The following is a 72,089-nucleotide window of genomic DNA, read 5'->3' on the forward strand; positions in this document are numbered from 1 at the left end:
TTGGAGATCTGCTGTGGTGTGCATTCCAGTCAGGGCCCTTCTGGACTCCAGACCGAGATGGGGACTTAACTTTTTCCCCCACATGAGAAACAGTTGCAGCAGGATGGTTGTGTCTATCCTTAGATGTCCCAGAAGTCTCTGCTGTAGAGCTATTCTGTGTCATGGTAGACAACTGAGTGGCACTACTCCCTCCCGAGGAGGGGGCTGCTTTCCCTGTAGTAGAAATTGAGGAAACAAAGGAGTGTCTTCCAAGTTTCTGTCTGTAGGCTAGCTCTCGCCTAGCACTTCCAAAGCTAATATGCTGGGTATTTGCCAAAGTCACTATGTCCTGCTCTAATTTGTAGATGTCACACTGACGGGACGATGGGGAATGGAGGCCCTGACACTGAAAACAATAAGGCCCAGAATCACATTCTGAGGGGTCATGTGTCTCCAATGAGGAGCATTGACTGCAGTAAGCCCCGTTGCTACAAAACTTCTTCAGATGTCCATACTCAAAACAATTATAACATTGCATGGGCCTGTCATGAAAAGACTTCACTCTAAGCCGTAAGGGGCCTATGTTAACACGGTCTGGTAAGTGGGATCCATAGAAAGTAAGTATCACCAATTTCTGCTTTAATTTGCAGACAGAAGACACACTGTCAGGGCACATACCCATAATCTCCAAGTCAGAAAACTCATGCAGGTCCTCACAAAAGACTACTCCCTTAGAGTAATTAAAGCCCTTGTGGGCCTGTACTGTTGTAAATGGACAGTCAGAGGGGCAAGGCATGTGTTGCAACATCCTCCCCTGAATAACATTCTTAGCACAGAGTAGAACCCCCTTGCCATAGCACTTGAAATTCCCCTTTGGGATGGAACCCACCTCTTTCTGGAGGTACTGATATGCACGGATAAGGTTGGATTTGTTCTCTTTATAATAAGCCACAAACCTCTCAGGGGTTGGGGAAACCCTCTGTTTATCCTTCTGGAACACATAATCCGTAAACATGTTAGGCACGTAATCTTCAGCATCATCAATGACATTCTCCCACCACATCAAGGAGGTGAATACATCAGGTCCCCCCAAAGGTAAATCAGGTGCCGCAGCACGCGCAGCTGTTGCCGCGGAAGCGTCCAGGAATGTCACGTAGCAGTTATTTAGGGTGCCAGTTGTGTCCGCACTGTGAAGTCTTATACGGGAAACAACCCCGAACTCTTTGAAAACACAATGAATTGAGTTGAATGTCAATGTACTGGGTATAATTCTCAGTACTACTGTGTCTGCAGTTGAGTTGTGCAGGGGTGCATTTTCTTTTTCCATATTCATATTATTCAGGAACTTCACTCCCCCACCCCTCCACCCACCACGGAGCCCAACAAGGGGAGGCCGTGAGCCAGGGACAACACCACTGGCGACCTCAGAGGTAGTTAGAGAGTATACGTGGGTAACCACTGGAGGGCCTGGGCAAGGGTGACTCCAGGACGATAGGAGCCACAAGGACCCCCAAAACCCACTTGACCCTAGCCAACGCATGACCACCCGATTGACCTGGTTGGGCCCAACCAGGCCGCCCGTCTAGCCAGAATAAGGGACCAAAGAGGAGTATTGCTAGCTGCAGGGCACACCGTGCAGCATCACTCAACCTCCAGGACTCCCGTCTCCCAGCGTTACGGCACGCCACTCACGGCAAACACGTGGGGAGGCTACAGTCCCGCCCTAGATGGCAAGTGGGCAGGGACTAGCATCACCAGCAGGCCTCCTCCACCAGTGATGTAGGGGGTGCTTGGTCCACGACACTGACAAATGCCGAACCCTACTAAGGTAGGCATGCCTCCGAAGTAGGTGGCACTGCCAGCCACGCTTCAAGCCCCGCCACCACGTCAAGGTGACCCCCCTCAGCGGGGAACAATTACTTGGTCAAAATGAATAGTTCTGCTTCAAGTGGAACTGACTCCATAATGCTCGTCATAAAATGGATAAAGCCATAATTGTTTTGATTAGACTCCACATGATTTGAACAATTTTATTTCCTTGTCTGGGAAGCGCCTCTGCATTGAGATATGAGACATGATTCTACTGTTTTGTTATAAAAGCAGCCTTGATTTTTCTCGACTGGATCCAAATAGGGCCCTCACCGGTACAGGGGATTTATCACTACTGGCTGTCTCGTTCACACGTTAAGTGAACAGGTTTTATTATTGGCACTATATGTACCGTCTCGTCCTGCAAATTCAGGGATGGTTACAACCTGCTGCCACAAACATGAAATACTTAAGAGGAAGATGGAATAATTAACTTTCCCTAACTGCACCAGTGGTAGTCACCTAGGCTGCTAAAATACAATTTCAGGATATGCAGTACAGTATTATAATACCGGAAATCATTTTTCTTCATATCTTGGTGAAAGAGTAACATGGACAAAGTTTACGATAATACTTCCTCACGCAGACTGAGAAGTTCCTATGGAAACATGCTTCAACACTGGACAGTAAATCTACAAACTCTAATATCATTGGATAATTCCCGTGAGTGTTACGATAAAGGGGGAATTATGAAGCTGCTTTCAGAATATATGCCCTTGGATTTTTTAGCAGAAAAATAAATGAAGAAATAAAAATTAACAATTTTTTTTTTTTGTTCAGTCGCTAATAAAAAGTATTAAACTATTTACAGAGAACCCTCATGTTAATAATTTTCCCATCTCTATGCTGCCTTGACTGCCAGTTGTTCACAGCTGACACAAAAGTCAATAGCCACAAACACAACAGAACGCTTGCCATGCATCTCGACTGCATTCACCAGCTCCAAAGAATAAATTTTTAGAACAAAGTGTACAAGAAGTAATTAATTCATATTCAGTGCATTATTTTCACAATAGAAATAATTTATACGGACTCAGAGCCACCAGCATTGACAGTCACAACGATGGTGCAGCATAAAAAAAAAAAAAAAAAAAAAAAACATCTGAGATCTGAAAAATTAATTAAAGACATAATCTGGAATGTTGCAAACACGAGATAATGGTCCGGTGCAAATCTAGGTTTCGTCATGTTAAGCATTATTTTGCGTAGTATCTTCTTTAAGATACTGTATTTTAACCTTATTAATCTGCTGTATATTTCTAGATTTTCTTCCTGTCCCAAGTCGGTTTCATTCAAGTTTGACCTACTGTATCGTTGTATAAAACAATAGATCAACTGCTCCGTGGATCCCTCCACCAAATTTGGGTAAAACCTATTAAAACCAGAGTTATTTTCTACACACACACACACACACACACACACACACACACACACACACACACATATTTGTTTTCGATTTGACAGCAAAGATAAATTAACTAAATAACTTTTCCACTAAAGATCTATGAATGAATATCTGATCTACACAACCTCTTCCCTTCCTAAAACTTCCCTGTTCCTCTCCAAGTAATTCCTCTGTTATTTCCCTAACCTTGTCAATAAAAAGGCAAATGCCCCTATGATTAGCACACACTTCTTTTTCATCTTTTCCTTTGTACAGGGGAATAATTATACCTGACTTCCAATTCTCCGGGACTCTACCTTCCTCCCAGGCCAATCTACACATCTTCCACATTCATTGTACAACAATCTTGCCTCTATGCTTCAGCATTTCACCACACACTCCATCAGTTCCTGGGGCTTTCCTCATTTTAAGTTTCTTCATTGATTCCATAACTTACATCCTACTGATTTCTTCCTCTCATCTCACATCCCTCCTTCTCCCAGCCATTCACCAGTCACTTATACTTGCATTACTTTCATTCTCAATATTCAACAATTCCTTAAAGTGTTCTCTGCATCTGCTCACTTTTTCTCCCATCTCCACTAGTAATCTACCATTTTTATCTTTTCCTCCCCAACTAACTTCTTTGGTACCCTGTCTAACTCTCTTTACTTCTTTCCAGAATATTCGCCAAGACAAATGAGATACGAAGCCAACAATGAGACTTATAAAACAAACCCATCAGTTGGACGAGCACGAATCGACTCAGGAGGCTGTAGATTCAGTTTGGTTTGTTTAAAATTGAGAATCATGATGGAACTTTGGCTCAGATACACAGGTGTAACATTTATCTAATTACTGGTTAACCCCTTATCGATGGGGATGGTTGGGCTGCGCCATACCCCTCCCACGGGGATAGCAGGAAATCTAGACAATACACGATAAATCAGCTACTTCCAACATTTTCTCTTTTTTAAATAATTATTTTTTAGTATGAGAACAAGTCATAAAGGACATTTGAAAGGGTAATGAACAGGGAAAATTAGCGACCAAGTGCACAAGGGGTTTTGCCAAGTATTAAATTAGCTACCTCATGGCCAGTGGCTGTATTAATTAGCCTTTTCCCTTTCATCATATATTTTTTGTATGAGAATAGGGCATAGGGCACATTTCAATGGAAAAAGTGAATGAAAAAAAACGGCCAGGAATTACGTTGCGTGGCCAGGCTGTAGCTAAGTGGGGGAGGGGGTAAGGGAGGGGAGGTTGGGAGGCGAGGCAAACAGAGAAAAATGGCTAAACTGGTAACACTGGAAGAGAGTACTAGTGGTATTAGCAGCGCTGCCTATAGCTACACACTGGAAGTACTAATAGATGTTACAAGACCACACTTGAAAGCCCAGGCGATTTTAAAAATCCCTGGATCACAGAAGTGACGCCTCATGGTATGGTACTTATGTAAAAAGCGTCATGGTAGTGATGGCCCGTGGGTAAAGGGTTAATGTGGTAATATTGTGTGAGCAGTCTGACAAACAAGGATACTCAAGAAATGGTAGAATCCTCAATAAATTATTCATGAACCCCTAGGTGCCCGTCCACATCATATGACATGCAGTCGACAGGCGTGGATCAAGTCATATGACATTTTAAATTTTTTGCATGCATGTTTGAACTTGAGAGGTATATGAGGGAGGGGGAAGTGAGTTGGGGGGACAGGAGTCAAATGGTGGGTGACAGAGCAACTTGGAGGCGCTTTGTCTATGGCCACCTTTTCGGGATGAGGGAGTCGGGCTATAGATTGATGGATAGATAGATAGAGATGTTTGAACTTCTTAGCATGCCAGATTGACGCAGAGTATTGTCACGGCCTGCATGGGGTGACGCTTGCTGGTGGTGGTATGGGACGAGGGTGGGGGTGGGGGAGGGGCGGGAGGGCAGCCCAGCCGTGAGGAGAGAAGCGTAATGGAGGTGGAGGGTGGTGGGAGGCCCACATAGTGAGAGTGTGGCCTTGAAAGCCAGGAACACAGAGTAAGAATGCACTTTTGATGTGATTTTTTTTTATTTGTAATGGAAAAGAAAATATTTTGAGAAAAATCGAAATTCCAAATAACAGACCGGTTCTGAGACGTGGAAAGGTTGATCCACCCCCGCCTCCTATGGGTCATGTATCGGATGTTGACTGAAACTGAATGTTTCTGGTAAGTACTAGATGATTTCGTGCAGGAGGAAACTTGAATATGTCTAGATATAGTACATTTAAGAATCCTTTTTTTTTTTTTTTGTTAAGCTTTGGCACTTGGGAAATAATCTGGGGAACTCTGATTCTGCAGACAGAGAGGTGGGAGACTTTACTACGAATGTGCATTAAAAGTTAAGACATCTACTGAAAATTCTTAAACATCGCCATAATAATACCATCACAGCAACATTGTATATTTCTAAATTATTTTATATGTTTAACCAGTACCAACAAATTATTCTGGCTGTAGGAGTTATTTGTATAAACAGTTGAGACTATCAAATCCTGACATATGTCCATTCAGAGCTTTGACATTCAGGCTGTCGATTCAGATTTAGTCACATGCATCCAAGTCAGAATTTATCCATTCTAATTCATATGTCACGTTTATTCTAAAATACCAATTGTCAGGCAGAATCAATCATAAGATAAACTAGTAATAGGTTGTAATGATACTCTACTAATTTGCACTGAACAATCTACTGTATATTATGCATACTTTTGTAGATGAGATTCATCTAATCGTGTATATCTATCTATCTATCTATCTATCGATATTTATATCTATCTATCAATCTATCTATCTATCTATCTATATAGGCTGTGTGTATTATCACCGTACAGTGTTAGTACTGATCCCATTATAGTCACCGCACAGTGAAAAGAACAATGGCTTTATTATCACCGGTCGGTGATCATATGTTTTTCGGTATTTTAACCGAGAATCTGAAATAATTTATGGTTACTTATCAATTGCCATCATAGGATGTTAAAAGGTATTTAATAAAAATACAGTTATTCCATATTAAAATCAAAAGGTATTTAATAAAAATACATTTATTACATATTAAAATCAAAAAGTATTTTATGAAAATACATTTATTCCATATTCCATACTGAATATTAGGCCACAGTAAGATTTAAACAGTACTAGTTTTAAACAGTCTTAGTGGCAGTGGTATACAGAACATTACGCATCATTTGAATCACTACTAATTATCGCTTTCTTGCTTCCTTTTGTGGACTGTTTACTTGTTTTCCGTTTGACTCCAGCTTTAGCAACTTTAGAATGATTAAATCGTCCTAATACCTTTGACTCTTTAGGACGACCCCTCATTTTTACCGTAGGAAGATGAGCATTCATTAACTGTAGTCGTTGTGAATCTGCTGTTGTGATTGGTGAAGCTGGTGTGTGTGACGTCGATGAAGCTGGTGTGTGTGACGTCGGTGAAGCTGGTGTGTGTGACGTCGGTGAAGCTGGTATGTGTGACGTCGATGAAGCTGGTGTGTGTGACGTCGGTGAAGCTGGTGTGTGTGACGTCGGTGAAGCTGGTGTGTGTGACGTCGATGAAGCTGGTGTGTGTGACGTCGGTGAAGCTGGTATGTGTGACGTCGATGAAGCTGGTGTGTGTGACGTCGATGAAGCTGGTGTGTGTGACGTCGGTGAAGCTGGTGTGTGTGACGTCGGTGAAGCTGGTGTGTGTGACGTCGGTGAAGCTGGTGTGTGTGACGTCGATGAAGCTGGTGTGTGTGACGTCGGTGAAGCTGGTGTGTGTGACGTCGGTGAAGCTGGTGTGTGTGACGTCGGTGAAGCTGGTGTGTGTGACAACGATGAAGCTGGTGTGTGTGACGTCGGTGAAGCTGGTGTGTGTGACGTCGATGAAGCTGGTGTGTGTGACGTCGGTGAAGCTGGTGTGTGTGACAACGATGAAGCTGGTGTGTGTGACGTCGATGAAGCTGGTGTGTGTGACGTCGGTGAAGCTGGTGTGTGTGACAACGATGAAGCTGGTGTGTGTGACGTCGGTGAAACTGATGTGCTTGACATCTGTGGACTAGCAGCATACTGGTAATCATTACCCTGTTTCCAGCAAGTAAGAATACGTTTCAGCATATCAAGTCGTGCTTTGTACACTTCAGTTCCACTATTAGTTAGCACTGCTGTGAGGCGCTGCATTGTTTCTTGACTCTCGGAATTTTTGGGCAGGGGTCATTGGACACTGGGGTCGTGTAATGTGCATGATGGAGGTCTTGGGTTCTAAAGCCACTGCAGAAATCAGTGTATTCCCCTTCCGCCATCGGGACTGCATGCTTACTGTATAGTTGAAACATCAATATTCTCTTGTCTTACAACGGCAATAATGTGATTACATGGCAAGAAATGTTGACTATAAAAAGTGCATGAGCAGCTGAGTTCAGCACCAGATTCACCCTTTCTCATTACTTTTTGGTCAGTAGACCCTATTTTCACAACAAAGAGGCCAGGCGAATCTAGTGTGATCGATAAAGAATCTGAGGGCTTGGATAACTTATGGTGTTTCATCATGAGTTTAACTGCATGTTCCGTGAACTGACTGTATAATTTGTTCAATAGAACATCATGAACTCCATATTCAACGGATGTACATGTCTGCAAAAACTGCTTGTAGGCTCGCTCATCATTTAAGATGGAATTATGAAACATAATTTTACGTATGCACTCAGACATCGATGTAGTTGATGTTAGGAAGTGCTTTAGTTTACCGTTTTCTGCTTCAATGTGGTTGTTAGTGTCATTTCCAAATGTTAACTTAGCAGACCGTAGGTATGTGGCCCACATATCTTTACAGTTTATCCAGTTTGTACATATATATTGAAACATACTGGAATCTTACTGTTGTAACACAGACAAGGTAGACCGAAAGGAATTTTCATTATGGGCATAGACAAGTTGTTTCAGAGCACCAAAAATTTCGTTCTTTTTAGTGACAGGAAGCACAAGTTCAGACACCTTTTTCTTGAAATATTTCAGGAGTTGAAATTTGCAAAGTAACAAGTCTGCTTTCGGAAGTAAGGCACGGACTGCTTGAATTTCGTTCTGGTCCTTGTCAGTCATAACTGTCTTGGTCTGGTTTACATTCTCCATCATCCTACAAAATGATGACATTACCTCCCGCATTATGTCTGCTGTTTCACTCCTTACAAATGCGTAAAAGACAGCCCTGCCACGACCTAGGTTGTCTTGGACAAGAATCATGTAGAGCGGATAATTATATCTGTTAATTTTGTAAGTTCCACCCATGAAAATTATTTCTGGATATTTACAGTACATGCTTATCATCTCATTAGTAGCAAATGCAATCATTTGGATGGCCCTACTTTCATCCACTGATATATCTACCTTTCCTTTTCCTGCATCCACAATTTCATCCACTATTTCTGTCAACTTACCGATGTCTGACATTCCATCCTCACTCTGCACTTTCCGCTTCAAATTTCGTACATCTTGCATGGTTACTGCTTTATGGTATTTACCCTGGAGGAAGGATTTTAATTGCTTGTTGTCTGGGTTAAGTTTCACTACATCCTCTGCGTCTCCCATCTCCGAACTTGTCAGTCTGCGTTTCTGGCTATAGAAGGGCTGTAAAGCTACACTGACCTCATGATTATGCTGCAGATACGTCTTTGTGATAACCAGCTTGTTTTTTCTTGCTGTTAGTGCCACCAACACATTACAGCCACATGGAAGATATCTCTGTTTTTGTCTTATACCCAGTCCTTTCCGTTTCGGACTGCCGTAGTGTACACACACGAATGAAACAGAGCCGTACTTCAGTTCGACAGGGATTTGCTGCTGACGACGCTTATTTTCACTGATAACGGAGCTAGAAGACTTCACTCGAAACACGGACCCTGTGTGATTCTGATATTTCTTGAAAAAGTAGTCAAATTCTACAAAAGAGTTAAACGTGTCAGTGGAGAAAATATCCCTGAAGACAGATGTTGTGTCTGTACCGGTACATGTGTCTGCCTGTATGTCGTCTTGCCCGTAGTCAGCAGATGAACTAGCTGGATATTCCTGTGGTTCTGCTGACGTGTGTAACTCCATGTCGTTTGGCTCATGGTTGGTAGGAGAAGGATAATCTGGAACTTCTGCGTAAGTGTCTTCCTCCATGTTGTCTTGCCTGGTAAGAGAAGGATAATCTGGATCTTCTGCGTAATTGTCTTCCTCCATGTTGCCTTGGCTGAGGTCAGCAGGTCACTGATACTATCGAGTCGAACACCAGACTATACTGCGGTGGCGGGAGTGGAGGCGACTGTTTACAAAACACGTCCCCGCACCTCCCTTCCTAATCCCCCTTCACTACCCTAATGTTGTAACTACTTGTCTGAGTGATAAACAAAGCTCCTGAAATCCCTCCCTCAATACTTCCCCTCCTTACCCTCTCACCACCTCCCTCCCTACTCCCCCTTCACTGGCCTCTAACTACTACCAGTGATAAACAAAGCTCCTGATACCCCTCCCTCCCAATCCCCCTTCACTACCCTCAGAACACTTAGCCAATGTCCGTACACCATGATAATAACGTTACCAGCAATATCACCGCGCTGTGATAATAACGTCACCTGTATTATCACCACGCTGTGATAATAACGTCACCTTTAATATCACTGTCCGGTGATAAGTCACTCCCATATATATATATATATATATATATATATATATATATATATATATATATATATATATATATATATATATTGAGATACCTACCCCAAGGGAAGACCACAGAGAGGTGCACGGATAGGATGAAGAAACACCCACCCCAGGAAGAGACCATGTGGAGGCGCCTAAGGGCCCCGAGCCAGATGGGCCCACGTCCCCTGCCACCATGCACCCCTCTTCCCCTCAATGGAGCCAGCAGGGAGTACACCACCCTGCCGCACTACTCTCCAGCCGCACCAACACTCACCAGCATCAGGATCGGACTAGTGCTCTCACAGTCCCAAGTAGGACCACAGCAACGTCCACTGGATTTGCCGGAGAAGGAACGTCCACCAAACTTCCCCCACCTACAAACCCCACAGGGAGCAGAACCGTGGCAACATCCACCGGACCTGCCAGGGAGGGAACGTCCACCGGACTTCCCTTGTCTGCAGCCCACCACCAGGAGCAGGACCTCGTCAACTTCCACTGGGCTTGCCAGGGAGGGAAAGTCCACCAGACTTCCCTCACCTGCCATCCCAGGGCAAAGCAGAACCATGGCAATGTCCACCTGACTTCCCTGGTCTGTAACTCCACTGGGAGCAGGACCATGGTAATGTCCACCGGACATGCTGGGGAGGGGACGTCCACCAGACTTCCCTCACCTACCATCCCAGGGACTAGTGGAGCCATGGCAACGTCCACCAGACTTCCCTCATCGACTACCCTTGAGGCATCCATTAAGGGTAGCATTCTTTGCTTGCCACACCCCTCAAGAGGCCAAGTGGGACACCCCTCACACTCCCCCCACACCCCTAGGGGCGGAGTCTGCTCCCCAGCAGAATCCCTATTGAAGAGTGTCCGGAGTGGCCCCATCGTGAACCTGGGGTGTGCTCGCTGCAGTCAGCGTCTCAACGTCACCAGGTGTTGTCGGACACCCCGAGTACTAAAGCCTGCAGGCAGAACCTGACAGCCTCCCCACGCAGGCGAGACCGCAGTCCCCGACCGTTGAGGGACTCCCCGAGGACTCCAGGCCAGGAACTACCCAGACCCCCCCGTAAGACACCCACTTCCTCCAAGGGCAGGCGCAGAGCCACGCGCCTGCTTGCCCTGTTCAGCCCCAGTCCTGAGGGCCGTGACACACACCAAGGCCCCACCAGAAGGGAGCCTCCCATGACTGCCCCAGAGCCCAAACTGGACGATCAACAAGGCAACCAGAGACCTGTGCCTCTCACAGGGGCGCACACCTGACAGCCTGCCTCCCACGTCTGGCCACCATCTACAACTATCTAGTCTCCTGTAGTCCATCCCCTATCATTATGTACAAATACTGTATTTGTATTGTGTCATATGTACTGTGTCCTGCACTGTATTCTTTTGTGGTAATATACGTATAAGGCTGGTTAGTATGTGTTTGAGCCGTTCCTTTTGTTTCATGTTCTAGTCCCAGTCCTGAAAAAGAACCCAAGTCAGTTACCCGTGCTCTAAGGACAAGGATTTGAACTCGGAGAACAGAGCATAATATATATATATATATATATATATATATATATATATATATATATATATATATACAGATAGTTATAGATACAGATAGATAGATAGATTGATAGATAGATAGACAGATAGATAGATAGATATAGATAGATAGATATAGATAGATAGATAGATAGACAGATAGATAGATAGATATAAATATATATATATATATATATATATATATAGATAGATAGATAGATAGATAGATAGATAGACAGATAGATATAGATATTTATTTATATATTTATTTATTTATGCGAAGAAGAGAGAACCAAAGGCCAGGAGCCCACAAACCATTCCTTCCGAGTGAGCCAAATTCAAGATCTGTTCATTTCGAGATGCCTGGACATATTGCATTTGAAAGACTGGAGATCATAGGAAGAAGGATATACAGACAGATGGAGACACTTCCAGAGTAGACTCTTTGCATAAATGAAGGACTGGGAGTAATGGTTAACTCTTGAATTAGAGAGATGGACAGAAAAGGGATGAGACTTTGTTGCAAGACGGGTGCTACACGCCCATCGTAGAGGTGCAGGGATGCAAGCAGATAGTTCAGAGGAGCAGTGACCATGGAAGAAGCGATAGAAAAGAGATAAAGAGGCAACAGTGCGGTGAAGAGGCAAAGGTTGAAGGGAGCCAGTCAGAGGAGGAGAGTTAATGAGATGAAAAGCCTCTGACTCCACCCTATTGAGAAGAGCTGTATGTGGGGAGCCTCCCCACACATGAGAGCTGTACTGTACACAAGGGTGAACAAAACCCATGTACAAATTCAACAACTGTGCAGGGGTAAAGAAGGTATGGAGTCGGGTTAGCACACCCAATCTCTTGGAAATTGATTTTACAAGAGATGTAATATGATCTTTCTAAGATAAATCCCGAGTGAATCAAATCCCAAGCATGTTCAAGGATGATGCAAGCTTGAGCTGGATATTATTAAACTTTTTTGGGTACTCTTGTAGAAGATTCTGTCGGGTTCATGGGTGTTAAAAGTGAGTCTTTGATGCATTAAAAACAACAAGATAATTTTTACCCCACTCAGAGATATGAACCAAGTCAGATATTAGGTATGCTGTAGCCTCACCCCCTGTTTGCTGAAGTAACTGCTGGGATGGACGTTGCAGGAACCGAATGGAAAGGTGAAGAGTGGAATCATCAGCGTACGCATGGATAGGGTTAGATGTATAGCTTAGAAGGTCATTGATGAATTAAAGGAAGAGAGTTGGTGATAGGGCAGAGGAGGAGCACCGCTGTTGATAGATCTAGGAGAAGAATGGTGGCCATTTACAACAGCGGGTATAGAACGACCAGAAAGGAAGCTGTAGATGAAGGCACAGATAGGATAGAAACCGTAAGAGGGCAGTTTTGAAAATAAAGATTTATGCCAGACTCGGTCGAAAGCCTTTGAGATGTCACGTGCAATGGCAAAGCTTTCGCCAAAGTCCCGAAAGGAGGATGACCAGGAGTCAAAAATGTAGGTGAGAAGATCGCCAGTGGAGCATCCCTGACGGAACCCATACTGAGAATCAGAAAGGAGGTTGTGATAGGAAAGATGCTTGACATTTTTTTTTATTAAGAACAGACTCAAAAACTTTTGAGTCATAGGATGTTAAAGCAATTGGACGATAGTTAAGGCCCTATCACACGGTACCTCGTACCAGGAACGGCTGAGGAAGATTTAAGTGGAACAAAACTTGGACTCTATCACACATGTTCCTCGTATCCTCGGCAAAGGACATTCTTCTCACACTGTTGCCAGAGCCCCGTCTCGTGACTGTGGACAGTGATTGCTGTCGCTGACTCGGTAAAGAACAAGGAGAAGTAACTTTTGTTAACAAACTGGTCCACATGCGGAACTGCCTCAATTTCTCTATAAGGGTGAATTCAGCTGCCCTTCTCCAGGAAATCGATGATAAAGCCATCAGTACGTTGTTGTTGTGGTGGTGTTTTCAGGTGGCGACTGGTTCGTCTACTCTACCTGCAGTGGAATCCTCAGTTGTAAACACGTGATATTTTATCGACATCACAGTTTCCTCAGTGTAGGAAATATTAACTCTTTATAAGGCCTTCAAAACGATTGATATTTATTATAAATTATTAATAAGTATTCATCGTTAGGCTAAATGTTTAATAATGTAGTATGATATATTCTCTGTCGAGTAGCCTGGGTTTTGGTCACACTGTTTTGCCCGTCGTATCCTCGGCAGGAATCCATCCAGATGGGTTCCAAATGCCCGTGGTATCGTCGGCAATTTTACCACGTTACCGTTCCGATTTACCATTGTATCCTTGGCAAACCTCGTATGAGGTGCCGTGTGATAGCCCCTTTAGAGGGTTGGGAAAGGTCATCTTTCTTTGGGACTGGCTGAATGAGAGCAAACTTCCAGCAAGAAGGAAAGGTACAAGCTGAAAGAGAAAGGCGAAGGAGTTTACCTAGGCATTGTGTAAGCACAAAAGCACATTTTATCAGGAGAACAGGAGGGATGCCATCAGGCCCATATGCCTTGTTAGTATTGAGACCAGTTATGGCAGAAAATTCATCAGCTGAAGAAGTTTTAATGTCAGCCATGAGGAAGTCAGAGGGAGGAAATGATGGAGGAACAGCACCGGAATCGTCAAAGATGGAATTGGAGGAGAAACTCTGAGTGAAGAGATCTGCTTTATCAGTAGACGAAATAGCTACAGAGCCATCAGAGTACAGAGGAGGGAAGGATAATGAGGTAAAGTTGTTAGAAAGGTGTTTGGCAAGGTGCCAGAATGAGTGGGAAGAAATCGAGATGGAGAGTTGAAACCATTTAGTACAGATGAAATTATTTTGAGCAGAGCGAAGAACAGATTTAGCACGATTACGGCCAGAAACATAAAAAGATGTGATTCAGGGGTGGGTTGGCTCTGGTACCTTTTATATGCCCTCTCCTTGTTGCGGACGACATTAGAACAAGTGTAATTAAACCAAGTTTTTCTTGCATTAGTCAAAGGATATGAGAAAGGAATGTATGCTTCCATGCCCTACAGAATAACCTTTCTTAATGCACAAGGCACACTCAGATGGCTCTCAGCCACGGAAGCAATAATCATTTCAGTGAAAATCAAAGAAGTACTGCCTGAGGGCCTCCCAATCCTCAGCTCCAAAGTGCCACAGTTGACATTTCTTTGGAGGGTCCGCAGGCCATACCGGAATGATAGGACAAGTTAAGGTAATAAGGTTGTCATCAGGGGAGCCCAACGGAGAGGAAAGATTAACAGCATAAGCAGAAAGATTAGTTGTAAGTAAGAGGTCAAGTATGTTTGAGTTCTCTCCAAGGCGGTCAGGGATACGGGTAGGGTGCTGTACAAGCTGCGCTAGGTCATTAAGGATAGAAAAGATGAAGGCTTGCTCACCAGGTGGATCAGTGAAAGGAGCGGAGAGCCAAAGGTGGTGGTGAACACTGAAATCTCCTAGAATGGAGATTTGAGAGAAAGGAGAAATGGATAGAATGTAATCCATCGTAGATGTAAGATAGTGAAAGAATTTTTGATAGTAGAATTAAGAGATAAGGAACAGCGGAGATACATTTAGTCTGAGAATGACTGGAGAGCCGAAGCCACAGAGTATAGTATAGTGTGTATATAAATATAAATAAATAAATAAATAAATATATATATATATATATATATATATATCATTTCATTAGCCGTTTCAGTGTCCACGACAGGACTGGCCTATCCCGACCGAAGTGGGGACGATACAGCCAATGTATCTCTACCAAGTGGCTTAGGCTGTCTGGTAGAGATTGCATGTAGGGTGAGAAGTGCTTGTAAGTGTAATTGTAGTGTTGGAGTGGTTTTGGATGTGTGTGTAGTCAGTGAAACAAGTGTAATCGGCCCGCACAAGCCGTCTTGGTGCAAGCATACTTTATAGTATGCGACACTGGTTCAACTACAGCACCCCTTGTGTCTGCCAATGCAGTACGTGGCCAGAAGAACGCTACCAAAGTTTATTTCCCTGGCGGGGCGCGAACCCTATATATATATATATATATATATATATATATATATATATATATGTGTGTGTGTGTGTGTGTGTGTGATTATTTGTTTCATTGGGTAAGTCCCATCCTACACTCAGTTCAGAAAGAATATTTACTATTACACATGCATGTGCTGTATTAACATGTTTTAAAGGAGGGGAGGGGGGAGTAAATCTACACTTCATTTAACGTTATCATGGTCTAGGCAACTGTGGTATTCAATTCTTTTTTACCTTAGGTTGTTGGATTTGGGTGGCAGTGAGTTAAATGATCCTAAATGTTGATAATGGCATCATTAACTATGTCATCACTGAAGCTGTTCTTGCATTTTATTCCAGCTATAGGCAGATGATTACATACACATGGGTCATAGGTGTCTGAGCTATTTGGAGATTAAACTCTTAATGTATTTATTATCCCTCCGTCATAAAGGTGACTGCCTATAAACAGACAGACAGAAACAATGAAGAGCAGGGACGCAGCCAGGATTTTGTTACTGAGGGGACTGAATTTTGGTTACCATTATTCTTGAGATTGGGCAGGTTGGAAAGTATTTTAATGGTATCTAGATTAATAAAAATGTACCTAGTGTTTAAAGATGAAGGAAAGACGCCAAGACATAATCAGTAATAACGAATGACGAAATTAATATATTCATAACAGACAAGTACCTTCCCGCTCATCTCTTATTTATCATCCTTCCACCATAAAGGTGGCTGCCAATAAACAGAGAGAGACTGACAAGTGCAGGGGCGCAGCCAGGACTTTGATATTGGAGGGACTAGAGTTTGGAGTTTAGTTTTAATTATTTTTGAAATATGGTAGATAGGTAGGTACACAGGCATGTATAAATAGGTAGATAAAGAGAAATACTTTCCTATCTTTTATTTTTATTGATTAGAAGAGGTGCTTCATTCTACACTCGCTTCAAGATGATCTTCATGGTATTAGACGAATCTGGTATAATGATCTATTGGTCACAAGATATGATACTCATGCGTGTGAAGGCTAAGAGGGCTAAGGTTACTGTCCACTCAAAGCCGAACCAACAGGAAAGTCTCAAGGTGAGATTACAGTGATATCAAAGTTAACCCCAGCAGCATAAGTACCTAATTTATATGGCATCCTTGCTCGTTTCAGATATCTTTATTCAGGGTAGGAGTGATTTTCCTAACTGGATTGGTTTGATATAGCCATCAGTAACCCTCCCTTAACTAGGGCGCTGTGTTAATCTGAATAAAATCGATTGATAACAGTAGAAATGAAATATAAGTTAAGTTCCTCTGGCTGAAGAGGTTAACACAGTAAGTTAGAGTAACCAGCCTAAAAGTAAAGTTAAATGATCGTAATAGTTGTAGTTACTGCAAACCTGTTCAAGGAACTCAGAAGCCAAACCCGATTATCCACTCTCTTCAGCCAGATATTCATATGTATAAACCAGACAGGTATAATGAGTCACTGGACTAAAGATGTGATAGGCAAGAGAATTAAAGCAAAAAGGGAGAAGGTTACCTTCCAGTCAAAACTAAACAAGTCAGAAGTAAGGATAGATTAGAGCTGGGTTGAGATTAGAGCCAGATTCAGAACATAGTGAGGTTAAGTTTGGATCATCACTCATTTTTTTTTTTTTTTTTTACTATTGCCATTATTGGATGATTTTATACAAAAGACAGGGAGCTAGCGGAAAGATAGACATTCTCGGACTGAAGTGATTAAAGGCCTGCACCCACAACCTCTTCCTTTCATTCTTCCTTTCAACTTGCCCTTTCACTCCAAATACGTCCTATTTATTAATTTCTTGCTGCCTTCCATTTTACTCAGTTTAAGAAAGCGTCCTGTTTTAGAAAAAAGTTAATGAAAGCTGTACCTACTCCCTGTAGTTAGAAAAGGCCCATGTGCCTTGCAAAATACATCTGGATATCAGTATAATTAAATTATCAATAATTCATCGAAGTGGTTGGAGTTTCGACACAGTCTTCCCTAAAAACTGTTAAGTCCAAAAAAACAATTAGGTTCCACATCTTATACTTCCTCAGATTCTTTCTTCGTTCTTCCAATCGCCGTTCATCTTGGTGCCATTCCTTTATTTCATTATCAGTTCGTTTCAAACTTGCACAACTGCTTCTTGGGACAATAGCCCCTGATAACTTCTGAAATCTTAACGCCTGTTTAAAGGCGTTTGGGGGTTATAAGTCAAACAATATAAACAAGCAAAGTTTGAGATCCACTGTTAAAAAAAAGTTCTTTAATCTTCACGTCAATTTGCAAAGAAGGATATCAAAGATCAGTAAGTGTGTAGAAAATTTTGCATTACCTTGGGAATGTTGGCAGTCTTTGCATTTTACTCCGTTCTTGCCAACACCAGACAATTTTACTTGAACTTTGGACAGGCTCTTCGAACTGGATAGGACACACAGCCTTAACTCCTTTCATATTTTTTCCAGGCAGGACAAAAGGAGACACCACTGAACATGAACCACTTACAGGGTGCCTTTTATCTGCTGTTCCTTGGTTCCGGTGGCGCCTTCCTCCTGCTGCTGTGGGAGAACCTGACACTCTCACGCTAGTTCAGTGGGCTTCATGCATTATACAGTATAATGTACGAGTATGTACACCCACCAAAAAATTATCGTTACCTCTGGGTGCGATGAACTCTGAAATGATTTGTAAAAGTGAAACTGTGTTCATTTGGTACTGGCAGTAGTTCAGAACCCTTGGTCCTTATGTCATATTGTATCACACCACAAGGGTAACGAATATTTTTTTTTGTGTGGGTGTACGTGGCTGATGGGTAAAGTCACAGAATTGTATTGCTTAAATATCTTTTTGGAATGCATTCTAAATAATAATAATAATAATGACAACTACAACAACAACAGTAAATAATAATAATAACAATAATAATAAAAATAATGGTAGGTGGGGGCGCTCACCATCCACTCACTCAATGTAGTGCTGCTCTCAGGTGTCTGCCCTGTCCTCTCCTCCATCCTTCTTTCCTTCCATCTTCTATCTTTCTTTCCTTCATTCTTTCCTAGTCCTTCTGCCTACGGGTGACTTTACACTCCCTCTTATGCCTTTCATTCCTTCATTCTTTCCTCCTCCTCCTGCCTATGGGTGACTCTACCCTGAGTGACAAGCCAAATGGTTTCCTGTACACCAGGAAATTATTTACTACGCTGGGTGGTAACCATATAACCAAATTTTGGCAGCTGGTGGTTTAGTGGGTAAATATTGTGCTCCAATCGGATTGAGACAGTGAAAGTTTATATCCAAGGGGTGGTTGGGGTTGATTGCTCATGTAATGCCACTCAGGGATGAGTGAGGCTGGTCACTCTCATCTTAAATGTCAGGACCAACTGCTTAGCCCCGGGCTCCTACGCTCCTCATGGGGCAATGTAGGATTGGCTGATGGATGATGATAATAATAATAATAATAATAATAATAATAATAATGACAACAACAACAACAACAACAATAATAATAATAATAATAATAATAATAATAATAATAATAATAATAATAATAATGACAACAACAATAATAATAATAATAATAATGACAACAACAATAATAATAATAATAATAATGACAACAACAATAATAATAATAATAATAATGACAACAACAATAATAATAACAATAATAATAATGATAATAATAATAATAATAATGACAACAACAACAACAACAATTAATAATAATAATAATAATAATAATAATAATAATAATAATGAGAGAGAGAGAGAGAGAGAGAGAGAGAGAGAGAGAGAGAGAGAGAGGAGCACAACACTGACCACGTGAGTGTTCCATGATAAAATGTTGCCACTAAAATTCCTTCTATATTATTTCCAGGTGCATGCAGAACAGCCGCTACCGATTCACTCCTTTGGACATATATTTAAGGGCACAGATATCACTTATGCTAACATACCTAGATGATGGACAGTAGAATATGGCAGTGCTAAATGAGAGCACTGAAATGTAATAGTGTACCTGCTAGCGTCTAATCAGGATGTAAATACTATAGTGAATGAAAGAAGACAAATGGAATTGCGTTTGCATAATAAATCGAATATATGAGGTTGTTTTTTATTTTCCTGTGGTGAAGAATTTGTGTGTGTGTGTGTGTGTTTGTGTGTGTGTGTGTGATGAAACCTTAGAAGGTCGAGGTGTAAGCCACGCCCTAACCGTAGCTTGTATAATAGGATGCTCAGTGTACAAGAACCACTTTGTTTGCTGACGGCATAGCACAGACAAGGTAAGCAATCTGCAGTAGGCTACTTACTACATATCTCTTGCTAGTCACTGTAATGTAAATTATCCACTTTCACTTGGCATAAAATCTCAATCTTCTGACATGTACTGAACACAAGTATAAGATGGTAAACTTTGAGAAATACTGCTGAAAGGATGTATAGCCATAATATTGTCCTATTCTGTTATTAATCAACGGAAGACAAGCTGGATGTAAATGAAAATTGAGTTAAGGTGATCGAACGGTGGCTTGTGACTATTCATGCCTATTGACTGCACAAGGATCAACAAGTCAAACAACTAATGTTGTTGTTGTTGATGATTCTCTCTTCAATTCGAGGAGACCGGGCCTTGCTGTAGCCCGGTTGCTGGTGGTTGTCTTGAGTAAAGGTAAGGGGAGAAGACAGGGCCTGGGGAATGCCCAGCACACACGCCCTGTCTCCTGGCTGAGTTGCGGTGTGTGTGAAAACAACTAATATTTGTTTCCATTCTTTAAGCAACGTTTCTGCGCTTATGACGGGACCATCTCGAGGCCGACATGATTGTCATTTTTGCTACTTCTAAACGTTTTGGTCAGTTCAGGAGAGATTTTTTTTAGCGCAGTACATAAAATAGAACGCTGATTAACAAGTTCAAGATGACAGATCCACCATATTTAGTTGAATCATCTGGAGATAGCAGTAATAAAGATTACATTATGAAAACTAAACGATTAAGCTGTATGTCTACGCGGTGGACTAAATTCCTCATTAAACAATTATGCTAGATGACTTCTCATCTATTTCTTACTACCTCTAGTTTATTTGATTTGACCGAGCCATTGACAAGTGATAAGATTAAATGTAGACCAAATAAACTCCTACATTATTAGAAACTAATAGATTCATATACAAAATTGTCTGATTGTAGCGTTGTTTTAATGAAAAAAGACAGTCGTGAAGTGTTTAGGAAGCGTGGGTGGTGCGTGGACAGCACACTGCCTCAGAGCTATAACAGAAAGGTAAAGGAGGCAAAGGATTTTTATGCTGCCTTAGGTATGTGAAGAAAGTTGTGGCGGGAGAAAAGGAATGTAGAGAAAATTTATGATCATCATAAATGAGAGAGTGGAAAAACAACAAAACTATTGTTTATTGGACTGAAACGGATGTGCCATTTCTCCACTGACTGTGTAGGCAAAGAAACAAACAAGGTGCCGCATCAAGTGATGGAGTATCCCCTGTCAAGGAGGTTATGGTGTTGCAAAGCTTGGTGTACGAGTGAGTTACGAATAGCTTCTAAAAATCAAACTTTATAAGTGAAAAATGTATTGAGGAGGAAAGTTATGGCTCTTGAGAGGAATGAAGTCAAGTGTGTTGCGAAAATGAACGGTCATGAACTAGAGAACATGATTCCCTTCATGTATCTACATAGCGTGATGAGTAAAGATGGCAGTTTGAAGGATGAAGCGCGACAAAAGGTACAGAAATGAAAGAGTGACTGGAAGTACAGCGAAAGCGGTGACAAGGAATGGGGAAGGATGAATGACTGAAAAGAAAAAAAAAAAAATCTTGAACGACAGTACTGGAATTACCACATTAACACACTGATGTTAAGACTGAAGTTTGCTGGAAGGACAAGTCAGGAGCGAGAGGAGCAAAAATGAGTTATCTGAGAACAGAGTGTGGAGTTTCGTGAAGAGACAGAAAAATGAGCTAATTCGGGATCACTTTCGTGTCCATGTTTATCTTGCCTGAAACAGGCTGAGACATTTTGACTATGCTGTGCGACTGCAGATAAAAGTTGGCTAGGAGAGTGTATCTGAGTGAGGAGGAAAGAGAGAGGGGGAAGGGAGGCTGGAGATGAGGTGAAGAGACGAGATGGAGAGAGATATGGAAGATTTTGTCCGCAGCCACCCCTTCTGGGATTACGGTGTCTGGCTATAGATAGACAGATAGATGGAAGTATATACTGAGGTTGTTTAATAGAGACGTGTATAAAGAAGAGAAAACTAAGGAATGAATTTATGTGTCAAATCAACGAAAGCAAATTTTTCTGTCTTATTCAACTTTTCGTCGAACTCCCGTAGGCATAGAGATTTCTTAACATTTTTTTTAAACATTATTTAAAAGCAAAGTGAGGCCCTTTTAATCTCAAGAACTATTATTTGTGCTTTGTTGTTATTGCCAGGTATTTCTTAGGAAGTGTCGCTACTTGTGATCGAGAGTAGCATATTAGGTACAGGAGATACTTTTCTAACATGAGGGGTCATACAGAGCCCTCGATAATGTCCAGTATTATTTAGGTGCTCTGTTAGTCTTGTACCGGTGTTAAAACCTAATATTGTCCTTGTATTACAGAGATCAGTGGACGGGGGGAGGGGGCAGGGTTAAATCTATTTCAGACGAATGTTCAAATAAATGAAATGAATATTATCATCTTAACTCCCCCTCATAAACACCAACAAGAAAACACAAAAGTACGAGTAATAACAGAGCGTCGTTAAAGTCGGCCACACATAACCATGTATGCCTTCCAACAAATCAAACGATCCTCACAAAACTGCGCTTCTGACAATTTTGCAGGCTCGAATGACGACTTGATTGAGGTTGTGATCCACTTTATAATTACTCGTTATAATGCATATTCGTACGTCATGATATTATCGCTGGCTTCAAATTATTAATAATTTATCATTTATTTTTTTTCATTTACAGAATACCACTTAGGTAATGTGAGTATTTTTGTAATTTAGTCTTGCTACCAACAGACAATATTAGAGGTTAAAATATCCCTGTGTGGTGCAGGAGTTAACGCATACTCTTAACTTACGTCTCCAGTTTGTACTCTCTCTCCTATTTTGAAGGAAAAACTAAACAGCAGGTAAGAACTGAGGTATCATAACACTTTTAGGTTGTAAGGCTTAATAATATTTTGTATTTACTCAGACGCCCAATACTGATATTTAGGAAAAATAGAAAAAAAAGTTAATGTCAAGGTATACACAAGTAAATCGCTAATGAAGCGGCGTCACGAATTCTTTTTGGCAAAATACAAAACTGCTTATATTCTGCAAAGGAAATTTTACATTGTTACTGAAGACGTCAGAAAATGGAACTTGTTTGGAACAATGATTTTTTTTTTTAATTCTCCTATCAAATGATTTAGCTCAGCTTAGTGTTGACCTCAAGTTGTGGAAATGTTAATTTTTCCGTTAACTATTTAAACACCAGGACATCTGCGATGCTGCTGAGAGTTTATTATGAAGAGATATGGAACAGTCTCCATTAATTTGCAGTGTCAATCCTTCTTGTATTTAACCCTTGCCACTGCGGAACAGTTTGTCTGGACTATGAACGACCTCTTTCATGAAGGTAACAGAAGCAATCACCACTAATACATTGCCAGAACAATTTTATAAATATCATTCATTCAACTGGAAAATTATTTTATTCAGCTTCAGAGACCCCTAAGTTAACGACCAGTTGTGTCTAACTGTTACGACGATTATTGTTTACTCACTACCTTCTCATCAACAGTTGCTTAATCAGACCAATTCAAAAACTTTCAGGATTAGTAATTCTCACTGAAGGGCAATTAGGTCCATCCAGTTTTATTAATGCCGCTCCAAGTCCAATTACGTTCATCACATCCATTTAAGATTGCTTAATCAAGTGTTTTCAGGTCAGATTAATGACTCAGGTATAATTACCGAGTCAGGTTCGATCAGACCCATTATTTTACACGCAAAAAAGAAGGAACCAAAGACTGTAAAACCTGCAGATTGCTGACTGGGAGAGGAAAAAACACTAAAGTAGTATAATTCTGAATCCGTTTATCCTGAAATTTCTGGACATAATGTGTTGAAGAGAATGGAGATCATAGGCAGAAGGAAATAGATACAGAAAGACAGTTCGAAAGCTGACCTGTTGCCTGCATGAAAGACTGGGGGTATCAGTTAACTCTTTCAATAGAGAGTTAGGAAAGGGGGTCAGAGTTTGCTACCTGATTCGTTCAGTCCATTTCAGGTACAGTTAAGCCAGTTTGGACCCAAATCAGATCACGCAAGCTCCTTTCTAATTGCTAATTTATTAAGGTCAGGTTAGATATATTCATGGTGGACAAGTTACATTCATCCACGATCACACCCAAGCATGTCAGTTCAAGATCAGTCCAGGTTCTCATGTCACTGTAAGTTCACGAAGTGGATCGGGATCCATGTAAATAGGATATACTTATAAAGGCCTATGACAAGAAAGTCCTCCCTGTCAGTGCAGTGATATGACATCTTATGTGACCTTTCGTATATTTCAGGTTCTATCATGCCTACACTACCTGTGAAAGTGAAAATGAATAATATCACTGCAAGGCTGTTAAGACTGATGCCAATACTGAACTGCATTCATACAGTACACTCATACATTTGTTAACGAATTTTTATTTTCAGGGTTAAGTTGGGGTTTGTAAAGAAGTGTGGACGGGATGGGCTTCAATTATGGTAGGTGTGTGCTATGATAAGGAAAGTTTCTTCTCTGAGTCTGAATGGCTAGTTATCAAGGCAGCTATTATTCTGATAATTACCACATCAGAACGGAATTAGGGGGCGTGGGAGGACAGAAGGGATCCGGATGACCTGAGATTGTTGGTCAAGTCGATGAAGACCGTTTCAGGTAATGAATATACAATAATGTGCCCAATTACATCTTCTGAGCAATAGTTGAGATAAAGATATTGATTCAGGTCTTTAAGGACTGGATGAGATGGAAGGAAACAATAGAATAGAATTGAATGCTTTGGCAGCAGATGGCTGACTATGACAGTGTTGGGATACCCTGTGGCTTTTAGCGTTGTAGATAATCACATAGTACTTGAGGCAGTATTTATTACAGTTATCACGTCAAACTAAAAGGTGAGGTGGGTGATGAAGTGTTGACGTGATGTACTTGGACAGTGGTGGGTAGTGGTACGAGTGACTCGTTGACAGGGTGGGCTGGAAACTGGATCGGACATGGTTGTGGTAATACACCATGCGAGGTCGGGCAGCACTGGTTGACTGGTGCCGGTGAGGCAATGGTTCATACTTTCCCTAATTAGACTATCACGAAATATTTCTCCATAACTTCAGCACGATGGATGTTGGAATGAATGGATCAGAACTTGTCATCTTGAAGTGAGTGCAGTGGTAATTGCTAATGGAATAATCGTGCGCTATTTCACTGTGTAGTACTCCAACAATAAAAGCTGAAAAACAGTATTATAACAAAAAGGAACCGAGAGAACTGTCTTCGGAATCTCTGTTCATTTTACCAAGTTATATCGTGCTTATGAAGTTCGATTTCCTTTGCTTGGCAAGTTAAAGCAATCACGAACAGTTCTTATTTAAAAACTCGTACAGTGTCTGACAACTCTGGTTCAAACTATAAATCACACGGTAGGCTGTGCTTTAAAGAATGGACGCATTTTTCCTCTTAGATTCCTCTTGCTTGCTCTGTCCTGTCATCTCAATATTATTTAAGTTACACTGAAAGTATCGAACTAGAGTACTGATACATAATCATCATTAAGCCCTTCACTGCGAGACGTCTCTTCCAAGCTGAATAAAGCAGTTTAGTTGAAGCAAAAAAAAAAAAAAAAAAAGAACGATCTTCGGTGGTAATGAAAAGGGCAATTACTACAAAAAACGCGAAGATAACACTGATATATAAAACCATAACGCAAGTTTGATACACCTTATCTCATCACAGCAATAAACAATACAATTTTGCTCAGCTTAGTTGTGAGAAACACAGCTGCACTGCAAGCTATCAGGCAGGTCTATTGTGGTTGCTGAACAGGCTTTGCCTGGAAGACGCTGGGATATTAATCTTTTGTAATTTAAGGGGCAGATAGAAGTCAATGTCCTCTTATTTACTCGTATTGTCTATGTTTTGAACTCGAGTTAACTCTTCCGAAACACCACCAACATAATTTTGCTCAACAGTGTGCGGGAAACACAATGGACTGCAGATTGTCAAACAGCCCAGTGGTGGTTGCCGAGCGAGCCAAGATGGTGTGGCTGTGGCTGGGAGGCGCCTCAGCCTGGTCCATCTCCCAGCAGACTGGCGCCAGTCTCTCCACCGTGTACCGCTGGATCAGGCGATGGCAGGAGAACGGATCCGTGGAAAGCAAACCTTACCGATATAGACTTTGCAAGAACCTCTGGGCTATTCAAAGGTGTCGTTTATCATCTGCAATAGACTCTGAAGCACAACCAATTAAAGGAGAAAAACTTTTAGATGCAATTACTTCGGCTGCCGAGCCATCTCTGTACAAAGAATCAAAAACGGTGTCAGCAACAATAAATTCTGGCAACATGCAGATACACTCGTTCTAAGATTCCCGTTCCATCCAGCTTTACCAGTACTCCAAAATAATTCCTCACTACTTTCCACAAATGGTATATCCAGATGGGTCTTCCTAAATTTTCTTGTATAAATAGTATAATATATACGACAATCATTGTCATATGAGGTATGATGAAGTCACAAAATACTTTAATTCAAATCGTCACTGAACTGAAATATCCAAATGCTTAAAGTGTACATTACAGTATTAGCACTGAGAATGCAAAGTTATGAACAACTTTCAGTGTTTTGACGATATATAATTTCTGAAGCAGGCATGGACTTGGACATCTAATTACTTAGAAGAAAAGTGCAAAATGATATACCGATATACCAGATTATCTTTTCCGTCTATATACCTGGGCATCTTCCCCCAAGAAAAGGGAAGTAGCCAAGACAGGACGACACACTCCCAATTAACTTATCTACACACACACACACACACACACACACATATATTCGTATGTTAGCCCCAAGGGGAGATTGGACAGATCATCACACCACACCACACGAGGGTCAACTGCAGGGGCGGATTTAGGGTGTGTGGGGCCCTAGGCCGGTGAGTTATGGGGCCATTAATGGGCGAGCGAAGCGAGCCCTTTCAGCTGGGGGGTCCGGAGGGGCGCTGTAAGCCCCCCCGGAAAATGTTTGAAAATGAGCACCTCTAGACTCACTTTTGAGGCCCCTGTAGAGATAAAAATTATACTTTTGAAACAATATTCAATTTATTAAGAAGTAGCCAAATGACCAATTTTCACTAAAAATTGGTTAATGGTCACAATAAGACACAGGAACTTTGTGTAAACATTAAGGAAAAATAAAATAATAATAATAATAATAATATTATTATTTTTATTATTATCATTATTATTATTATTATTATTATTATTATTATTATTATTATCATCAATAAGAATAAGAATAGCTGCATTACCTTCTTTGGCATTACACATTTGGTTTTTTGAAGATTAACAATAAAAATTAAATATTTCGTAATCATACAGCTAACCTAATGAGTCACCCACTGACAATTGCGCATGGATGTTATATAAGCTTTTCTGATAACAGGCACTACAATTCAGCTTGTGCATTCTTGCTCTAAACATAAAATAATTCAATGGTTGTACAAGAGTATATTCTACTTCACCCACTTAGATTTTCTATTACATCAGAAGTAGCTCCGTATCATCATTTGTCAAATGATGATAGTTTTTCTAACCACTGAAGCCAGTTGTGAATGAGCTTTCCACGTCTGACATAAGTTTGCAAGTAAAACAATACACTCTACCAGTGGTTTTAGAGTAACAGACCAATTAAGATTAATCTCTTGGCCAGATAATAAATGAGTGCGAGTGAATAATGTCTTTGTACAATGCCGGGTTCTGTCTAGCTCTTTCACAGCTGACTCCTTAAAGTCACCATCACAGTGTCGACATTCTTCGCTTCCCCTTTTCAACCAATAGTCATGCACTTTTTCAGAATTTCTTGTTGGCCATAATCCAAGATCACTTTCAAATCCTTGTTTAGTACCGGTGTTCATAACTCTCACTTCTTCTTGTTTTACTGAAACCTGACTTCCTGTATGCTCAGCTGTCGGACTCTGTAAAGTTTTACTTTGCTCAGTGACATGGGCAGAGCCAGTTGTTGCTTCACTAACCACGCTAGGTTCAGTACTAGTCGTTTCAGGCGTAACTGGTGTCTCTACTATTGAATGCTGGAAACAAACAATATTCTATCAATAATAATAATAATAATAATAATAATAATACTAATAATAATAATACTCAAGAGATGTCCAGAATACCATTGTCCAAAGTTCAAGCTACCAAGGATAGTTTAGGATAGGGACATACAGGGTCTCCCCACTAGGCTTGTAGTTGTAGGGAGGGCTAGGGCCTCGGCCTAAAGGTTTTCATATAGGAGCTTTCATATTTCAAAGACTGATGACATTTACAGCAGTGACTATTACATAAAGATCTTATAATCACTGATGGGGCCCACCACCCATACGGACCAACATCAAATGAACACCCCATTGATCTATAAATAGCCTGTGCTGTGGCTATGGGTGCCAGGGTTAAATAGACCTGCCGGCCCTGTCTTTGAGGAAGGCTTGATGCCTCCCTCAAACTCTCAAAGACAGGGTCAGCAGCTCAGGCATGACATCAAAATATCTAACCCGATAAAAATTCAAGGTTCCAATACGATTATTGATCAAATGAACTTACTATCTCTGTCAGTACAGGTCAGCTTGGTTCTTGAACTTCTTGTTAGCTTTTAACTTTAAGGGCTATGCAGGCAACGGGAGCCTAATGTCCTACTACTATACCCGTGACCCGTGTAAACAAACGCCATGTTAAAATTCGATTCAGAAGTGAAAGAGAAAAGTCTTCCCAAGTAGGTATAATATATAATTTACATTTAAATAAATTATAACATGAAATGCTATTATTTATTTGTGAAATAAATTCACATAGTCATTACCTACTCCAAGAATACAATAAGTCATTATCTACTCCAAGTATACAATAAAGTATCAAAAGTAATAACAATTTTAAAGCAATAATTATTATTGTTTAGCAACACTATCAAGAACAAAGAAAACGGAGTCGGAGATGGGAGGTAACAGCCGTTGTGATCTTTAAGGGGAAACTCGGCCACACTGACGATCGAATTTACGATTTTTGTTTCACGATTTTACGTCATTTTTACATAATTATTGTAAAATTAAGACATTAAGCTTAACAATCATAAGGCTTCTTTTACGATCATATATTCTACATTTTTTGTCCTGTCCCATGAAGAATGAAACCCTATTTATTTTTTTAAATTTATTATTATTATTTTTTTTTTTTTCTGAGGCGCGGGGCCCTCACAGGCGCGGGGCCCTAGGGCATGGCCTACTCGGCCCTATCCTAAATCCGCCACTGGTCAACTGCGCTGTGCAATTAGTGACATCCGCAGCAGGGCCTGACAGCAGAGCTGGTTTACCCCTGCCACATCATAATGGACCCATCCCCTTACCTTCACTTGACTTGATCAAAAGCTGATCAGACCTAATGTGGGAGAGTATCCCCTCAGGGTCAGGTCACCATTTATTCATTCACAATTTCTCTCCAATCATTCCTATCATGCGCAGCCACTCATCCTTGCTCAACAGACATCCCTCTCACATTTAATGCCCTCTTCACACTGTCCATCCATCCTATCTGTGGTCTTCCTCTCAGCCTTACGCCTCTCACATCCGATCCAGTTATCTTTTTCACCAATTACTCTTCATCCATTCTCTCCATGTGCCCAAACCATCGCAATACTCTCTGCTCAATTCGATCAGACATCTCCCGAACAACTCCAGTTCTCCATTGCATTTCAATATTGCTCACTCGATCCATACACGTCACTCCACACGTACTCCTCAGACATCTCATCTCCATTACTTTCAAACTTTTCCTCTCTGCTACACCCATATTTCATGTTTCAGCCCCATATAACGCAGTCAGTACCATTACACTCTCATACGGCCTTTTTTTTACATCCACTCTAAGTGAGCGACATCTAAACATTTTTTTTTTTTCATTCTTCCCAGCACCTTTCCTACTTCATTCATTCTAAACTTCACTTCTACATCTATTCTTCCATCTGCAGCAACATTTGACCCTAAATACTTAAAACACTCTACCTCCTCAAACAACTCACCATTCAAAACTATATTCATCCTCATACCATCTACCAACCTCGTACACTTCATCACTTTACTCTTATTTTCATTTACTCTCAATTTCCATCTTTCACACACCCTTCCAAACCCTGTACCTACAGTCTCAATCTCTTCTTCAACTCGGCAGCCAGTGCAGTACCATCTGCAAACAGCACCTGATTCAGATTCCACTCTCTACTATCAGCAGTCACCAGACTCAAACCTCCATCTAACACTCTCGCATTCACCTCCCTTACAACACCATCCATATAAATATTAAATAACCAAAGTGACATCACACATCCCTGATGCACCCCCATTCTCACGGGAAACCAATGACTCACAATATTTCGTACTCTTACACATGCTTTACTATTTACAAACAAATGTTTCACTCCTTTTAGCAACCTACCATCAAGTCCATAAAGCCTCCCTTTCAATTCTATCATACACTTTCTCTAAATACATGAACGGCCAAAACTTGCTAAATACTTTTCACACACCCTGTCTCAAAGCAAACACCTGATCCACGCATCTCTTCCCTCTCCTAAAGCCACACTGCTCATCACCAATCACTCCCTCTGTACCCTCACTAACTCTCTTAATTAACACTCTACCATACACCTTACCTACAACACTCAATAGACTTATACCCCTAAAGCTAGTACATTCATACTTATCACCCTTACCTTTAAACAACGGAACCACACAAGCACTTGTCTAGTCAATCACCATCATACTGCTCACAAAACACATTCAGCAATCTTCCTAACCACTCAGCAATAGTCGGTCCAGCATTTTTCACGCATTCCACAGCACACCCATCCATACCTGCAGGTTTTCTTGCTTTTATCTCCTTTACTGCCTCCTGCACTTCCCCCAACGTGATCAAATAACAATTCAACTCTCCCAACACTTTTATTCCTTGCACACTTTCATCTGCCACAATCTCAGCCTCCCTTTCCTCCTCTACAGTACATTTAACAATCTTTCAAAATACTCCGTCCATCTCTTCCTTACTTTATCCATCTCAGCTATCATCCTTCCATACTCTGCTTTTACTTGCACTTCTTTCTCAGACGCTCCCTTTCGTAAGAATTACACTTTCTTCCAAAATATTTTCTTATTCTATTGAAAATTCTCAGTTAACCGCCTACCCCACCTCTCATCTGCTGCCACTATAGCATCATGCACAGCCCTTCTCGCCCTATTCCTCTTTTCCTTATACCTCTCATGTGACACCTCATCCTTCCTCTGCAGCCACACTTCATATGCACGTTTCTTCTCAGCATATCTCAATACACTTGCATTTGTCCATATTATTGATATGCCTTGATTAAAGCAAGTAAAAGAAAAGGGCATTTTCATTTTTTAACAGCTAAATGAATTTAATGGTAATTCTAGGAATCATACCATTCCCCGTTTCCAAGCGCTGGATCCGGCCTTGTGAAATACTGCACGTAATTCTGATAGAACTTGTCTAACCTCTCTCTATATTTGCCAACTACGCTAACATGTGTTCCATATCCAGCCATAAAATAATGAAAGCTTACTTAAAGATATGTAACCTCAGGGTTAATATAATATCTTCGTTAACTATGTGGCTTTTATGTCAGGGGGACTTTGAGGATACCAAAGTAGTAGTGAAATAATCGTTTGTATATGAAGGCGTTGCCTTATCCGAATAAAATTATTTTGCTTTTGCTGGCATAAAATAACAGATTATTCGCTACCACCCATATTTATCGTCGTGATTTGTTATTTTTTGTATAGTTCCTGCTGTAGTTTTACCTGTGCTTGATAATATGACGTTAGATAGGAAAATATACAGTTTCCATCTTTGAACTACGGGGTTAGAAGGTAGAACTGATCCCTATACATTTTCCTTGTTTTGTATGCTATCCTTTACCAATGATTTTTACTCTCTGTATGTAGAAGATTTATTTGTAATACATAATGTAAGGTTATAACTAAAATAAAGTGTCTTACCGAGAATTTAGTTAAGTTCTTTCCTGATAGAATTTGCCATTCATGGATTTAAAATGACCGTTAATTATAAATAACGAAATATCTGATAACCAACGACTCTATATCCCCAGGTACAAAGGTAACTGAGCACCTCAGCAGTTTACAAAAGATCAGGATTCATTGAAAGATTAATCATTAATTGCGATGAAATACCACTTTCCTGTTACTTCTTCCAAGTCCCTGCAGCATCAATGTTCACCACCACCTTTGGTTCTCCTCTCCTTTCACTGATCCATCTGGTGAACAAGCCTACACCTTCTCTATCCTTAATGATCTAGAGCAGCTTGTACAGCACCATACCTGTATCCCTGACCACCTGGGAGAGAACTTCAACATACTTGACCTCTTCCTTACAACTAATCCTTCTGCTTACACTTAATCTTTTCTCTCCGTTGGGCTCCTCTGATCACAACCTTATCACCATAACCTGTTCTGTCGCTCCGTTACGGCCTGTGGACCCTCCAATGAAACGTCGTCTGTTGCACTTTGGAGCTGCGGATTGGGAGGCCCTCAAGCAGTACTTTTTGATTTTCCCTGGAATGATTATAGCATCCATGGCAGGGAGCCATCGGGGTGTGCCTAGCACATTACGGAGGTTATTCTCTTGGGCATGGAAGCATACATTCCTTTCTCATATCCTTTGACTAATGCACGAAAGCCTTGGTTTAATCACGCTTGTTCTAATGCTGTCCACAACAATGAGAGGGCCTATAAAAGGTACCGGAGCCAACCCACCCCTGAATCACATATTTTATACGTTTCTGCCTGGAATCGTGCTAAGTCTGTTCTTCACTGTGCTAAAAATAATTTCATCTGTACTAAATGCTCTCAACTCTTACTCGAATTCGTCCCACTCTTTCTGGCACCTTGCCTAAAACCTTTCTAACAACTTTATCTCATCATCCTTCCCTCCTCTTTTCTGCTCTAATGGCTCTGTAGCTATTTCTTCTACTGATAAACCAGATCTCTTCGCTCAGACTTTCTCCTCCAATTCAACCTTAGACGATTCCGGTGCGGTTCCTCCATCACTTCCCCCTCTGACTTCCTCATGGCTGACATTAAAATTTCTTCAGCTGATGTATTTTCTACCATCACAGGCCTCAGTACTAATAAGGCATATGGGCCTGATGGAGTCCCTCTTGTTGTTCTCAAGAACTGTGCTTCTGTGCTTACACCCTACCTAGGCAAACTCTTTCGCATTTGTGTATCAACTTGTACCTTTCCTTCTTGCTGGAAGTTTGCTCTCATTCAGCAAGTCCCAAAGAAGGGTGACCATTCCCAACCCTCTAACTATCCTTCAGTTGCTTTAATATCCTGTATCTCAAAAGTTTTCGAGCCTATTCTTAAAAGAAAAAATTTAAAGCATCTTTTCTATCACAACTTACTTTCTGATCATCAGTATGGGTTCCGTCAGGGACGCTCCACTGGCGATCTTCTCACTTACCTTTCAGACTCCTGGTCATCCTCCTTTCGGGACTTTGGCGAAAGCTTTGCCATTGCACTTGACATCTCAAAGCCTTTCGATTGAGTCTGGCATAAATCTTTAATTTCCAAACTGCCCTCTTAAGGTTTCTATCCTTCTATCTGTGCCTTCATCTCTAGCTTCCTTTCTGGTCATTCCATAGCCGCTGCTGTAGACGGCCATCGTTCTTCTCCTAGATCTATTAACAGTGGTGTTCCTCAGGGCTCTGTCCTATCACCAACTCTCTTCCTTTTATTGATCACTGACCTTCTAAGCTGTACATCTAACCCTATTCACTCATACGCTGATGACTCCTCTCTTCACCTTTCCATTCGATTCCCGCAATGTCCATATCAGCAGTTACTCCAACAAACAAGGGATAAGGCTATGGCACACCTAATGTCTGACTTGGCTCGTATCTCTGACTGGGGTAAAAATATTCTGGTTGTTTTTAATGCATCAAAGACTCAGTTTTTGCACCTATCAACCCGACAAAATCTTCCACAGGTATAACCACTAATGTTTAATAATATTCAGCTTAATCCTGCATCATCCATAAACATGCTTGGGGTTTCATTTACTCGGGACTTATCTTGGAAAGATCATATTACATCTCTTGTAAAATCTGCTTCCAAGAGATTGAGTGTGCTAAGCCGACTCCGTTCCTCTATACCCCTGCACAAGTGTTGACTCTATACAGGGGTTTTATCTGCTGCTACGTGAAGTACAACTTTCATGTATGGGGAGGCTCTCCACATACAGCTCTTCTCAATAGGGTGGAGTCAAAGGCTTTTCATCTAATTCACTCTCCTCCTCTTACTGACTCCCTTCATACTCTGTCTTTTTGCCGCACTGTTGCATCTTTATCTCTTTTCTGTCGCTAGTTCAATGGTCACTGCTCCTCTGAAATGTCTGCATGCATTCCTCCACCTCGACGACGGGCACGTATCACCAGTCTAGCAGCAATCTTTCATCCCTTTTCTGTCCAACTCTCTAATGCAAGAGTTAACCGTTACTCCCAGTCCTTCATTTATGCAACAGGTCAGTTCTGGAACTGTCTCCCTCTGTCTGTATTTCCTGCTTCCTATGATCTCCAGTCTTTCAAATGCGTTGTGTCCAGGCGTTTCGAAGTAATCAGATCTTGAATTTGGCTCTCTCTTGTATTTTGTTTTTCTCTTGGAAGGAACAGTTTGCTGGCTTGTTGCCTTTTGTTCTTTCTTCCTCACATTAAAAAAAAAAAAATCAATGGACTCTAGGCAAATACCCAATGTTAGACAGCTTAAAATACTCTGATGCAAGTAAGTGTAGTGCTTTAAATTGCTACTGCGCTACAAGACTGTTTGCGAGCGTAATGGCTCCTTTTTTTTTTTTTTTTTTTTTTCAAGGCAACTTTGTTAATATTATACGTTCACAAGGCACTGCAATATATCTATCTATCTATCTATTGCCAGACGCCTCAATCCCGTTTGGGGTGGCCACAAACAAATCGCCTCCAAGTCGCCCTATCCCCCGCCATTTCACTGCCCTGCTCCCAACTCACACCCCCCTCTCTCATATACCTCTCCACCCCATCCCTCCATCTCATCCTCGGTCTCCCCCTCCCTCTTCCACCCTCCACCTCACTCACATACACTCTCTTCGTCAATCTTTCACCCTCCATCCTCTCCACATGGCCAAACCACCTCAGTGTGTTCCTCACAACGCTTCCTATCACATCCACATCCACACCACAACGCTCCTTTACATCCTCATTCGTCAGCCTGTCTCTCCACGTGACTCCACAGGCTCCTCTTAAATAACTCATTTCCACTGCTCTCACTCTTGACTTGTGTCCTTCCAACAATGTCCAAGCTTCACTTCCGTACGTTAGAGTTGGTATCACAATACTGTCATGTAGTAACTTTTTTACTTCCATGCTCACTTCCCTGTTTCTTATCACTGCTTTTAAGGAACCAGCAACCTTTCTTCCCTGCTGTACCCTTTCAAGCACTTCACCCTCCAAACCTCCATCCTTACTCATCACACTACCCAAATACTTAAACGTACTCACATTTTCCAATTCTTCACCATCCAACCTCGCTGTACATTCACTGACTTCACCTCTCTCAAAGACCATCACTTTACTCTTCCCTACATTCACCTTTAGGTTCCGTTTCTTACACACTCTCTCAAACTCATCCACCAAGCCTTGCAGCTCCCCTTCGTCTTCACTCAACAACACAGTATCATCTCCAAACAACAGTACAGGGAGTTTCCAAACACTATCCTCTCTCACCAGGGCCACTCCAACATCCACTACCCTACCGTGTACCTCTTTTATTACCCCATCCATGTACAGATTGAACAACCATGGAGACATGACACATCCCTGTTTCAAACCAACTTTCACAGAGAAAAATTCACTTAGTTCACCATCCACACGCACTGCAGCCTTCGCACCATCGTACATACTCTTCACAGCATTCAACAACTTCCCATCTACTCCATATATTCTTAACACTTTCCACAATCCTTGTCTATCCACCCTGTCATATGCTTTCTCCAAATCCATGAAAGCCGCATACAACTTCTTTCCCTTCTCTAGAAACTTTTCCACTAAAGATCTAAGAATGAATATCTGATCTACACAACCTCTTCCTTCCTAAAGCCTCCCTGTTCTTCTCCAACTAATTTCTCTGTTCTTTCTCTAACTCTGTCTATAAGTAACCTACCATACACTTTTCCTATTATACTAAGAAGACAAATGCCCCTATGATTACCACACACTTCTTTTTCCCCTTTTCCTTTGTACAAGGGAATAATTATACCTGACTTCCAATCCTCCGGGACTCTACCTTCCTCCCAGGCCAATCTGCACATCTTCCACATCCATTCTACTACTATCTCTCCCCCATGCTTCAGCATTTCACCACACACTCCATCAATTCCTGGGGCTTTCCCCTGATTTAACTTTCTTCATTGCTTCCACAACTTCCATCCTACTGATTTCTTCCTGTCTTCTCACCTCCCTCCTTCTCCCAGCCATTCCCCAGCCACTTATACTCGCATTACTTCCATCCTCCATGTTCAACAATTCCTTAAAGTGTTCTCTCCATCTGCTCACTTTTTCTCCCTTCTCCACTAGTAATCTACCATTTTTATCTTTCACTCCCCTGCTGACTTCACTTCCACCCTGTCTTACTCTTTTCACTTCTCTCCAGAACATTTTCTTACAGTCCCTCCACTTTACACTCAAATTCCTTCCAAATTCCTCATCCACTCTCTTCTTACTCTCTCTTACTAATCTTTTCACCTCTCTTCCTTTCCACATATAACTCTCTCTTCCGCCTCTCAACTTCTTCCACGCCCCTATTTCTCATCCATTCATTGTATGCTTTCTTCTTTTGTGCCACAGCCTGTTTCACCTCTTCAGTCCACCACGCTGTTCCTTGCACCCCTCCGTCTTCTCTTCCTTCCACACACCACATCACATGCTGCACATATTTCTTCTGTAAATATCTTACACACACCTTCCACGTCTCCCATCTGCTCCAGTTCATATTTGCCCAATCGTTCCTCCACTTCTCTCTTATACTCTGCCTTTTTCTCATCCTCTTGTAACCTTTCCACTCTCCTTGCAACTACTCCTTCCTCTCGTCTTTCCCTTCTTCTATTCCTCCATCTTACTTGCAACCTAATTCTGGCCACCACCAAGTAGTGGTCAGAAAGTCCACTCCCCCAACCTCTATACACTCTTGCATCCTTTACACATCTTCGCATCCTTTCATCCACACACACATAATCAATCATTGCATTCCTTTCATTCAGTTCACCACCCACCCTTCTCATCACTCGCCATGTATACCTGTGGATCATTTTATGCCTGAAGAGGGTATTGGCTATTACCAACCCCCTCCCAGCACAAATGTCCACTAGCGCACTCCCATTCTCATCTATCTCAGCAGGCACACCCCACTCACCAACTATTCCATCCACCTTCACATTACCAACTTTACCATTCATATCACCAATCAAAACACTCTCTCACTCCTTCCAAACTTTTCCATGCACACTTCCACATTTGTCCAGAACTCTTCTCTCACTCTTCTAGCACGATCTTGCGTTGGCGCATACACACACACAATCGCCCACATTTGTATTCCAACTTTCAACTTTACCCACACAATCCTTGACCCAACTGATCCATACTGTCTTATGCTCTTCTTCCATCTTTTACTCACAACTATACACACTCCTTCCTTTGCCCTCTCATTCTCATCTACTCCTGCACATATACCCCATCCATACTCCCATTCTCTCACACTTTCTCCTCTCCATTTTGTTTCAGTTATTCCACATACATCCACTTTCGCATCCTCAAGCACCTGGACAATCTCTCTCTCTTTCACCTCATCATTCGCTCCTGCAATATATATATATATATATATATATATATATATATATATATATATATATATATGCCTTGTTGGTATTAAGGCCAGCAATGACAGAAAACACATCAGTGAAAGAACTCTTAATGAGGAAGTCTGAGGCGGAGGGGGGGGATGATGGAGGAAGAGCACCAGAATTATCTAATGAGGAATTGGAGGAGAAAGTCTGACCAAAGATTTCTGCTTATTAAGAAACAGCTACAGCGCAATTTCAGCAGAAGAGAGGAGGGAAGGATGATGCTGTAAAGCTGCTAGAAAGGTTTTTGGCAAGACGCCAGAAGGACTGGGAAGAATTGGAGTTAGAGAGTTATGAGCATTTAGTACAAAAAAAACAACAACTTTTATCAAAGTAAAGGACAGACTTAGCACGATTCTGAGCAAAAACATAAAAAGAGATGGGATTCAGGGGTGGGTTGCCTCTGGTATCTTTCGCATGCCTTCTTGTGGACAGCATTAAAACAAGTGTGAATAAACCAGGTCATTTTCCATTAGTCATGGGATAGAGGAAAGTAATGTGCACCTCGATGCCCGAGAGAATTACCCCTGTAATGTGCTGGGAACATTCAGATGGCTGTCAACCATGGAAGCAGTAATCATTAAAGGGAAAATCAAGGAAGTACTACATAAGGGTTTCCCAGTCAGCAGCTCCAAATGCCACAGCCACCGCTTCTTGGAAGGGTCCACAGGCCATAAGGACAGGTTAAACTGATAAGGTTGTGACTGGAGGAGCCCAACAGAGAGAAAAGATTACCAGTGTAAGCAGAAAGATTAGTTGTCAGGAAAAGGACAAGGGAGTCAAGAATACGAGTATGGTGCTGCATAAGCTGCTCTATGTCATTAAGGATACAAAAAATGTAGGCTTGTTCACCACGTGGATCTGTGAAACGAGGGGAGGGCCAAAAGTGGTAGTGAACATTGAAATTATCCAGAATGGAGATTTCAGAAGAGAAACTCATAGCATGTCTTCCATCTCAGATGTAAGATAGTCAAAGGATTTTTCACAGTGAGTCAGCAACATAAGAGCAAGATGTGTTGTTGCACACATTTACACAAAAGCCAGTTTTGACTTTGAAGTGAGTTTCGAGAAAGTAGGAGGATACACAGTTGCGTTTGCTATAAATTTCCTCAGACAACTGAGTCATGGTGAATAAGAGGTGCAGTCTAGAGGAGAAGTAGTGTTCTACAGAGAAAAAAAAAAATCTTTTAATTTTGAATAGGACGACTGCCATGTAATGTGCATGTAGTTTGATGTTGACAGTTAGTGAAAGTTGTGTTAGAGAATAAGCTGGCCCAGTCTCCGTGTTACTGAAACTCTGATGAAGTTCAGCAAAGGGGGATGGTCAGAAGCTAGTTCCCAGGGCTAACGAAACGGGAGCTGCAGCTATCCCGGTCATCAGCTTTCCATCCATCTCGGGAGTACTGCCCTGTTCGACTGGTGCTACAGTCTACTTGATGTTACTATCTCACCCCTCTTTCTAATTTCGTACTGAGGGAAGACATTAAAAGTTGTACTATATCTGATCCTTCAAGTTTAGAAACTTGTATTTTGAATTGAAGAAAATCATCTGGAGATATCGAGAAGAATAAAATTATAAAGTGATCATACTGGTAAAAACCCTCAGGTATTTATTCAGCTCCCAGTTGAATATCAGTCGTCTGTCATTACCGGCAATCAAATAGCAGAGTTATCCCGAGCAAGAGAGGCTGAATAGTTCAGGCATTAACACTTAGGTTCTTATGACGTACTCGCATCTGGATGAAAATCGGTTGGCATCAGCTAAAATTTGAGTCCTAGAGTTGTATCGACCATGAGAGAGATGAAAATGATGTAGGCTTGTTCACCATTAGGATCATTAGTGAATGGTGAGGAGAGCCAAGAGTACCCGAGAAACTATGATCCTTCAATACAATGATGTCTTTGAAAACATAATGTCGCTTCTGTAACATAATATATATAGCAGAGGATCTCAACCTGGGATTCACAGCATGGTTTCCAGGGGATGTTAGATGGCAATCGAAAATGTATTAAAATCTACTGAGAGAGAGAGAGAGAGAGATAGAGTAGTGTGTGTGTGTGTGTGTGTGTGTGTGTGTGTGTGTGTGTGTGTGTGTGTGTGTGTGTGTGTGTGCATGCGTGTGTGTGTGTGTATAAATGCCCGTGTCAGGTGTGTCCACATTCAAGCAGCAGCCCTAACTGAGGATGTGGGGTACTGTCTCATTTCAGTCAGCTAGCCGTAACTGATGCACGTATGCACATATTTGTTCCCTCTCTGTCTCCAGATACTTTTGTTTACCTGAATGAGGTAAGTTCATAACATTTCAAACAATGCCTTGGTGATTTTGCTGATTCGATGATTTGTATTCTAGTGACTTTTTTTATCCTCCACCTGATGAAGTCAGAGGAGGGTATTGTTATCACCAAGATTAACAAGAGGGGCTGGGTGCACTAACGTAGTTGCAGTCCCGTAACTCGTTACGGGTGGGGGAAAAGGGAGCGGTGTCGGTTGTTGGTATACACTAAAGCCCCTGTCACACATACGCGACTCAAGGGCCGACTGTGGCGAGACTCAAGGTCCTGTTCTAGTTGGCTCCCACGCCTCCCGACTGGTCCCAAATCTGCTCTGCTTATGACTGCCTAATGACCGCGCAGAACTGCCGCACGACCGGTCGTGACATCCTCAAGAATGCGACAAGATCACGAGGTGACCTTGAGGCAACGGAGCAACGAGTCTTCTAATTTGAAAATCAATGAATTTTTGTCAGCCACGACAGTGACACGACCGCCCACGAACACAAGACGACTCCTTGACACATTTGGGGAATGTACCCCAACCCCCCCACAACACCCCCACGTCCCCCCCACGACCGACCCATGGGGCAAGGCATCACACCTAGACCACCAATGACACCCAGCTTGGGGCAGGGCATCACACCTGAACCACCAATGACACCCAGCTTGGGGCAGGGCATCACACCTGAACCACCAATGACACCCAGTGTGGGGTGGGGCATCACACCTAGACCACCAATGACACCCAGTGCATCACCATGGACCTCTCCTATGTCTAGTCAGTTGATGAGGGACATGCAGTCATAAGGTTTTTTTTGTTGGCGACAGCATCACGACACACAGCGACCGCATCACAACGCATCCAATTGAGCTAAGACTGCTTCATGAATGACGTACGACACTCCCGACTGGGACGCAAGTGTGACACAACTTTTGGCAAGTCGTGAGGCGGCCACAATTTTTTAATGCGTGCGTTAAGAAATCGTGAGGCCTGACGAGTTGTCCCAGCAGTTCACGAGCTCCCTAAAGAGTCAGGGCTTTGTCGGCAAATCAAGGGACGATTGATGAAAAAATACGTTACGACGTTCAGTTGCACCTCGGTCGGCCCTTGAGTCATTTGTGTGTGACAGGGGTTTAAGCAGTTTCGACAACCTTACAGGAGTCGGAGTTACGATCGCCGCTAAGGGAGGGTCTCCCTGCCCTTAATGTCCCCGTAACTTTCAGCGACCCGGAAATATGCACTATTACACAATCTCTACTGACTTATGTTCACTTATCACTGTGATTTGCGCTATAAAAAGAAAAATTATTGCCGTGGTAGTGTGCGAGTCGTGTTTTCATCATTCACACAAGAAGCTGAGTGTGTGACAGTGATAAATATAAGAGGGATAGTTGTGAAATGGACAAAGTCAGTTGTAGAAGCATAAGCTGATTGATACTGGTGACAGCTCTAAGCCCAAGTGACAATAATGGAGATCCTATTTGCTTTGGAAAATGACTGTGCTTTACGCTGTGAGCGTCAGTTTCATGATCCTTTGGACCCCTTAACCTGAGGCATCCCGTCAACGTATGGGTACGTTGCAACATTCTGCATTTGCCAGTCCCGACGACGTACTGGTACGTTGTGCAATTGCAAGGTCCCTAATTTGCACAATTTTCAATTGTCGCGTGTGATTTTTCGTATGTATACACGGGACACCTTCCTCTATTCCTCTACAAGATGCCAAGTAGGGACAATGCCTAACACCGCATAAGCTCCCCCTCCCCCCTGCACGCCATTGTCTCGGCAATTCACCTGTTGCCAGTGACCTGGCCAATAAAGACATTCAGGGCCAGAGTGATTCCCCAATCAATGACAATGTGGAGGAGAAAGTTTACATAGCATTAGAGGAAGAAACAGTCAGAAATGATCATCAGGTAATGTGACAAAAGAAGGTCAGGTATGATGAGTTAGTGAGTGAAACAATGCTTATAATGCCTATATTACTATTTGAAAACCAATATACTCTCATACTACATATAAATTCGTACCAAGTAAATAAATAAATACCATTTATGAGTGGTGTGAAATAGTTACCCTCCCATAGAACTCGTTTTCTTTGATGCCAGCCTGTTAGAAAACCCAGTCAGGTAAGGAGATACTGGTACCTGGATTGAGTATTTTAAACCTCAGGTGAGTGATTTCTCTATGAAATTTTGATGTTTCTCACCAAAAGTGGAGGTTTTAGCCAAAAAAAAAAAAAAAATCGAAAATACCTCGGGACTGGGGGGTGTCAGAGGTGCGATTGATTGATTGATTGATAGAACGCATGGCACCGCAACAACATGGTCATATGGTGCCGAATAAGCAAAAATATAAGCAGTAGAAATATAAAAACATTAAAAAGTAAAACTCCATATTATAAACTAGACATCAAAGTAAAAACAGTGGAATCATAAAAGGTGAAGGAGGCCAGCTTCCGTCACAAATAAAAACACATCGTCCCCAGGGGTACCAGGTTCTCCCCCAAGCACCAAAGAGAGAAAGTAAACACCACCCTCCCCTCGGTGCCTCAGTAGCAGCCTCCGACGTAAGTTGCCCAAACTGGGACACTCAACCAGCAAATGCCTGACGGTAAGGGGAACAAAACAGTCATCGCAGAATGGCTGCACGCCTCCACACATGAGGAACTCATGCGTGAGCTTGGTATGTCCAATGCGAAGGTGAGCCAGAACAATTTCTAACTTACGAGGCATTGTAAAACAAACTCTATGAGCGACGAACTTGGCGACTTCCTTTAGCTTGCTGACAGGAACGCTATCCCGCCGTAACTGCAACAAGCATGAACAGCAGACAATACTGAAGCGCGTAAATCAGTAGCAGGTAGAGGGCAAGGAGCACATACAGGCTGTAAAAGCCGCAGCCTTGGCAAGTGCATCTACCCTTTCATTACCTATGACACCAACATGTGCGGGAACCCAGCAGAAATCCACTCTCTTCCCCCGACGACGAATGAGGAAGAGCCACTCCAAAATAGCTAAAACTATAGGATGGGAAGAGTTAAAAGAGTCCAGGGCCAAAAGTGCCCCTTGAGAGTCGCTAAAAATAGTAAAATGATTGCCATGGTGAACAAACACCAACTTCAGGGCTAAAACGATAGCTGATAACTCTACAGTAAAAACTGAGGCAGCCAAAGGAAGACACCTCCACGGCTAAATTTGGATAATACCACCCCAAAACCAACACCAGAGGCGGATTTGGAGCCATCAGTATACACAGACACAGATCTACCATGACTAGAAGAATGTTCTAAAAATAACTGTAAAAGACGCTGAGGAGTGACAAAATCCTTTGAGTCTGGAAAAAACCTGCAGAAAGTCACCTTGGGCAAGATCCATGGAGCAACCCTTGGGATCCGAACAGGACTGACAGGTGCTGTCGACAAACCAAACTCCTCCATGATATCCCGAACCCTATAGCCAAATGGACGAGGCATGCAAGGGTGTCTACTATAATACAAAAAACAAGATTGTTCCATCACACACTCATAGACAAGTGAGTCTGGAAGGCGACGAATTTGGAGCCAGCACCGTGCTGCAACAGACTGATGCAGTAGATCTAAGGGAGGCACACAAGCTTCCACTAACAAGCTGGGAACTGGAGATGATCGAAAAGCCCCAGTTGCAAGACGAAGACCAGCATGATAGACAGCATCTAGAGTTTTTAGTCTGGCCTCCGTGGCAGAGCAGTAGATCTTGCAGCCATATGACAGTTTGGAAGCTACAAAAACCTGAAACAAATGCAAGAACATTCTCCGATCAGCACCCCAAGAGGTATGGGACAGAACCCTCAACAGATTGAGAGCCTTCATTTTTAAGACTTGCCAAGTGTGAAACTCAAGTCAAATGACAGTCACACGTCAGGCCCAAGAATTTCGTCTCTTCCACACAATGGAGTCTCTTGCCACAAAGCTGGAGATCAGGGTCTGGGTGTACCCCTCTCATCCTACAGAAGTGCATAGCCACAGTCTTAGATGGTGAAAACCGAAAACCCTTGGAAGTGGCCCAGGGAGAAATCTTGTCCAAGGCAATTTGCATACGCCGCTCAATAGCAGACATGCGGGAGCCAGAAAACCATATACCCAAGTCATCCACATAAAGGGATGAGGATACCCCAGCAGGCACGGTGTTGAGAATATCATTGATGGCCACTGCAAATAGGGAAACACTTAAGACACTTCCCTGTGGGACACCTTCCTCCTGGCACAGTGGTGCAGAGAGGGTAGAACCCACACGGACCCGAAACACACGATCAGTCAAGAAGTCTCTGAGCAACACAGGCAGGCGACCATGTAAACCAAAGGCATGAAGTTGTTGGAGGATGCCATGGTGCCATGCACTGTCATAAGCCTTCTCAAGGTCAAAGAACACAGCCACCAAATGTTGCTTAGAGGCAAAAGCTTCAGATTGATGCCTCGAGCCTGATAAGGTTGTCGGTAGTACACCGTACTTTCCGGAAGCCACTCTGCGAAGGAGAGAAAAATCTACCATTCTCCAGAAACCACATCAGCCTGACATTGACCATCTTTTCAGATAGTTTACACACGCATGATGTCAAACTAATAGGGTGATAGTTGGAGATATCAGAATGGTCCTTACCAGGCTTTGGAATGGGAAGGACAACACCCAACTTCCAACTCTTGGGAATAGAGCCTTCACTCCAAGCCCTGTTAAAAAGATCCAATAAGAACTGAATTGAATCAGTCAGCAGATCACGTAGCATAACATATGGAATGTCGTCAGGGCCAGGAGCAGTGTCACCACACCCCGAGAGGGCAGCATGCAGCTCTTGAAGACTAAAGTCTAAATTATATGGCTCTCCGCCACGAGAGCTAAAGTCAAGACCAAGCCTCTTCTGATTCCCACGAAAGCTAGCATATGTCCTAGAAGGATCCTTTTTTGAGACAGCCCAAAACTGATCTGCAAAAGCAGAGGCTACTGCATCAGGTGCAGACACTAGGTCTCCGTGAAGTCGCAACACTGGTGGGGAGGGGGGCGTAAACCTACCAGAAATCTTGCATACCTTCTTCCACACACTAGGCATTGGAGTAGAGGATGTGACTGTAGAAACATACGACCTCCATGAGTTTCAGCGATCATTCTTCATGACCCATCTGTAGTGAGCACGTGATTTGCTAAACTGGATTTTTAGGAAATCAACATCACGATTGGCAAAATACTGACAGGCAGCCACTTTGTAAGCTCCCTTTGCTATAGAGCAGTCGTCATTCCACCATGGCACAGGTCTCCGGGAAAAAACACCAGAAGTCCGTGGGATGGAATGAACTCCTGCCAAGAAAATGGTCTTAGTAAAAGAACGTTCAGCATCGTCGATATTTGAAAAATCAGTAACCCTGTAGGCAAATACACATAGTTCCTCAAAGAGAGACCAATCAGCCCTATCCAGACACCAGCGTGGCATACGCGCTGCAGGAATAGAGCGAGTAGTTTGGACCAACACGGGATAATGGTCACTACCATGTAGATCATCCAAAACCTCCCAAGAAAAATCAAGAGCACAATCAGAGGAGGAGATGGTGAGGTCAGTGACATAGTACATGCCAGTCTGAACATAGAAATGGGTCGACCTCCCATCGTTTAGGACAACCAAATCTAAATCCCCAACCAAAGAGGCAAGAAGATCAAACCCTGGGATTTGAAAGCAAGTCACCCCACAAAGGATGGGGGCCATTAAGGTCACCAAGTAGAAGGAAAGGGGGTGAAAGTTGGCTGATAAGGGTTTCCAGATCAGCACGTATAACAGGGATGGAAGGTAGAAGGTACAAACAACAGATGGAATACCACCTCCTAACGTGCATCTGTACTGCTAGAACTTGCAGGGGAGACTGTATCGCAAAGAAAATAAAGGGGACATCAGAATGGCACAAAATTGCACATCCACCTCTGTGACCGCCAGGAGGAGACGCATGGAAGACCTCATACCCCCGAATAGAAGGGAACTGTCTATCCTCCACCATTGTCTCTTGAAGACAGACACAGAGCGGGCTCAGAGCAGAGAGTAATAATTGCAATTCCTCCCAATTCACCATGGCACCTCGACAATTCCATTGGAGACAAATTGGTACTGATTGAGCCATAGTGAGTAGTAAATATGAAATGAGAAACATCAAGGCTATGTAGCAACCACACTGGGAAGGGGTGACTGCTGGTACAGTAGTAGCAGCCGGTACAGAAGTAACAGCCGGTACAGGAGCAGCCGCCGGATGAGAGGCAGACTGCAAAGGTACTGGACTTTCTGAGTGACCACACGGAGGAGTAGTAGGACGTCTGGTATCAGACAAGGGACGAGGAGGAGGGTCAGAATTTGGAGCAGGGGCTCCATGATGGTGCACAACAGGTTTTGACTGAAAAAGAATAGAAGCAAAGGACTCACCAGGGCAGACATTCATAGACAGGACGTGGGTCTTAGCTTCGGTAAAACTCAGCCTCTCAGAGGCTCTGAGGGAGAAAATTTTGTGTTCCATTTTGTAACGATCACAAGATTTAGAAGCAGCATGCTTACCACCACAATTGACAAGACACAGGGCCAGGGCATTCCATACCCTCATGAACATCTAAACTACATGATGCACAGACTGCTGGAAGACCTATGGCAAGGCGCCTACAAGTCCGGCCAATATGACTGAAACGCTGACAGTGGAAACATCTTCAAGGCATAGGAACATATGGCCTAACTTTGTACCGGAACCATGCAGCGTTAAGAACAGCACGGAGGCTCAAAGAATCAAAGGTCACAATCAAGGATGGAGTTGGCACAAGGGTCACCATTTATCTTCTTCTTAATCCTCTCAATCTTCATTATGTTCTGAGCAGACGACTCTTCAACAAGGCATGCCTCATCATAAGTCAATAGTTCCTTAGCATAGACAATGCCATGAGAATGGTTCAATGAAGCATGGGGGGAGCATGTAACTGACTGACCAGAAAGCTCTGCTAAAGACAGGATAGTAGCACTCTGAGAAGGCTCAGACACCTCTACCAACAAACTGCCATCAGCCTGTGGAACAACTTTAGGGGTAGCACCACAAGCAGTGACCAGTTCTCGATGGGTACGGAAAATGTCGCATTTCCGGAGGTCTACCCCAGCAGGACCACGTATGACTAAGAACTTCTTATAATTTGCAGCAGGTGGAAGAAATAATGATTCCTTAATACATAATGAAAACCTTCATTCCCCCGCCCCCCCACCCACCATGGAGCCCAACAGGGGGAGGTCATATGTCAGGGACAGTACCACTGACGACCCCAGGGGTAGTGGAGGAGTATATGCAGGTAACCACTGGGGGACCTAGGCAAGTGTGGCTCCAGGACAATAGGAGCCACCAGGCCCACCAGTGCCCACTTGACCCTAGCCAACGCATGACCAGCTGATTGACCTGGTCGGGCCTAACCAGGCCGCCCGTCTAGCCAGAATAAGGGACCAAAGAGGTGTATTGCTAGCTGCAGGGCGCAGCATGCAGCATCGCTCAACCTCCAGGACTCCCATCTCCCACCATTATGGGACGCCACGCACGGCACACATGTGGGGAGGCAACAGTCCCGCCCTAGACGGCAATGAGCATGGACTAACATCACCAGCAGGCCTCCTCCACAAGTGATGTAAGGGGTGCTTGGTCCACGAGGCCGACAAATACCTAACCCTACAAAGGTAGGCATACCTCCATAGTAGGTGGCACCGCCAACCACGCTTCAAGCCCCGCCACCACATCAAGGTGACCCCCTGCAGCGGGGGTCAGAGGTGCGAAATAGCTCGGGACGTGATGGGTTAAACATCGGTGATGAACATTTGCTTAGGTATTATCGTTTTCCACGGCAGGACATACTTAATTTATGTGAAGATTTAGAGCCTTATATTGGTCGTGTTACACGCAGGTCCCATGCCATCCCAACACACACCCAAGTTCTGTGTTCCTTGAGATTTTATGTAAGTGGCAGTTTTCAGAGTGTAGTTGGTGACCTAATTGGTTTACATCAGTCAAGTGTTTCACGGATTATCTCAAGTGTGACTGATGCATTGTACAGGAGAGCTGTTCAGGAAATAAAAGTGACCACCGGAGTGAGAGCAGTCACTGAGACCATGCAAGGCTTTCACAATATCGATGGCTTCCCAAAGTCATTGGAGCCATAAATGGTACACATATCCCCATCAAGGCACCATCTGAGGATGAAAACCTGTACATTAATCGCAAAAACTTCCATTCAATCGATTTCCAAGTTCTGTGTGATAACAGGAAGCTAATAATAAACTTCAATGGCAGGTATCCTCGTGCAATCCATTATGCTTTCATGTGGAGCAACTCACAGCTACGCAAGAAGTTTGAGAATGGAGAGTTTCCAGACTGTCATTTGATAGGTAATCATTTTATATGAGTAAAATATTTTACAATGATTGCTCAACCAGATGTTAGAAGCAGAATAGTATATTATTAGAAAATCCTCTTACTCAACTTACATGAACATATATACTGCACACTGTCAAGAATTTCTGGTTAAACATGCTGTGCTTTAAGCACTAGAAGCACCTTACCTGTTCTGTTCATCTTCCTGATGGTCTTTTATATTTTTTTTCTTATTATTTTTGGGGTGCTCACTGAACATTTACGTAAAATTTCCTTCCCAATTTTTAAAAAAAAATCATGTTCCTTCCACTCTTTCAACAGCTTCTGGAGTCTAATGGTGGAAACTGAAGCCAATTAAAATACATCCTTACATCTTTGGTGCCTTCTAGTCCTTACATTTGTCTTACCTAACATTTTACCCCAACCTCACCAAGAAACAAACAGTTTAGTATAAGTATACCGTTAAATACTTCAGTGAAGCATAAGGAACATGATAAAATGAGAGGAAGAAAATTAATAGAAAACAGATTGTTAACCACCATGAAAATATTCAGAAAATTAAAGGAAACAAAAAAATTGTGCAATAGGGTTTGAATTTGTTTGGTTCCTCTGCTTTAATGTACATTTTCCGACCTCTCAGGTGCAAAGGTTTTGGTGTTGACCTTTATTACTCCCTCATTAGATCCAATTCTCGTCTGTCTTAATTGGTTCAATAGTACTGTGAGTAAAAGATGTCCTGATCAAGTGGTTGAAATAGACATTACCCAACCTAATGATCTTTGTCATTTTATCATGGTCACCATCCATCTCTATCTATCTATAGCCAGAGTAATCCCGTAAAGGGTGGCCGTTTGAGTTTGTTGTTTTAGCCTACAGGGAGGGGCACTAACCCTCCACCAACCGACTTCTAGACAGGTTGGGAACATGTATGGGTCGGTTAATGGTTTCAACCCAGTGTCGTAAATGGCTCCCTGGCATGCAGGAAACCATTTGGCTTGTTACCCTGTGCAAAGCTACCTGAAAAGGGAGGAAGAGTACAGTAGCTGTACTAGGAGATGATAGGACTGATGGGAGAAGTAAGAATAGAGGGCAAAAAAAAAAAAATGATAAATGAGAAGGAAGAATAGGCAACACTACATCATTGACAGTTTATATTTTTTCAGATGCATTCCAGGCAAACCCCTTAATTACTATATTTACAGTAGGACAATGCTGGAAAAAAAATTCTCACAAATCAGCAGTTACAAAAACACAAAAAATATCACTTTTCCTCTTCCTGATTCATCCAAAGACCACATAATACTGTACAACAATGAAGTTTTGACAGGCATTTCACTTTTCATCAGGTGACAATGGTTATCCCCTTGAACCATACCTTATCACGCCATTCAGGGAGCCTGCAACACCAGCTGAGCAACGATACAACCGCAGTCATGCCAAGACCAGGGTTGTAATAGAACAAACTATTGGTGAACTGAAATCAAGTTTCAGGTGCCTTCATAAGTCTTGAGGAACACTGCAGTATAGTCCTGAAAAATGTTCAAAGGTGGCAGCTGCTTCCATGCCGTTACATAATTGGTGCATAAGGCGTAAGGTCCCATTAGATGAATTAATTGAAGATGAAGATGATGATCATCAAGAAAACCAACGACATTATGATATCCATGAGGATCAGCCGAACCCTCAAGGTGATGGACATGCATCAGGGCTTAATCTGAGGAGACAGATTGTTAGAAGGTACTTCTCATAGTTTAGTTGCTATGGGTCATCCTTTCCAAGTACAGGTTGTCCTTGTTTTATGATGCCTTTGAGACATCCTGTTTTACCGGATGATTCACAGTAAGTAAACAAAAGTTGCCTATTTTAGTTTCATTACTACCACTGATATAAAATTGTTAGTTCCCCCTCATGACAGTAAAATAAGACTTTCTTGTAAACAGGTACTGTATATCATATTTCATACCATATTCTATTGAGGGCTGGCTGTACCATTGTGTTTTTCTTTAAGAGCTGCAATAGATGATCACCAACCAGCTTTTCCCACAATGGTTTTCATATTTCCAGTTCTGTATCAACATACCATTCCTCTTGCCATAAAAATTTAAACCGACAGCGTATTAACTGATTAAACATCTCATGTTAACGACTGCTCTTGTCAATGGTAATCTAACTAAAGTGTTGCACCTTTATTCTTGTTAACCAGGAACTTGTGTGAAACATTAATTTACATGTGATTTCCAAGAAACACCAAATCACTTGCATAGCGTTTAGTCTCACAGTAAGTCTGCTCTGTAACTGTAAGCTGTGTTTTTATCTATTAATTAGTTAAAGGGAAAGAAGTTGTATGCGGCTTTCATGGATTTGGAGAAAGCATATGACAGGGTGGATAGACATCGATTGTGGAAAGTGTTAAGAATATATGGAGTAGATGGGAAGTTGTTGAATGCTGTGAAGAGTATGTACGATGGTGCGAAGGCTGCAGTGCGTGTGGATGGTGAACTAAGTGAATTTTTCTCTTTGAAAGTTGGTTTGAAACAGGGATGTGTCATGTCTCCATGGTTGTTCAATCTGTACATGGATGGGGTAATAAAAGAGGTACAAGGTAGGGTAGTGGATGTTGGAGTGGCCCTGGTGAGAGAGGATAGTGTTTGGAAACTCCCTGTACTGTTGTTTGCAGATGATACTGTGTTGTTGAGTGAAGACGAAGGGAAGCTGCAAGGCTTGGTGGATGAGTTTGAGAGAGTGTGTAAGAAACGGAATCTAAAGGTGAATGTAGGGAAGAGTAAAGTGATGGTCTTTGAGAGAGGTGAAGTTAGTGAATGTACAGCGAGGTTGGATGGTGAGGAATTGGAAAATGTGAGTACGTTTAAGTACTTGGGTAGTGTGATGAGTAAGGATGGAGGTTTGGAGGGTGAAGTGCTTGAAAGGGTACAGCAGGGAAGAAAGGTTGCTGGTTCTTTGAAAGCAGTGATAAGAAACAGGGAAGTGAGCATGGAAGTGAAAAAGTTACTACATGACAGTATTGTGATACCAACTCTAACGTACGGAAGTGAAGCTTGGACATTGTTGGAAGGACACAAGTCAAGAGTGAGAGCAGTGGAAATGAGTTATTTAAGAGGAGCCTGTGGAGTCACGTGGAGAGACAGGCTGACGAATGAAGATATAAAGGAGCGTTGTGGTGTGGATGTGGATGTGATAGGAAGCGTTATGAGAAACACACTGAGGTGGTTTGGCCATGTGGAGAGGATGGAGGGTGAAAGACTGACGAAGAGAGTGTATGTGAGTGAGGTGGAGGGGGGAAGAGGGAGGGGGAGGCCGAGGATGAGATGGAGGGATGGGGTGGAGAGGTATATGAGAGAGGGGGGTGTGAGTTGGGAGCAGGGCAGTGAAATGGTGGGGGACAGGGCGACTTGGAGGCGATTTGTTTGTGGCCACCCCAAACGGGATTGAGGCGTCTGGCAATAGATAGATAGATAGTTAAACTGGGATGATTTTTCTAATATACTGAAAAGCATATTTTGTTGATCTATGACTGATAATAATTAAGACAATGTTCTGCTCATTGTGCCAACCCTTGGCCAGATCCAAAGGTGTTGTCATGTTGCCCAGCAGCAACCCTGCTTCATCACATTGAAGAATAGTAAGGTATTTTAGTACATAGAGTACATTTTTACTGGCACTCACATTCATTACAATACTTTCATGAAAGTCAGCTAAACAATGCTTTGTTAACAAATGGTCCTTGGGTGACTGAGGCAGGATGACAAACCCTCAGTATTCTGGAACTTGACATGAGCAACACCTGAAACACTTCTGGATCAACACCTGCAAAAATTCTCAGGACAAAAATCCTCATTATTACTAGTTCACTTTCATTTCCATTAACATTCAGACTTTATGCTCCTTTAACGTACGGTAGCCTGTGCAAAGCTCTGTTTATGTCAGTGAACTGTAGAACAAGCAAGGCACTGCCCATATTATCTGATAAGTCATTACGTTATGAAGGCTACAGTTCACCAACCCCTCCTACTTTCATTGTAAGTTGTGTGTAAAATTAAATATTTACAGGATTGTTAAAGAAAACTTTATTTATCACAGTTATGACTGGATATGTAAGATTCATAATAACAAGCACTAACCCTTTTTTCCACTTTAATACCCACCTCACACATCACTTACAATAAAATCAGAATAACCTCTTCTTCATAGTACAAAGTTAAAGAAGAATGTAACATTAGACACATGAGTGATAAACTAATGGTACCTGTACGAGTATTTTCATATATTTTACATAATTTTTACAGCTCATAAAAGAGAAAAATCAGTACAAAGGTATCTTCCCTGTATGATAGTTATAGTGATATTTTTATGACTGTGAAACTGAAACTAAGGCAATTGCAGTGGGTCGTGGAGTAACAGATTCATGACAAACACACTGAATGATAGCGCTGTATTTTTGTTAAACAGAACACGGATACTGAACGCTGGGTGACATATCTTACAAAAGCTATTCAACCAATATACTTGAAGCACCACCTCCAGGTACACCATAACTACCACACAAGTTTTTCATCTATGAGAATCAATCCAGTGGATGTTAGGTTAATGAATGAAGACCACCACCTTCTCAACCGCTCCTCCAAATAAAATTAATTCAGCCACCTCAATCCCCTGTCAATTCCCCACTACTACCCATCTCCATTTTTTTTCTCCACCCACTGAATTCCTATACCTATCCCCCTTGGAAGTAATTGCATATGTAAGAACGAAAGATGCATGATCATTGGTACCACTGCCCAGAAAACAAATTGCAAATTCTGTATGCACAATTTGCTGTAAGAACTAAACATAGAATTGTTTGTACTTTCATAATGTAATGGCAATTCTGACTAACTCTAGAGGGGGAAAAAGGAAACACATCACAGCCATTATTGCATACATAAATATTTGTTCTTAAACATGATAATATTGCAAAGCAAACATAAATATTTGTACTTGATAATTATAGTATTGCAAATCAAACATAATTATTTGCCCTAAAATATGATATTTGTTGAAACATTACAGAACAAAGACATAAGGTAATAACTACCACTTTACGTCTTAAAACTTTTATCTGACTGGAATACGAAAAAAAAAAAAAAAATACTAAGGCAAACAATCATGTTTTTAAGCAAAAAAGGAAAAAAATAGTTATTAATAGTTACAATGCAAAATAGTGGTTGTAACTTTGGAATAAGTTCAAGAAATACCATCATTAATGCTAAGTATGAAATATTTGTAACTAAAGATGATGAGTTTGGTAATGACAAAGGCTAATATAAAAATAATCTGACAACTATAATGATTAAACATAGGCTAACAATTTTGAGCAAGTGCATGAATAAGCAATGTACAGGCAAAGTATAAATAACTCAAAATTGCTAATGATACTTGTACTTACAATACCGATCACAGAAAAGAAACCAGAGACTATCATGAATAAAATAAACTACTTTGTTATACTTCATATATACAGGTTAAAGATGTATATTAGGTTCCCATTTTCCTCTGAGTCACTGCCATATCTTAGAAAGATTTAGAAATCTGAGGCAAACACTCTCCTGCATCTGCTATATCATGCAATGAGTCATCCATTCGGGATACACAGTCCCAAATATCCCTCTGCACCTGCAGCATGTCAAGTGCAATACCAGTAGTCCGCCCCCTACTTGGCAGCCTGCTGCCAGGTCTTCTGCTGGGCCTACTACCAGTGTCCTCTCCAGAATATATATGGTCTTCATACTGTGGACAACTTACTTCAACAACAGCAGCAGGATCTGGTGTTCGGGATGGCCAAAGTAACGGCTGGCCTCTCTGCAGATGATGTGGTGGACCTCTCAGATAAGACAGATCTCCAATGAGGAGCTGACACCGTTGATGAATCATCTGAAATGGAAAGTATGGAAACATTAATATTATTTTACATGAATTCCATAAAAAATTACTTAAACAGCTTTCTGTTCTATCTGTGCAAGCAACTGTTTACACTTTCCATGTTAATGACACGGAATTGTATGTCAGGTAATGTGATACTGCCAAGTAACGAGTGAAGCAACAAAATACATCCCCACAGTATGCGAGTTCCGAGTACGCTATCCTCCTTGTACCCGAGGAGCTATTTTTGTTTTTATTTTAGTGTATTTCTTAATAGTACATGAACTGAACTCCTTGTAAGCGAGACGGGCAGCAAAGAGTGGCCCAAACCCGGGGTTACCCAAAGAATGTGACATTGCCCCCCCAAGAAGCGATAACGGTTAAAGGTGAGCAGCCATATTCGTGTTGGTTTAGTTAAGCCATATCCTTGTTGATTTACCCAATAAAGTCATAATCTCGTTGGTTTACTTCATCTTAGGTAATATGTCTTAGACAGTTTCCCTGTACAGTACAATACTTAGGTCTGAAAGGAGTCTCCAGGGTTGCCTGTGAAGGGGGATGCCGCCCATATGTAATTTTTCCCATAAGTTTATGTATTCACAGTAAGCGAATTCCTAGTACGTGATGTCCTCTGCCGCCCATATAGGCGCACACTAGGGGGATGTACTAATGGTAATTACCAATCAGTGAATGTAATATCTGTTCAAATTTGGAAAATGGTTGGCACAAGAGTAAACAATGTCAACACTTTATTGTCTGCATCCAGCTGTCATCCACCATCCTCTCCCCATGCCCAGATATTAAAGTAAGGAAGAACTCATTCACACCAAGGTACTTTGAGGTGGAAGATCTTCTTCCGATTCCCTCACACCTGGCATACCTTCAACTGCAGTGTCTTGAATTGTGGCAAGCATTGCCTCTTCTGTTGGTGTTAGGGTTGGCACCTCACACGGCCCACCACCTGTTGGAAATACTTTATGAAGAGGCATATCTTGCATACATACACATGAAAAAAAATATCTTGGGAGAGTTTAAGTACAGTGTTGAGGAAATTTACTGGAAAGTACGTTAACAAAACTAGAGAAATGAAACTTAAAGGACTCATCTGTGAACATGATAATAAAGTAAGTTGTAACAGCCTTTAAGAAACTAACTTAACAATAGAATTACCAACCACAATGCAGGGAGAATAATATATATATATATACATATATATATATATATATATATATATATATATATATATATGTGTGTGTGTGTGTGTGTGTGTGTGTGTGTGTGTGTGTATGACAGACCTAAACAACAGGGAAAAATATTTGAATTGCTAATACCTGTATTTGCAAAGTGTATCGACAACATAATGTAAAATGTGAAAACGCAATATCCGAATTAAATTTGTAGGTACTGGTCTGTGCTCCTCAAAAACTGAGGTTATACCAGCAAATCTGTTCATGAACTTCCTTTATAACAACAAAACTACTATAAATGACCGTGGTTAGGATTACAGCAGCCTTAAGTATACACTCATGGACTACGATTGCGGCAGCCGTAACCTACACTCACAGACTACATTTACGGCAGCCATAACTAATGAAACCTACCTATTTCAAACCTAACTGAACCCCCAAATATAACCTAAAAATTCTAGTGGTTTAAACTGAATTGCAGAAGAATTCTCCTAACCAAACCTAACCTATTTCTAACCTAACTATACCACCAAACATAACCACAAAATTTTAATGGTTTCAGCTGAACTGTAGCAGTATTAACCTAACAACTCTAGCATTCATTATACATCAGTAGCCTGTTATAAAAGCTCTGTAAGTGCCATCGTTGTACTCCGTGAGTGTATGTGTATAATTACGGTCGCCATATCCCAAACCAGTTCCAACATAAATTACAGGTCAATACTTAACAAAGCAACAACTAAAACCTAAGTACATATGTGCGTTGTCTATTCATTTCCCATCATCTGACACTTTCTCCTAGGACACTTCCATGGCAACTGTAGGCTACTTCATTCACCCCGTGGGGACATTATTCCAACAACAGGGGTTCCTTTTAACCCCCAAGAGTCATGGACGAAAAGTGTAACCAAATGCTGATATAAACCAAAGACACTTCAAAATACGGTATTATTGTATAATTACTCCCGTACGGCATCGGGCACATTTTCTTCCATTATCTTACTTTGAATATGATACTTAGCAACGCAGAGTGTGTCCTACCCGTCGCAAATATCATTTAACTAGTTTAATTAACCACTAACTAATGTACCTGACAGAGGCGGGCAGACATGTTGACAGAGTGGAGGCTAGGATATTATTTGTGTTCGTGCGCGCGTTAGCAAGGGTAGGGTGTGTGTTAGTACGTAGGTTACCGCTGCGTGGGTGGAACTGCGCATGTAAGTCGGCTTCAACCAATCACATTCAACAGACAATAGCCAATCAAGTGCATCCTTTTCATTTCCCCTCGAATTTCAAATTTTGAAACTTCGTCAGTCCTCTGAAGTAAGTCATTGCGCTATGGCGGTCTGTAATTGGTGCGAGTTAAATTACATGAAAGCTTTTGCTACGTTTTATGAAAACGAAGATAGTGCCATATCGTTCTTGAAAAACCATGGAGTAATTAGATCTACAGTTCCAAAGTGCCCAGAACATAATACAGACTTAGTCTATCTATCTATCTATTGCCAGACGCCTCAATCCCGTTTGGGGTGGCCACAAACAAATCGCCTCCAAGTCGCCCTGTCCCCCGCCATTTCACTCCCCTGCTCCCAACTCACACCCCCCTCTCTCATATACCTCTTCACCCCATCTCTCCATCTCATCCTCGGCCTCCCCCTCCCTCTTTCCCTCTCCACCTCACTCACATACACTATCTTCGTCAGTCTTTGACCCTCCATCCTCTCCACATGGCCAAACCACCTCAGTGTGTTCCTCATAACGCTTCCTATCACATCCACATCAACACCACAACGCTCCTTTATATCCTCATTCGTCAGCCTGTCTCTCCATGTGACTCCACAGGCTCCTCTTAAATAACTCATTTCCACGGCTCTCACTCTTGATTTGTGTCCTTCCAACAACGTCCAAGCTTAACTTCCGTACGTTAGAGTTGGTATCACAATACTGTCATGTAGTAACTTTTTCACTTCCATGCTCACTTCCCTGTTTCTTATCACTGCTTTCAAAGAACCAGCAACCTTTCTTCCCTGCTGTACCCTTTCAAGCACTTCACCCTCCAAACCTCCATCCTTACTCATCACACTACCCAAGTACTTAAACGTACTCACATTTTCCAATTCCTCACCATCCAACCTCGCTGTACATTCACTGACTTCACCTCTCTCAAAGACCATCACTTTACTCTTCCCTACATTCACCTTTAGTTTCCGTTTCTTACACACTCTCTCAAACTCATCCACCAAGCCTTGCAGCTGCCCTTCGTCTTCACTCAACAACACAGTATCATCTGCAAACAACAGTACAGGGAGTTTCCAAACACTATCCTCTCTCACCAGGGCCACTCCAACATCCACTACCCTACCTTGTACCTCTTTTATTACCCCATCCATGTACAGATTGAACAACCATGGAGACATGACACATCCCTGTTTCAAACCAACTTTCAAAGAGAAAAATTCACTTAGTTCACCATCCACACGCACTGCAGCCTTCGCACCATCGTACATACTCTTCACAGCATTCAAGAACTTCCCATCTATTCCATATATTCTTAACACTTTCCACAATCCTAGTCTATCCACCCTGTCATATGCTTTCTCCAAATCCAAAAAAGCCGCATACAACTTCTTTCCCTTCTCTAGAAACTTTTCCACTAAAGATCTGAGAATGAATATCTGATTTACACAACCTCTTCCCTTCCTAAAGCCTCCCTGTTCTTCTCCAACTAATTTCTCTGTTCTTTCTCTAACTCGGTCAATAAGTATCCTACCATATACTTTTCCTATTATACTAAGAAGACAAATGCCCCTATGATTACCACACACTTCTTTTTCCCCTTTTCCTTTGTACAAGGGAATAATTATACCTGACTTCCAATCCTCCGGGACTCTACCTCCCTCCCAGGCCAATCTGCACATCTTCCACATCCATTCTACTACTATCGCTCCCCCATGCTTCAGCATTTCACCACACACTCCATCAATTCCTGGGGCTTTCCCTGATTTAACTTTCTTCATTGCTTCCACAACTTCTATCCTACTGATTTCTTCCTGTCTTCTCACCTCCCTCCTTCTTCCAGCCATTCCCCAGCCACTTATACTCGCATTACTTCCATCCTCCACGTTCAACAATTCCTTAAAGTGTTCTCTCCATCTGCTCACTTTTTCTCCCTTCTCCACTAGTAATCTACCATTTTTATCTTTCACTCCCCTGCTAACTTCACTTCCACCCTGTCTTACTCTTTTCACCTCTTTCCAGAACATTTTCTTACAGTCCCTCCACTTTACACTCAAATTCCTTCCAAATTCCTCATCCATTCTCTTCTTACTCTCTCTTACTAATCTTTTCACCTCTCTCTTTCTTTCTACATATAACTCTCTCTTCCGCCTCTCAACTTCTTCCACGCCCCTATTTCTCATCCATTCATTGTATGCTTTCTTCTTTTGTGCCACAGCCCGTTGCACCTCTTCAGTCCACCACGCTGTTCCTTGCACCCCCCTCCGTCTTCTCTTCCTTCCACACACCACATCACATGCTGCACATATTTCTTCTGTAAATATTCTACACACACCTTCCACGTCCCCCATCTGCTCCAACTCATATTTGCCCAATCGTTCCTCCACTTCTCTCTTATACTCTGCCTTTTTAGAGAAAAAGATAAGATCTGGTGGTGCAGGCATACTTTTATTTGAATAAGACCAAGAAAAGACGCGAGTGTGGGTTTACTGTGTCAGACTTTCACGGGACATTCTTGGCCGACGTGCATTTCCCAGCGTGGAAAGGTGTTTTACTGTATTTGCAAATCACTGGCTTAGCAAATACTGGGACCACAAGACAGTTATTAACTGCCTTCCTATTAACAGAAAAACTTCGGTTGCCTGGAGATCATTTTGCAGTGAGGTAACAGACAACTGGGTAACATCACAAAGTGCAATAGGTGGCCCTAACATTACCGTCGAGATCGACGAAACTTTATTAGTACGTTCAAAGTACAGGCGAGGGCGACAGTTATCTCAAGTTTGGTTGTTCGGAGGAGTGGAGCGTGAGTCGGAGAAACTTTTTATTCTTCCACTCTATGGACCTATTGGTCCCGAAAAGAGAGATAAGGGAATGCTCATCCCATTGATCCAGCAGTACATTCTCCCTGGCACAACAATCATTGGTGACTCTTGGAAGGCTTACTGTGAACTGGACAAACTAGGTTACAAACATTTCTCAGTGAACCACAGTGAAAACTTTGTAGATGTTTGTGATTCAAATATTCGTACCCAAAAAATAGAAAGATTGTGGCGCGATCTGAAAGAGTGGGTAAAAAGACCTCTACCAATACCTAGCAAGGTACCTATTCCTGAAAGTCCACCCAGAGAAAGAAGTACTGCATCACTTTTTTGTCCAAGCTGCCCGACTTTGCCCGCCAGGAGGACATCGTGTCCGTCAGCCACCCCCCACCCCTGAAAGTGACGAATTGGATGACGAGTCAGGCTAGGTAGTAAGTACAATTATTTTACCTCATTCTTATATTTTCTTGATGATTTAGGTTAGGTCTGGTTAGGGTGGGTAGGTAGGTAGGGTTAGCTTAGGTAGGTAGGGTTAGGTTAGGTAGGTATGGTGGTATTTTAAGCTTTTCCACTCTGAACCCGAGGAGGCTATTGAGTTTCTTATAAGGCACGGTGTATTACCTTCGGAAGTTTATTGCCCAGACTGTCAGGAACCGTGTAAATTAAGAAAGGACAAACATCTGTGGTACTGACGTGGTCGGTACAAATAATAAGCAAAAACCAAGAAACTAACAACTCTCGTCCTGGACCATCGTATTTCTAGGTAAGCATTCCCCTAGAATAGGTTAGATTAGGTTAAGTTAATGTCAGAGGGGTGTGGGGGCAGAGCCCCCCAGTTAGGAAACATGGCCAGGCTGGGGGGTCTGGGGGGGGAACCCCCCAGTTAGGAAACACGAGATCGATAAGAAGTTTAAAATTATATTTTTCTGTGGTTTTTGATGCGATTTGAGTTGTTTTTTACTTAACTTTTTTGGGAAAATGTTTGATTTCACCTACTTGTCCAAAGTTCATGATTGGAAAAGAGGGGAAATTAGGCATTTCCGACGAAAATGAAGGTCAGAAACATTCGATATCGCATCAAAAACTGCCAGAAAAATATATTGCACTACCTAGGGGATGTATTGTCCACTTGTAAAAATTTACCGGTTTAAGTCTGGTTAGGTTAGGTTTATTTCAGCAAGGTTAGGCTTTAGCATGGAATTTTCATTTTCCTAGTATTTTCAGCGTAATTCATTTGAATTTGACCTTCATTTCTGTCGGAAATCACTCGTTTTTGCGTAATCCAACCTGCCAGAACCTCCTGTTCAACAGCGCAACATTGGGGGTGAGGAGGGTGTAACTCAAAAACGAGTGATTTCCGACAGAAATGAAGGTCAAATTAAAATGAATTACACTGAAAATACTAGGAAAATGAAAATTCCATGCAAAAATGGCATGCGAGAGTAAAGTAAAAATTTACCCAAAATACTTGTAATTCCATACCAAATCTAACCTTGCTTACTCTGTTTCCTCACCTAATGTGTAAACCAAAGGAAAACTTCCTTACCTGTTTTTCTGTACTCACTGACGATCGCAGACGTTTTCTTCTTAACTAACGACCGGAAATCAGTATATTTTTTTGTCACTTCATCTGTCTCTAACACCACCCACTCTGTTCACTGCGGCACTTACTGCGTCCCATGCATTTCTTTTGGTCTCCACAATTGTACAGCCTCCCAACTTGCCACTGATAATGCCTTTTCTTTTCTCTACCTCCTTAATCATGCAAAAGATTTCAAAATCTGTGAAATTTGTTTTGTCTTTTCTTTGGTGCCGGGCCTTCCATTCTTTTTTCAATGCCGTTTGCTTCTCTTCTGTTGGACTGCGGGGCTGCGGGCTTGACTTTGTTTACTTCAAGCCAGCTGATATTTCCGAGTACAATGATTGGCTGAAGCTTCAACGGAGAACGTATCCTGCATTGTGATTGGCCAACGGACCATCAGCTGAGCAGGGATAATTTTCCCTCAAACACAGTGAGTTCTTCCCTGCTTGTAGCCTTACGGTCACCATACGATGGTAAGAGAAATGTTAGTGCATGCTAAAACACTGCCTATCGTACAAGGGGACCGTAGCGGTGATGGCCTTACGGTAACCTTACGGGAAAGCGTTAGTGCATCCACCTCCCGATGGCATAGAGATTTCGTTTCCGAAGCAAATCTCGGAAAGTATAAACAAGTCATGAAATTTCAAATAGTTATGCCGTATAGGGAACTGATCCCATTTGATAGGTAAAATGCTATTTTTTTATTTTATTTTTTTTTATTTTTTTTTTTTTGCGGAAAAAATATCAGACTTCATTGCAACCTGTGCAAGGAATATGAAGCAATAACTTTGAAAGTATTCGCAACAGTCATGAAAAATCACATTGTAATGTGCCTTATAGTGAACTGGTGCTTTTTGGTAAATTGAATGCTGTGTCTTTGGTAGTTTTATGTTTAAATAACGAAAAAATAGAAAAATAGTTTTTATATATTTCAATGCGATCTATTGTCTCAGTACTATATGGAGGGGTGGGGGTGAGGGCCGTTATGTGCTTGGTTAGGTGTGCAAGCAGGTGAGGGGGGTATGTTCTTGGTCAGTTCAAGAATTGCAACAGTGTATTACCTATGTTTATCACAAGGATCAACAAAAATAGGAGGCCAAGAGATTTTTTTTCAGGAGCAAATCTTTGAAAGTATTGACTACAGAGTCATGAAATTTCACAAAGTAATGTGTCCTCTAGTGAACTACTGCCTTTTGATAAGTAGAATGCTGTGTTTTAAGTAGTTGTTTTGAAAAAAAAAAAAAAAAAATGTGCCTTATGCAAGTAATCTGAAGCCAAAACTCAGAAAGTATTCATTACAGAGTCATGAAATTTCACATAGTTATGTATCTTATAGTGAACTGGTGCCTTTTGATAGGTAGAGTTCTGTCTTAACCATTCGTGGGCCAGGGGTTACCAAGTTACACGGAGGGCCTATGGGGTCCCGGAGGACCTCAAACATTAATGGTTTATTTCTTCCATATCTACTAAACTTTGTACATGTGTTGCCCAGGACATTGGTACGTGGAAGCAACCCACCAAATGTCCCTTTTTTTATTATTGTTATTTTTACAAAGTTTTTCATTTTATCGCAATTTTATTATAGTTTTAGTATGAAGTATTGATTCTACACTTATTTGAATGTCTGATTGTCATCATTGTTGGAAAAGGTTCTCAAAATAATAACAAGTTCATGTTTAACGTAAATTAGCATGATCATAAAATAAAACTATCCCTATAATGTTCAACAACAATTTCTTGTTTTACTCTCGTGATGAGCATCTTCTATATTACTACCACCACTTTCATTTTCTGAATTATCATCAGCACTCACAGGTGACTCAATATTACTCACACTAATTTCACTGTCCGATCGTTCAAGCAATTCATAATCATCAGCGTCGGATACAGATAAATCACCATCCGAATAATTTTTTTCTTCTTGGTCACCTTCTGCCACCACCATTGATGCATAAAACTTTGCTACTGGTATTGACATTGTCCTAATTTTTATTATCTGAAATATCTTAAAAAAAAAAAAAAAGGCACACGAAAGGCCAGGTGGGGTCATGGCGGACCCCACTGACATTTATTGCAATATCAATCCTTAATCGTGTGAGATTTGTTGCTCAAATTTTATGAGGATATAAAATAGCCATCTACAATAAAAGTCATGAGAGGCCAGGCTGTCAAAGAAAAAAATGGCTTAATGGCAACATTTTAAAAACATGCTGGTGTCCGCAGGGACCCCATTTGCCTATGAAGGGTTAAGTACCGGTAGTTTATTTGTATATATATATATATATATATATATATATATATATATATATATATATATATATATATTTTTTCTCAGATTTCAATACAACCTGCTCTCTCTGTGTTACAGAAGGGGTGGAGGGCCGTTATATGCTTGGTTAGGTGTGCTGGGAGGTGGGGGTATGTGCTTGGTCAGGTGGAGAGTTGCATAGTGTTGCCTATGTTTTTATAATGTTGTAATAATTATCAAAATTTTGTGAAGTTGTAGCTTTTGGAAACTACTGTTTATGACATTAGTAGTATATGTGGCTAGCCATCATTAAATGATAGATTTTATAGATACAGGCAGAGGTATGCACTCACTTGGTACTTACTGGTTATTGTTTGTTCTTTTGACATTGGTGGTAATATGACTGCCTGAAGTTATCTTTGTGTCATCTTATGACAGTGGGTATAGTATGACTACTAGATGGTATTTTCTTTGTTTGATCATTTGTTGTTATGATTGCCTGAAACTGTTTCTATTGTGTGATGAATGCCTGTAAATGTTTGTGTTGTGTGGTCTTGCAACGGTGTTGGTAATATGGCTTCCTGATGAAGTTTTCATTGTTTGATTTTTTGACAATATGACTGCCTGAAGGTTCTTCTACTGTGTGATCTTGCGACAGTGCTGAAAATATCAGTGTTCTGATGGCGTTTTTATTGTGTAATTTTATTGTGGTGGCCATATAAATTTATGTTAATGTCCATGATTTTATGTACGGTTTTGGATATGTATGTATGATTTATTACAATTTCGGCCACCGTTATGTAATCATCAGCGAAGAAATGTCATTATGATGAAAGCTACACTCTAGTCTCTAATCACACTGTCGTCAGAAATGAGTGTGAATTTTCAGTGTGTTATTAGCCATGAAGTTTTATAACTGGAGTGCATGAAACCAAGCTTGCTCAAGCAAAAACTGATTACAGTAGAGTCTCTTTTATCCGAAATTCTTTTAACCGTAATATGCAATTAACCGTAAGTTTTACTAAAACGTTCTTATTTCGATTAACCGCAAAAATCTGAAATGTATCCGAAAATTCAAACACGGCAGGCTTGTTTCGCGCCACTAGCGTTAGTTTACGGTTGTTCCACTAGTCACTAGAGCGAGCGTTGGTTGTATCCACCACCTTGGAAGATTTGGATGATGTGGGAGATGATGTGGATGATGTGGAAATGATTGAATATGGAAACAGAAAATATGTAAAAACAGTTAGGTTTAAGACTGTATTTGTTCGAATTGCTTACAGTGAATTACGTAATTGTTTTGGTGAAGGTTTATTTAAGTTTATTTGAGTGAAGATTTATTTAAGTTGACAGTTTCTATTACAGTTATAAAAATGCAGTTACATATGTAGTTACTACAGTGTGTTAAGTGTTTTGGTGAAGGTTGAGTGGCTTTTGGGGTGCTGGTGGTGGCGGTGGGTTAGAAGTCGCCAGAAATGGGTGATGGGGGAGCACAATACTGTTTCCTTGTATCGTACATATTATTACAGTATCTTTTATCCGAAAAAATCGATTAAATGAATCTTTCAAAGTCCCATGATTTTCGGATAAAAGAGACTCCACTGTAGTTGTCATCAGAATTTGAAAAGTAAGAATGCTGACTTCTTCGGGCTAAAGTAAGAGGGACTGATGCGAGCACAATTTGCTCATTTAGAATAGTTCAGTCAACAAAATTAATGTAAGTTACATGCATCGTACTAGAGTATATGGTATCACAGAGAACTGCACAAAAGAAACAGGCAACGCTATGCACCCCTCCATCAGAGCGAGCACATACCCCCACCTACCTGCACACCTAACAAGTGCATAGGGGCCCTCATCCCTCCCCCCCCCCTTGTACGATGCAGAGACATTAAAACTGAAAAATTTCAGTACTTTGTCTATGGTCATAATGACGTGATGAGTAGATTTCATGAGGCTATGACTCGTATTTTCTTTTAATTTAGGCAGCCATTTTTAATAATTACATAATAGGTACAATCATAAAAGTTCATACAGCATTAGATATTCAAATAATTATCCATCATATACAATTTCTGCCTTATAGGTGCAGTAACTGCAGTTTCAATAGAAAATGCATTAAATAATCAGTTTTATGTATTTTTGCAATTTAATAACATTATACAACCTCATGGCATTTTAACTACCAAAAGGCACCAGGAGGCATAGTAACACATATTCCTGGAGAATTTGAAGCCTGTACCTGTATTAATTTTTGAGTCCGAGCCTAGAAACGAAGAAAGCATTTTTTTTTTTAATACATTTTCACTAATAATAATAATAAAAAAAAAACTACTGAAGACAGAGCATTCTGCCCATAAAAAAAGCACCAGTTCACCATAAGACACATAACTATGTGAAATTTTATGACTCTATAATGAATACTTTCAGATTTCTGGCCCAGAAACGACGTCTCTATGCCCGGCCAACTATCCTGCCATCCAACTCTAAGGAAGGACACTTATTTATTCCAGTGATAACAACACCCTCCTCTGACTTTGTCAGGTGGAAGATAAAAAAAACAACAACAACAGCAGAGAAGCTATTCATCCTTTGTGGTAAAGGTATAGTCTGCCATGTTATTGGATGTGATGTTGAGCAGATCACAAAAACATCCCACTCATTGACGAATGTTAGATATTTCTGAAGATATGAAACAAGTGATTGCTGAAATGAAAAGGGTAATTTGAAGACTCAACTGAATCAACTGTCTGTGCCCAATTTCTGGTGTTTGCATGATACATCAGTGGTGGAGATTATAAGATTTTCTTATTCTGTCATGCTTTGGAGGTTAATACATTTCCATGAAATTTGGTTATTTATTTATTTATTTATTTTAGGGTGAAGAATTTTCTTTGAATAATTTATGTGCATGCATAACTGATGGAGCACCAACAATGCTTGACCATCGATCAGGGTTTCGAGGAAGAGTGAATAAGATGAATCCTGAAACAAGGGATACTCAGTGTGTGCTTCATAGATGTGCTCAGGCATCTGAAATTCTCTCATCAGAGTTAAGGTTAGTACTTAATGACGTTGTGCACACCGTAAGACGAAGAATGTTACTCTTTCACAACAAAGTTTGCTGGTTGTCATGGGGGATTGTGAATGTGATATCATGAGTAGTCATTTACAGAGAAGCTTTCCAATTACTTCAAACGTGACAACAGGACAAAGTCACTTGAATTCACCAAGAAATTGTTAGACAGCCACTGGCTCCAGATGCTGGCCTACTTGAAGAACTGGACTTGTAGAATCCATGTTGGTCATTAATATCACCAAGTCTTTGCACCTTTCGCATGCTTAGTCCGCCATTTATTACCCATGTCATGCAGATTTCTCTGGATTTCGCTTCTGACATACTGGAATTCAGTTTTTAGGGTTAGGGAGCTAGGATGAGCCAGCCAATTGTTACGTGCTGTATTCTTTATCGAAAGAAACTTATGTATGCCCTCTACATTTTCACCAAACCAATCATTATGGCAGTGCCTGGGCTTTAAGGCAGCGTATTAATATTCAGCTAGTCTGTGCTTTTGTTTCTTGCATTTTTTTGGGGGGGTCAAGTGGTCGGCACTGAGAGAGCTTGTCTGTAATAGTGCTGTAGAAGTTATTACATGATGCTGCAGCCTTTGAATATTACAGTTTAGTTTCTTGGAGGATGGTTTATGGCACAGTTCTTGGCATAATTATGGCTAGTTGCATTTTGTGAGTATAAGAATAAGCTCTGCTGAGCAGTCAGCACCTCTCATAGCTTGGGTTATAAGAGCTTCTCTTTGATCTCGGTGCCATACAATGACAGTCAATTAGGTGCCAATGCCTAGATCGTGTCTTGTGTTTAATCTTAAGTTGAAAAATAATGTTGGTGATGACCAGACTGTTTTCTGAGCATTAGGAAGGCACTCTAAGGCCATTGTTATTCATGTTACCAACATTATGCAGCCTATAAAGCTTTGTCAGAGGTGATTATCTTTTCCTACTTAGGCATTAAAATCTCCAAGCAGGATGAGTTTGTTATTATGATGTATCTGTTGAATGGTAGTATCCAGAGACGCATAAAAGGAGTCTTTGACTGTGTCCTCAGAGTCAAGCCTTGGGCATAGGCAGTGTTCAGAGTTGCATACTAACATTTAGAGAGTGGTATATGCTAAGACGTCAGTCTCAGATAGACCCACAGGTGATTCTTGGATCTTTTGTAAAAGGTTTCTTTGGACTGCAAAGCCAATACCATGGTTTCTTTTTACTTGTTTGAGTATCCCCTCTAGAAATAGGTACACCCTTCTCATGGATCCAGTAGGTTGCCCTCTCCAGAGAGGAGAGTCTTGGACAAGGCACTAATGCCAATTTTACAGTTATATTGCCAGTTCCTGGCCAATAAGGGCAGTACTACGGCACTGTTTTGTGTCTTGGACAGATCAAGCATGAGCCACAGGAATTCTTTTGGTTTTCAACTGCAGTGTGCAGTGCCTTGACAGACTCAGTTATCTGCCAAGGTGGACCGGAACAGCAAATGTTTAGGTTAACTTTGTAAACCCCTCCTTGTCAGGGGTAACTACTTGGGTGTCCTTTTCTGGCTGGAGGAAAATATAGCAGTGGGTTAGTGATGATGCACAGTTCTTCCCACCATGTGAATATATTTTTTACATAACTGAAGAAGGAACCAAAGGCCAGGAGCCAGAAAATTGTTCCCTCTGAGAAACAAAAACAAAATTCAAGATCCGCTCATTTTGAGATGCCTGGACACACTGCATTCGAAAGACTGGAGATCATAGATAGTTGGGAATACACAGAGAAGGACAGCTCCAGAGTTGACCCGTTGAATCCATGAGGGACTGAGAGAAACAATTAACTCTTGCATTAAAGACATGGACAGACAAGAGTTTGTTGCTAGATGAGTGCTAAGTGCCCAACGTACTGGTTGATGAATGCAAGCAGACAGTTCAGAGGAGCAGTGACCATAGAAGCAATGATAGAAAAGACACAAAGATGCAACAGTGTGGCAAAGAGACAGAGGCTGAAGGGAGCCAGTAAAAGGAGGAAAGTTAATGAAACGAAAAGCCTTTGACTCCACTTGTTAAGAAGAGCTGTATGTGGGGAGCCTTCCCAAACATGAGAAATGTACTTTACACAGGGAAGAATGAAACCTGTGTATAAAGTCAACAACGGTGCTGGGGCAAAAAGCCACGGAGTCGATTTAGGACACCTAATCTCTTGGAGGCAGATTTTACAAGGGAAGCAAAATGATCTTTCCAAGATAAATCCAGAGAGAATGAAACTCCGAGTATGTTTAAAGATGATGCAGGATTAAACTGGTATTGTTAAAAATTAGAGGATACTCCTGTGGAAGATTTGGTCGGGTTGGTAGATGTAAAAACTGAGTTATTGGTGCACTAAAAATAAGATTATTTTTACCTTAATCACAGATATGAGCTATGTCTGACATAAGGTGTGCCATAGCTTCATCCCTTGTTTGTTGAAGCAACTGCTGACGTGGACACTGTGGGAAACAAATGGAAAGGTGAAGGGTGGAGTCATCAGTGTATGTGTGCATAGTGTTTGAAGTAGAGCTTAGGTCATTGATGAATAAAAGGAAGAGAATTGGTGATAGGACACAGCCCTCAGGATCACCATTATTGATAGCTCTCCGAGAAGAATGATGGCCATGTACAACATCTGCTATACAACATTCCAGAAAGGAAGCTAGAGATGAAGGCACAGATAGACGCATAGAAACCTTAAGAGGGCAGTTTAGAAATTAAAGATTTATGCCAGACTCGATCAAAAGCCTTTGAGATGTCAAGTGCAATGGCAAAGCTTTCGCCAAAGTTCCGAAAGCAGGATGACCAGGAGTCTCAGACGAAGGTCAGAAGATTGACAGTGGAGTGTCCCTGGCACAACCCATACTGACGATCAGAAAGAAGGTTGTGATAGGAGACATGCTTTAAAAATATTTTCTTAAACTCAAAAACTTTTGAAACAGGATGTTAAGGCTATTGGATGATAGTTTGAGGGATGGGAATGGTCATCCTTCTTTGGGACAGGGTAAATTAGAGCAATCTTCCAGGAAGAAGAAAAGGTGCAAGTTGACAAAGACAAAAGAGTTCACCCAGGTAGGGTGTATGCACAGAAACATAGTTCTTAAGGATAACAGGAGGGACCCCATCGACCCATATGCCTTTTTTGTACAGGCCAGAAGACGGTGAAGATGGTGCCAACACTGCACCATTCAGGACTGCCTACGGAGATCCAGTGGTGGTTCGTTTGCATCAACCAACAGACTTTCAATCGGAGAAGACCAGAACGCCCCAGCTGACAAACAAATCCCAGCATGATGGACCGAATTTAGTGGCCGCAGCCTTGCCTCAGTAGCAGAAGAGTATACCACACACCCATAGTCCAATTTACTCCTTACTAAGGCACGGTAAAGGTGGAGCAGGATGATTCTGTCAGCGCCCTAAGACAAGTGAGATAGAGTCTGTAGGAGAGACAGGGCATGGAGGCACGATACTTGTAAAGAACGGATGTGTGGTACCCACGTCAGTCTCCTGTCAAAAACAAGACCAATAGCTTGTCTCGTCCACACATCGCACCCTATGGCCATATAACTGGAGGTCTGGGTCTGGGTGTACACCTCTCAAACGGCAGAAATGCAAGGTCTTCGTCTTCGCTGGGGAGAAACGGAAGCCATGCATGGTGGCCCACTGAGAGACCCTTTCTAGAGCAAGCTGAATGCGGCGTTCAGCCACGGACGTTCGGGAAGCAGCATACCACAGAGCCAAATCATCAACATACAGTGAAGCTGACACCCCTTCTGGAATTGAGGACACAATACCATCCAAAGCTATAGTGACAAGGGTCACACTGAGGACATTTCCTTGAGGTACTCCTTTCTCCTGAGGGTATGAAGGAGACAGGGTGACACCAACCCTAACCCTAAATGAGCGGTCATGCAGAAAATTTACTGTAAATAGGGGCAGCCTACCACATAAACCTAACGAATGGAGTTGTTGGAAGATACCAAACCACCATGTAGTATCATATGCCTTTTCTAGGTCAAAGAAAACGCACACCAGATGCTGCTGCCTAGCAAAAGCATCACGAGCTGCAGCCTCAAGACGGACCAGTGCATCTGTTGTTGAGTGATATTTTCGAAAACCAGACTGACATGGAGAGAGACATTCACTCCTTTCTAGGAGATACATTAGGCGAGTGTTGACCATTTTTTCAAATAATTTACACAAGCATGATGTTAAGGCAATTGCCCGATATTCCAGGGGACTGAAACCTGCCTTCCCCGGCTTCTGGAATGGCAGGACAATAGCCTCAGGCCAAGAGTAGGGAAGAGAAGATTCCTTCCAGATTCTATTAAAAAAGCTGATGAGAAAAGACAGTGCTTCATTATTCAGGTGTCGAAGCATTGTGTAGGGAATATCATCTAGCCCTGGTGAGGTGTCATGACAGAGGGAAAGGGCAGATTGGAGCTCACGATAAGAGAAAGGGAGGTTGTATGACTCCACATTCCCCGAACGGAAGTCCAACACCCTTGCCTCCTCTATCTCCCATTGTTTGGCAAAAATTGGTGAGCTAGTGTCTTTCTGACTGACTGCCACAAAGTCAGATGCAAAAATATCAGCTACAGCTGCAGGGTTACCAACAGGCTCACCGTTAGATATCAGCACAGGGGACCTTCTTTGAGCGAATTTTCCCGAGATCTTTCGCACCCTCTTCCACACCCGAGACACTGGCGTCTTTGAGTTAACAGATGACACATAAGCCATCCAAGAGTCCCACCTAACTTGTTTCAGTACCCGACAAGCTTTAGCCCATGCCTTTTGAACTTGGCAAGATTATGCTCTGTTTTGCATCTACAATAACGGGAGAAACTTAACTTCTTAGCACGTACAGCAACACTGCAATCCTCATTCCACCATGGAACAGTTTGATAGCGATACGAGACAGAGGTTTTAGGAACAGCATTAAGGGCAGCAGAATGCAGAATGGAGGTAAAGAACGAGACACCTCATCAGTGTGCAGAAAGTTTTCAACTGAAACATCAAAAGAGATCAGAGAAGAGAAAAGGGACCAGTCTGCCTTATCCAATCTCTACCTTGGTAGACGGGAACAGGGACTTGAGGCTGCTGCAGAAGGAGGATGGGAAAATGATTACTTCCATGGAGATCCTCCATAACCTCCCAGGTAAAGTCCAGGAGAGCAGATTGAGAGGTCAATTGCAGTAAATGAACCCATTTGGGGGTGATAATGTGTAAACGCCCTAGTGTTGAACAGGGAAAGATCTTCATCCTCCATTAAGGACACCAGCTAACTCCCACGTTGGTTAGCAAGACAGTCACCCCACAAAGGGTGGCGACCATTAAAGTCCACCAAGAGACGAAAGGGCACAGGTAACTGACCAAGAAGGATCTCAAGTTCCACCCTACTGACTGCTGTGTTGGGCAGTAAATAAATGGAACAAACTATGTACCAGCGGTGGGCATGCAACTGCACAGCAACACACTGGAGGTTAGACTGGCGATGGACTGGCCGATGAGTGATGTTAGGTCTCACCAAAACAGCACTACCCCCAGTGGGACCCTGGGTTGGTGCTGAGTAAAAAGCATTGTACCCAGGTGGTACATGGGGAGTGGCAAACCCTACAAGAG

This window comes from Coenobita brevimanus, chromosome 40, assembly GCF_032717465.1.
Source record: "Coenobita brevimanus isolate Jiangsu-jjx chromosome 40, ASM3271746v2, whole genome shotgun sequence".
Taxonomy (NCBI): domain Eukaryota; kingdom Metazoa; phylum Arthropoda; class Malacostraca; order Decapoda; family Coenobitidae; genus Coenobita; species Coenobita brevimanus.